The following is a 60,248-nucleotide window of genomic DNA, read 5'->3' as shown; positions in this document are numbered from 1 at the left end:
GGGTAGTACCGTGGTGTGAAGTCACCTTCAGAATAATGAATGCTGTTTGGTGATAAGAGTCTGATTATCTTTTGACCTACACAATAGTTGTTTAAATTGAAGTAATATCCAAAATTACATTAATTATTCTGCGAAATATTTGTGCTAACGCTTAATATTGTCACAGAATAAATTAAATTAAATTAATTTATTTTTAATCAGTTCAAGGCCGTAACTAGGAAATTAATTTGGGGGGGGGGGGGGTCATATAAAAAAATTTATTCTAATTTTATTATATTCTTTGAATTCCGTCGTGGTTTTCAACCCACCGAGTATCATTGATGTCAGTTTAGTCCACTTAGTATTAGGTACTATGTTTTTTATTTTAGTTTTTAATACATTAATATATAGTTATTTCGCTACCACATAATGTACCTAACACGAAACAATTTCGGGGGTAGATACGGCCTCGAATCTGTTTATTCTAAGGGGCGTCCACAACATGTTCCAATTTATTTATTCCAATAGACGTTTGTCCCAAAAAAAGTTGTTCTGAATAGTTTTTGGAATAAATTGCTAAAAATAGCAAATGTAATCTAGATAAAAGTACACCGGAACAAATGTTTTTGTGATAACGAAATAATCTGATACAGATTTCACAAATTGAAACCTGGTTTTATTCCCTTCATATTTTTTTATTTCATTAAAATTAGAATTCTTTCGAATTAATGATTGTTTTGTTCCTACGCTTCCACTTTTAATACATACTTCTACTTGATGTTATTCTGCTTACTAGTTTCAATAATAAACAATCCATTAAAAGAGTGGCCTAATCACTGGATTTACCTGTTATATTAATGTAAAATTGTAGTGGCCCAATTACCGTTTATCTTATTGAAAAAAGGTTCACCATAGTCCATAGCTCATTTTCCAGGCACCAAAAAAAAAACATTAAAAAGTAATAATTTGAATTCAATGTTAAAGCCAGTGATTTATTCGATTGTACAAATTACTGTTACTTTAAAATGTTAATTAAAAAATGGTTGTATGAATGTAGGATAGGTAATCAATAATAAAGATACCTAACAAGTAACAAACATATTGTACAATGTAACGTCAACAATTATTAAATTATATCATAAAATAATAAAATAGGCATATCATAATATTTTAGATGGGTAGGTAGCAATTTCATTAAGTCTCTAAACCGACAGCTTTTAAAGCCTGAACTACCCCATCAAATTATCACAGTTCTGAAATTAAATAAGATCGAACTATCTTCTTTATTTTAAAAACCGATTACATACAAGTCGGCTATTTAATATTCTAGTAGGTATACCTATCTACACAGTTCATGTAATCATGTCCATTAATTTGTGTTTCGGAATTAGAAGATATTTAAAGGATCTCGATGATATTCTCATAATTGATGAGTTAGGTACAACCTAATCTCATATTCGATAATGGTATAAATTTACCAACAATAAGTTATAATGATATTTAATCTGAAGTTTCTGTTACTTTGGATTTACCTAACGTTGAAGAAAGTAACATTAAAAATCCAAATAATTTAAGTATAAAATCCTTAAGCCCCCTCAAAAGATGCGGTTTTTATTTATAGGAGGTGGGTTTTCAAACTTTCTTGGCTTCATAAGAAAAAATAGTTCTCGACACCACTGGCGATGATTCTTGATATTTATTTTAAATCTATAGGATCTATATAAATTTATATCACTTAATTATACAAAAAGATACTTCAAATTTGGTAATAACAACTTTTTTTTTGACTAATAATCAGTGTACTTATGCTCGAACGTTTATTGACACTCAAAAAATGTTTTTAATATCTAAGTGACAAAACTTAATTCCATGCTAAAATTATTTTGATGATTTATAGCCTCACCAAGATTATTTTCTAAATTGCTACGAAGTTGGAGTAATGAGTATGGGGCATAAATTATATAAAAAAATAAATTAAGATAGCAAAAATTATAATCTTCATAATGTTTAAACTATTTTAAATTGGAATAAATACAGCATAGTAAAATATATTATTTTATCACACATTAATTGTATAGTAAAAATAATAATTATTATTACTATAGACTATAATAATAAAATATATTTAGATTAACAACTAAACTCATATTTTGAAATATAAATAAAACCATTACATTTTTACAAAAATCTACTTATTCCTATACCTAAGATATATACAGTTAATAAGTATATGCAGAGTGATTCAAAATTTAAAATTTATGTTACAGCCATTTTATCATATAAATATTCAAAATAGTGAAAAATATATAGCATAATAGTTTTTTGATTTAGAAACATTAATAATTTAATATGCTTTCATAATTTTATGATTGTTTAAAATATTTTATGGCGGGGGGAGGGGGTCATCTTTAGAAATTCAAATAGAAACCTATACTTTTTTTATATAGATCCCAAGCATAGAGTTTTGTATTAATTAACGTTGATCATGCCCTACAATTTATTTAAAAAGTGCCTTCACATTATGTTTGCAAAATAAGTATAGGTTCTCATTTGAATTTCTAAAGCCGACCCCCAATAATTTTAATCAATTAAAATTGAATCAATTAATTTTTAATTTATTTATTTATTGAATTAAAAATGTTCAACTCATTGGATGCAAAGTAATGATCTCTTAAATAAAAATATACTAAATTGGCAATTACTTCTAATGAAAGATATTAGCTAAAGTTATTACATTAAAATTTGTCAAACTAAAATTATTTATTTATGCCACTTAATTTCTCACCAATTTATTGATTTATTTTATTTAATTATAAATTTATTATACTTCAATTATATTAAAAATATTAATATTTTCAGGGCGGCAACGTGCACGTTTACTAACCGTTACGGGACTCGATATATAAACCGGACGATTACTCTTAAGGCTTAATCAGTATCCGTCTTCAGTCAATACCCAAACATATTCGAGAAACCGAAGATTTGGAGATCCGAAGAGTCGTGACCAGAACAGCAGAAGCATGGGCGCCCATTGGGGGGTGGGGGCAAGACAGGGCACTTGCCCTCCCCCCCTGGAAAAAAATATTATGAACTTGTAGCTCAATAAATATTACCACAATATTACCTTATTACCGAAATTTTTTATTTTGACCCCCCCTAAAATGTTACCTATGTGCGCCCATGAGCAGAAGTAGCCGTCGACCTCATATAGCTGCAGTCATTCGCAGACTAAGAACGAACGGGTGGCCGAGACCTCGTCATACGATTACCGACGAGCTTGAGTTGTGCCATTCCCGAGTCTGTTTCCACCTAGTAGTAGCCGCTTGTTTAAGTCACGCGCCACTGGTGGATAGCTCCATCCCCAGATATTGTTAATACTAAATACCATCTAATAAAATATTCCCCTCATTGTATATGAGCTCTCACCGCGTCGGATCCCTTAGGTAAGCCCATGCAGGCGACGTACCTGTGATCCTCACTGTCCCTATCTATGTAAAATAACTTATTTTTGTAAAATTTAGAGTAAGACGTGAGATACTATAAATCGTCAAATCGACATTAAAAAATTATTTACAACCATACGTTGCCTAGTGCCGGCGTTCCGCATCAGACCTTATATATTTTGTTTTCATTATCATATTGTAAACGTTTTGAAAATGGTTGTAGGTTGGTTTAATTTTGATGCTGGGCACCAAATCCGCATCCATCTGTATCCGGATTACTGATCCGGAGTAATGTTATTAATTCTAACAATAAAACTCAAACAAAAAACCCGAAAATCCACGTATTCTAGTTTTTATCACATCGTGCATATTATATACTCCATGATGCAGCACTGCTATCTTCAGTTTTCACTGTTTTTAGTTCTTTAAAATATCTTATTTTATATGATTTCTGGTTTTAACTAGGTTCACGGATTCAATCTTTTTATCCGGTCTTTGTGAATCCAAAATCTTCATTGACTTATTGGATCCTGAATTCGGATAAACCGGATTTTGCATTCAATCCTTCATAAAAAAATTCAATCTGGATAACGGATTGATGAAACGTTTGCCCAGCACTCGTAGGTTTAGGAGTATAAACATTGAATGTATTAAAAACCATAAAGAATCCTCATAAATACGTTTATTATGACTTATTGGTTATAAAAAATCTTTTTTTACAATTTCGTACAACCAAAACATAATTTTGTTCACCCAATCAAACCCGAGAAAACCCGATTTTGCCATGTGCATGCTGGATAAACGTTTAGCTAGCACTCCTTTTGCCAAAATGCGTATAAAATTATATTTTGGTTGGACAAAATTGTACGAAATAGACTACATGATACTGTAAAGGTTTGGTATTAAAATTTGAAAGTGACAGTGCTGACGAAACGGACCTTTTATGTGTATATCGATACTTATTTACGATTTTTACGATGAAAACTAGTTCATGTTCAATCATTCGAATTAAAAAAAAATAATGATAGTAATAAATAATAATACAGTAGAACTCCGATTATCCGGACTAATTAATATGAAGGGTGGTCCGGATAAGCAAATATCCGGATGATTGACGTATGATAAATCAAAAGTTATATAATTGTATGAATATATTGTATGTATGTATTTATTATNTAATTTAAAATTCATTATTATATTAAAATAACAATTTTTCCTATGAATAATTGGTTTTCGAGTTATTTTAAGAGCGTATACCCGTAAAATGATATTTTACATTGGGTATACGCTGAAAATTGAAAATCTGCTGACGGGTATACGGCGTATACCCGCGTATCCGTACCAATACACCACTGTTTATTATTCATAATTCATATATATGTAATATAATTTAAAATTCGTAACCATAAACAAATAATTTTATTATATATTTAACTGAAACAAAATAAGCCTTAATTACTGGTGTTCGATTTTCTTGCCTCTCAAACCATTTAAACGCCAAATCCAATGCATCAAAAACTTCAGCATTTTTAATGTTCCTACGTCGGAATGACGGATATTATTAAGAATAATATATACCTATTCTTTATCTAATCTAAAACGATTATGAGACACGTGTATGCGGTGTATGAATGACGGCACGTGCCGTTTTTTTTCTCGTCCGGTTAATTGGACGTCCGAATGATTGGCGTTCGGATAATCGGAGTTCTACTGTATAGGTATACAATGATGATTTATCAATGAAATTAAATTTTAAGTTTAACACATCCATATTATTTTTATATAATAATAGGTATCCTATTGAAAGACTACCGATTTAGAGGCGGTGCCGTACTTAATATTCTTATATAGTTCTAATTAAATTGATTATTTCTTTGATATTGGTATATTTAAAAATACCTGAGGGTGACCTAGGTACAAGTTAAATATACTAATGCGTAATCTAGTTAAGAATTTAGGCGGGTCTCTCCGCCCCACTTCGTTTTCAACATAAACCAGCGAATATACTGCACCCTCCAAGGGTAAAAAATGAAGATATTATTATTATTTTTTTACATTTCTATTAATTCCGAGTGACTGAAACGTGTCTACCCCTAGATTATCCCTAGAGCATATTGTATGTTCTATATTATACACCGTTATTATAACCATCGTACCGAGCCACAATCAATGTCACCTTAAAAAATTCGAAACGGGCACGTTTGCAACAGGGTGGGTATATATATATATACATATGGATAGGTTCACGCGGGAATAGAGCGTAGGACGTGGCCAATGGTTACTATGGTTACCGTCCATGTAATAATATGTTTTCTGTATAGTTGTGGCATGTATACAGTGACTCGGCGGTCGCAAAGTTTGATGTCCTGCAAAAAAATAAATGTCAAAATAAGTACGCGTGTGCAATACAAAATATGTTTTTCTTATGATACGCATAATGTACACGTCGCAGAAGAGCACAATAATATTGTTCTGTGTGAGTGGGTGTACAACAATAATATCCTACTATGTATTGGCGATCAGTACTTTAAGGCGCAATTTCGGTAACATATGTTACGCCAGAGAATCGTTTTGGCGTGGACTCCAAGTTATAGGTACGATATCAACGCGTAAGGTGTTTTTACCCTTACTCTGCAGATTAATTCTCAAGTGATTTTTAGCATTAAACGATATATTTTACCAAAACATTTTCGTCTTATACATAAAGATAGATAACATGTGATTTCGATGTAAAAGCAACTATAACTGGGGAAAAATCGTCGACGTATTATTTTTTTTACTTACCTAAAACTTTAACAGCATCTGTGATCTGGGAATTGTTAGGTTGAAAAGCATTTAAAAAACTATTTTTCGAGTGTATTATTTAGTTCTGATTACTCCTAACCAAAACTTAGTCTTACCACTGTTTATAAATAGTCATAAGTTATAATTGAGTAAATTTTGAGATCTGAAATAATTTATTTGGAATGTATATGTATATGTATATGTGTTATACATTTAATAGTCAAAAATGAAAATTCCGGAACTAAAATGTTTTTTTTTTTGACTAGATTTTTCTTTTGTTATAATATTAAAATGCAAGTTACTGCTTGTCTGCAATGTAATGATTATTTTAAAGTGGTCCGGACTATAAAAGCTTTATTGCCATTTGGAATAATACAACAAAAATATTATCATTACTGTACCACTATAATATTATTATTATTGAACCTAACCTTATTCATTGAATAAACAATTATTTATTATTATTATTTAAATTGATGTAAATCAATACTTAACATTAAAAATAACGATTTTGATAGACTAAACCACAAAGTACAATGTTGTATGGAAGAATATAGTAAATACGTATTTTTTCAGTTCAGTTTATTTTCTTTAATATAAATTATAGCTGTACTCATTAATAAAATGTAAAAACGTGACAACGTGAGTACATTAGAAACGTCTATGAAATGCGCAACTGTATTTGATTATTTATACCAATGAAATCTTGATAAATAAGTAAAAAATATTATGCATAGGTATAGGTACCTAATATTATAAATAAAAACTAAGAGGAAAACCATAAAACGTGCGTTTGTTGAATTCATTTTTATGCTCAACATTCAAACTGTTCTGGAAGTATCAACTCAGGTTTGACGTATAACATCATATTGCACAAACCACAAACCTAAGTAGAAAAATAATTTCAGAATGAATATCGATAGTATATTGTTATTTTTTATTTTTTATTTTTAAGCTTCGGCAACTGAGACCATTAGCTGTAATATATTATTAGCGTCGATTGTATTACCTGAGTAGGCACCTACATTACGTAAATTTAAAATCTCATAATTATTTTAATGACAATACATTTTAGAGATGAATTAAATAAACTATAATATTGATTAGTAAAAATAGAAAGCTTATTTTTATATTTCAGGTTTTAAGTAGATTATTGGTTTTACGATGATGTGGTTTTTTATTTTTTGGGTTTGAAAACCCTTTTTCTAGTAAAACAAATGCTATAACAAAAAACAAATGCAACAAATGTTGATGATCATCAACTATTAGTTATTTTCGTAGTAGCAAATTGAATCTAGATTGTACTTCGGGGAGCCAAAAGAAGAAATGTGACATTCACTTTTCAAAATGATCGGGACAAATAAAAATAATAAATAAAAAAGGGAATTTTACGGAATACAGTTTTCGACATGATTTAATTTGTTTTTTACTATAGATTAAAAAAAACCATGCATACATAATTAAAATGTTATCTTATAACAGTACGAATATATTTTTTTTCGAGATCCCGAAAAAATATATAAAATATAGAGATTATTTAGTGGATTCTATAGGTAATACTGCAATTTAATAAAGATACCTATTTTCAATACTAATAAAATTAGCAGAAGATAAAAAGAATACATAACAATTCCAATGGTAATAATTTATGAGTAGGATTATTTACTTAACAAACTGATAGGTACCATAATATATTTTGAGACGCAAAGAAAACAGAAAAGGCTTTATCAATAATAATTGTACATCGAAAATCGTAAATACTTCTGTAAGCTTTGAACAAATAATATTATTTTTATAATCTCTTATTGTGTATGTGGTATTGTGGTACATTGTATTATGTAATGAATATTGTATTGGATTATTGTCCATGTTAGCATTCAAAGAGTAAACTGGAAGCTAGTGAAAAATGTACGATTCTGTTTTTTATGTTTTGTAATATTATGGTTTTTCAAATAGTTTCTATAAATTTAAAGTAATTTGCAATATGAATTTAAAATTAAAACCTTAAACATTTTTCAAAACTTGAAAAAAGTCATAAAATAAGCTAATGTGTAAATGAATATGCTAACGATTGTAAAAATATGTACATTGTGCAAGTAACGTGTGAATAGAAAACAGACCTTTTGGCTGATATCACAATAATATTATGAAAACTTAAGTAAGTATAGTGCATACAAATACTTTAAACATTGTCATAATGTTTTTTTATGATTTAGTTTGATAAAAATTACTTTCTAACAATATTTAAAAATGTTTTTGCTTTATTTCTGTCAAATTAAATCATTTTAAACAGTTTTATCAAGTTTATTAAACGACAAACGTCTATACTTTAAAACGCAATGTCGTTAATGAAGATCGATAATAAAATCTGTTCCTGACTTCAGCACCTATAATAAGCAGTCATGTATGAATTTACAGTGTTGGTATCTAATATTAATATATTTTATTAGTTATAACTTATTTTAATACGATATTAAATTTTGTTTTAAGATTTAAGAAATTTGTATAAATATATATTATATTATAACCAACGCGATTTGGTGGATTTGATTTTAATTTTAATTGATATGCTAAAATAAGCAAAATATTATAATATTTTAATCTAAATTATTGTCGATAAAAATATTAATTCAAAGCATATTTTTAATCCTATATAAAGCCTACGAACATCCATCATTCAACGAGTAACGTCAAGTAACCATAGCTAGGTTATACGAGTATACTTTTTATTAAACTCTCATATTTAACCATTTTATTTCAGTATCTGTTTTTGTATTATTTTAACCATTTTTAACTTTTGAAAATTACTACTTATAAGGTTACATTAATATATACTAGTCACTAATGCATTAATGAATCTTTATCAATCGTTATGTATCATAAGTTTAATAACCAGCTATTGTATAGCTTTTTAAGGTTAACCTAGTTAATTGTAGAATTAAATCGGCTTATCGCAAATAATTCTAATAAAAAAGTCAACAATAGGTTTAAATGATGTCGGGTTAACCATCCTCATTTATGTTACTTTTTATCTATGTATATAAAAATGAATGTCTGTCTGTTTGTCCTTTATGCATTCCTAAGACAAATTATGTAAAATTTACACCTATAAATGTTGTGTATTATATAACACTACATATTTAAGAAGTACCCACTTAAATATGTATTTTATATTTTTTTTTCTCCTTACGTTTTCGTTTTTCAGAACCACTCAAATGTTTCTTTTTAAACATACCTAGGCGACAGTTTAAAAATTAGCTTAATTATTCGCATTTAGTATTCATACAATATCCAAAGAGATAAATAAGTAGAAAAATAGAAAAATAAAATCGATTCTCACATCGTTAGGTACTACTTATTTGATGACGACTGATTACAGTAGAATCACAGAATATAATAATGAAGAACGTAAATGGCGTAGACAAACGAATTTATTTAATTAACCTTAAACACTAAACAGTAAGTTACCTGATGAATGATGATATTCGGAGCGTCAGTAACTAGTAAGTCAATATTAAGCTAGGTACATAATAACTAAAAGGTAGGTAGTAGGTATCATCATTAAAATTACAAAATATATTTTATATTTATACCAATACCAGCAATTCAGACAGTTGTAAACACAGTCGTGGTCGTCGTATCAGCGATGCTTCGATATTATTCTTGGTATAACACAACATTTTAATACTTTATAAATTAACATTACTTTTATGGCACGTTGTTACTCGTCAACCGTCGTCGTTTTCCGCTATCAGCCTGTTGTTCTTCCGACAATTTGACAAACAACGACCCATAGATGCGATAAAAATAGATCTTACGGAAAAATTGATAGTCCTTAAAAAGTTAGAACCGTTGACATTTTAATACTTGATACCCATCTTTTTTAACATAGTACATACTTGATTCTATCTAGTACCATTGATTTTATGATATACCTACTAAAACCTACCATCCTATTTATAACATACTTATTACTTAATGTAATATTAATATACCAACAACTACACTAATGTTTCAACTTAAAAAAATGTATTGTGAATAATTAAGTTTTGAATTTTAAGACAATTTTAGTGTATGCTCCAGGTTGGGCCCGGGGGACCCCCAAATGAATGTAAGAATTGGGGCCCGCGTGCGCCGCACACTCTGCTCACCCGGTTTTTGCGGCACTGGCACCGATTGCAGTTAAACTTGGTTCAGAGATACATTAGACACTTCTGGGAAGAAGATAGGCTAATTTGAAAAGAGAGGGGTCCAACCCCGGGAGGTGCTTAAACAGGGAGACTCAAACAGGGATCTCAAACATTTTGAGATTTACGATGGACATTTTTGTTTAAAAATGGTTGTTAAAATTAGTTTATAATAATAATAATAATAATAATAATAATAATAATAATAATAATAATAATAATAATAATAATAATAATAATAATAATAATAATATTAGTTGTAATAATAATTGGTGAGAAAAAAATTATTATTATTATTTATTATCAAAAAACATATTATATTATCATTAATAAAACACATTATTCATATAGAGACATAGAGTTGGTGTTATTAATATTTTAATGGTCAACGATTTGCACGGGGTCATCTAGTATAACAAATAACAATAAAATAATAAAATGAGCAATAACTGAAAATAGGTTAAGCTAATTATCTTCGTATTCCATACATTATACTTCAACGGCAGCTTATGAATATATGATTGTCAACAATTTACTGCATCAATAATCGAAAACAAAATAATTGAAAACTTAATAGGACTCAATTATTCTTTCTAAGTTAGTACAGTTAAGTAATAAGTAAACCAACAATAAAAAAGATCAGATAATCGATAGGTAAAAAAAAAACTATAATTATTTGTAGTAAAATTCATCTAAAGAAATAATTTAAGTAAAAGTTTACGGCCATTTAATTTGTTCTCTAGTTCTTGTAGAATTAAAATACTTATCACTTATATACTTATTAGGTACCTTAGGTACCGTACCTATTACCACTTGATGATACCATTGTCATATGAGGGTGCCATCTCGGAAGCTGAAGAATTCTACTAGCTTTATCATACCTTTCACTACAATTATAATGACCTTTATAATTCTTCTCTACACCATTTGATGCGTTTTACCAATGAGGCCGTAACTACAAAATATTTTTGAAATATATAAATAAATATTTGTTAATTTATGATGGGTACGTATTTTAAGGATATTTAATTGTATTTTTGTTATATTAATTCTGGGCATTGAAACAAGTTTTCTATTTGAATAAATAAATAAATTCATTTATTTTTAAATATTCGTGATAGTAAAATAAAAAAACACTGGAAGAAAAATAGGAAAATTGCAGGAGAAAAACTCAAAGTATTTTCATGACTGACTGAGCAACATAACTGTATGATAGCTGGAGACTTGTAATTGTTATGTTATCTCCGTGTCGTACCATTATGTAAGGGTGCACTAAGATTTATGATTTTCTAAAATGTTTATTATAAGAGGTGTTCACACACGGATTTTAGATTTAAGGCGGAGATTGACATTTTTTTGTTTGGAAATGGTTACCATTGGTTACATTTTACTTTTTACAGATTATAATAGTAATATAGTAGAATTAATTAGTAGAAATTAGTATTTTTTATACATATATTAATGGTTGCCATTGGTAACTGTGGCAAATGAGGTATAAGCATGCATAAAATTGTCGCGTTTAAGCGTCAAATAAAGAAATTATATCTTAAAACAAATATGAGAGTTGAATGTATTTTTTTAGTTTATAAACTCAAAAACAGCTTCATTGATTTTTTGAAAATTTTAAATTTATCTTAGGAATATCAGGAAATTTTAAAGAGTAGGTAGTTTGTACCACGTTTGCGATTTATACCGAGTGCCATTTCCAATCCCTCACACAGGTAAATTGTCCATCCCGATCGAATTAGTTCACAAAACGAGATAGACGCCGATGTCGATTTTATCGTGAGGTACACTAAGACAAAGATACACCAATATAAGTATAACACTTTATATTATACATATTTTTATTTTTTCAAGGACAAAGTAGGATTGTATAGCTAAAAATGGACGTTGGCTTATCCAAATTCTGAAGATAAAAGATTTAAAAAATACTGAACCGTTTTCAATACAAGTTTTATCAATAGATTCCTCGAAATGTGTAGACTACTAAACAGCTTATTTTTTCAATTCCTAGCTGGGTTAGGTTAAATGGGTATAAAGGGTAGTTTTCAGCTCATAAAAAAAAAAATATTTTTTTGTTTATTTAAGTGGTTGCCATTGCTTATATATTATTATATTACTATTATAATTAGTCGATTATGGCGTGTATACTTTTTTACAAATATATTATATTTTATTAAAAAAAACCAAATCATTAGCACTGCAACAATATATATATTATAATAAAATTACTGCATAATAACCAGTGCATATGGTGCAGACATGACAGTTTCTCCAAAGATTTATTTTTTATTACTATTTAGTTATTATAAACTATTATGTACTTATAACAATTATCATAATTATATTATGTCTAACATCATTAGAACACAATATATATTTTTTATTTGATTTTTGATTGTATAATGTTATAAATTTATAATATATTTATGTGACATGTTATTATTACATATTTATCTGCAATTGGTTTTATAATTATTCAATAATTAACATAATATTATGTATATAATGGTTGAATGGTTCCATGAATATTATAGTAGCTATAGTAATTAGTGTCGAATGATTATCATCGTAATTATCATCTTTTATTTGTATTATAGTATGCATATGTAATTTTAGGGGTTATATTTTTTTTAAACTTTAAATATTTGTAAAAAGTAAATATTATAACGATAATAAAAAAAAACATTCAAAAATGTCTTTTTTATAAACACTATGAAATTGACTTTTTCTTGATCGTTTTCTGGATGCAGTTCAAGTAAAAATCAACTATACACCTCCACTCTGTACATCAGTAAGCAAAACAAAAAAACTACAATGCCTAGAAATTCATTTCTTTTTTCTAATAAAAAAATAAAACTTACTATTTTAATTTAACGAACTGAATGAAGAAAATGTGAAATGTCTGAATCGACTGCATCCATTTTCTTTTGTAACAAAAGTATGTGTAGATACTTTAAAAAAGTAGATAGTTGTCAATTTTTCAAGAGCAGTTTTTGGAACAACTTGACCTTTGAGATATTTTGCAAACGAATACGTTAATGTCTGTAGAACGTCTGTTTAATGGTCCTTTATCTAAAATATTCTTCCATCAAGTGCTGTTTTACTTTGAAAAAATATCGATGTTATTATAAGACATGTTTTTCTACATTACATTAAATTCTAATAAATTTTTTCTTCAAGTTTTAATTTTTATAATTTATTCCAAATCTATATTTGTTTCTAAACAAAAATAGTTTAAATATAGTTATTGGTTTATTTATTAGTATTATTTTAGCTACGACAGGTAAGCCTATAAGACCTAATACCAAATACATCTAATTATAACGACTTTTACCAACCCGTTCTTCGTATTATGATCAAATAAAATAAGATTATAATAAACTGTGAACTAAAAAATAATATGTATAATTTAAATAATTATAAACAATTATCGTTCTCCAAAATCTATGAATAGAATATAATTTAATTTTTAATTTACGAATTTTAAAAGTATTTTTTTTAGGTGATAAAACATACAAGTGATTGGTGATCTCTTAAAAATGTATTTTCGTTACCAAAAATAATGCGAATTTCACTTGGTACGTCATACTGATTTAAGGACCAGACATAGATATTAGTATAAGATATGGCCGAGCAAGTGATTATTATATTTTATTGATTGGATTAAATTCTAGGAGGGGGGGGGCAAACATTTTGCAATCATGTGTTTTTTTATGTTTATTTACACATTACACGATAATATCAATTATATAGTAGAACAATGTGCTTCGATTTTCAGCTTGGGAAATAGTTTCAAGTATCAAATTAAATCTTGTTAGTACTTTTGTGAGATATTTTCTAAGGGTAAAATATAAAACAATTAAGGAAAAACTCGAGTTTTAACACAAAACTAGTTTTTTACGAAATTGGTTTTGTTTTTTTTTGGTGCAATTCAAAAATGAATGACCGGAGGTACTTGAGATCTTTACCTAATCTTTACAATATCATATTATATACATGGTATAACTTTCAAAATATTTTGAGCTACAAATTTACAGACATTAAAATTGTTTTTTTCTTTCTATACATTTGGATAAAATTCTTTTCATAAGGTCAAAAAACTTGAAAATGTTGTTCAATGTTATTATAGTTATTTTAAAATATTAAAGGTACATAATATGCATGATTTTTTGTATAAACATATAATGTTCTAATTTTTACATTATTCGTCTAAATTACGAAAATATGCAAATTATTTTTGGTTAAAAAAGTATGAAACGTTTACATTTTATAGTTAAGGATCGAAACTGAATACAAGATCCCTTATATAAAGTGCTCATCCTGACATCCTGTAACCGAGAAATCTAAAAAAAAGTTATGTGGGTTTAGGCCGGTATTAGAAGCTAAGCAGCTGGAAGTTTATTTTTGTCACCTCTTGTAGGATTCGACATTGTCTTATGCAATCATACATCTTAGATAAATGTAATTGAACACAAAATGGTCGTGGCCGATTACAGAAACCTAACAAGTGATACGCGATGACACGGTCTGAAATTCGGGATCAGACTGATATAATAATTATAATATGATGTGTAGGTAGTAGTTACTATAATTTATCTGACTATTTCTGGAAAATGTTTTGATATTTTTCATAATATTATAGTCTGCGATTTTCTTAGAAACAACAGGTAATCGTAATTGATTGCGAGGTATCTTGCCTTTTTCGAATATTATGTCTATAAACGATAATGAAAATATTCTAATGGTAAAACATTCGGTCTAGCTGATACGCTTTACGTACAGGGTTTGTATAATATATTACATAATAAACTTACACCGCACTTTAACCAAACATAATATTGCAAACGAAAACAAAATTGTTTACTCATATATTATAATATGTGTGCAGTTAATGTTTTTATTATTTATAATAAAGTTATTATACTATATTGTAATAAATTGGAAACTAGTACAATTTTGTGTCGTTGTAAAAATCAATGAGGTTAATCGAGCTGGGGATCGCTTCTTGCTTCCTGCTTTAAATGTAAAATTCTAAAATCGTTAATTCGTCAAACAAGTGCCGTAAATAATCAAGTATGATAGCAAATTAAACAGACACGTGAACAGCTAGGTTTAGCATGGAAAGAGGTTGAGTAGAACTTACAAACAAATGGAAATCGCAATGTGAATTTTCTTAGAACGTGATTCTAAATATGCTAAATAATTTCATGTGCAAATATTAGTATAAATCTAAGCCTTCCTTTATTCTCGCTGTCAACCCAACTATTCGATAGATAGGCGTTTACGTAAATCGTTTTGCAGGAGTGCAGGATGTTGACAAAAAATCGAGTACTCTTTTACAATCATATAAATATACATAATATTAATTAATTAATATTATAATCTCGAGCGCATACAGACCCTATGTTATATTCCGCTCTATGGCCAATGTTATAATAAAATGGTTGTTAATGATTAACCATCATTTGAGACGTAAACAGGATTATTTTCATCACAAAACGATCAATATTTCCCCTCTGAACGTATTTGTTTTTGTTCGAAATAAGGTGTGTTAGACATAACCTATTTTGTGTGATAGTCTCTTATAGAATTGTTTACTCTGTATGACTGTATAAAAAGGAAAAACAATCGAACGACGAACGTATGTGTGTATATTGTGTATATTTTGTGCACAGCAATTCAATACGCGTCAATCAGGCGGGGTTAAAATGTCCAGCGGTGTATACGAATAGACACACACACACACACACACATTTTATATTGTATATTTTTTCACTATATGTGAGTAAACTCTTCAAAACGATATAAACCACTTTAATGTACGAGTTTACTGTACTTATGTTAACCATGATAAGTATATGGAGCGTAACATAATAACATAGTACATGCTGAGAGTATATCGAACGAAATTCCATTTTAACACGTCTGAAGTATAATATATTATAATTTATAATATTATGCAGCACATACGCTTCACTCACAAAGTGCATACATGTATAATATTAATACCATTAGTATGGATAGTTGGATGTGTCAGCGAAAAACTGATTAACTTGGAAAATAATCTGAGAACATGAAAAAGTTACTAGTTTTGTTCTCAATTTTTCTACCCTAGAAAATATGACGTACATAATACTATGTACAGTGTTCACTGAAACACTATGGTAAGACAAAAATAATTACCAATGATAATATTTTTAACTGCTAATTATTTTTTAACTTAGAATTTAAAAATTTAAACCGATCACAACAGAGCAATATGTATAATATCAGAGTTAGCATTTGCAGTACTTGGCTATTTATTTATCTTGTTCAAATTAAAAATGCAGTAAATCCGTTACATAAATCATGTTTAATGTTATACCTGATGCTACCTAAAGCTACCATACTTAAGGTTAAATTATTGGACTTGATTGAGTTACCCTATCGGATCACATGTCAGTCATCTTTGATATTAATTTAAAAAACAAAGTTAATTTGTCAATATAGCTTGGGTTTTGCTGCTTAAAAGTTTAAATATTTAATTATTTCGATCTTTCAATATAGATTAGTTTTTGAGCTTGCTATACAATACGACTTTCAATTAATATTCTTTCAGAAATTATAATAATTAATAGTATAGTTAATGAATAATCATTCATCCCACAATATTATTCAAATTCACCGATGCGCCCTAAAACCTCATAATATATTATTACGTATATATTACATCATAATTATACATGCACAGTTTTTCCTCAGTGTGGGTTATATTTTTGCATGGCCAATTCTGCGAGCTGTGCCATACTTGTTATAAATTACGATTTGTGATTTCTAGATCGCATACAAATATACAATATGTATACATATTACATTGCAGTATTGCCTTATTCAATGTGATTTAAAATTTAGTTTATATCATAGGTACTGAATAACAAGTAGTATCTACCAAAAAATGTCTGAAAAAATGAAAATGTTAAATTATTGATAGACGATATTGCCTGTAACGGAGGAATTAATTATATAATATGTAATTGTATGATGTTCCTCGTTATACATTTTTAATCTTACTAAAGCTTAACAAAAAAAAAAAAATTGTTTTTGAAAGAATAAATTTATACTTTAAATAGTGATGACTGGTGGATAAATAAAAGTATACGAGTATTATAAGACTAAAATTCATTTTTTTTTATTGGTTTGGCCCGCTCTCCCGCAAACCGTTTGCTCATATGTCCTTGCTTATACAACTTATGAACAATATATTATTTATTTTACTCTATGTTACCATGCGTTATTGGATTACGTATATTTAAGAAGAAGGTACTTTTAAAATAAAATGTAACTAAACAATAACGAATCATTGTAGGATTGCTATAATTTGACAAAGCGTTGGTTGTGGAAATATGAAATGCAATTATTTGTGATATAAATTATACGCAATTCTAATAATATAGGTACTATTATATAAGTACCCATTTTTAATTTAAAATATTTATGTATCATGTGGTATTTTATAACTTACATAGAACGATACATAATTTAAAATAATTATATTTTTTTCCTGTACAATTATTGAATTATCCGAATAATTGTACTTAATACTTACAAGTCTTGTGGTTTATTAATGTGTAAACAATGTAGTAATAATTGGGCAGTGGCACACAGGCATGGCAATCGTATACGTACATTGGTGGTGAAGGGAATGAGTAAGTAAGTACGATTTCGATATTGTTTTGAAAATTGATTTTTGATCATCAAAAACATTATTAAAAAATGTCGTTCGTATATATTATTGAAAGTAGTATGCTATTAGACATTTTTCCTCTGCAAGACAAATTAAGAAATCATGCATGATTGATGCGTAGTTGGTTAGAGTGCAGTGGAAAAATATCTACAGTGGCATATGCTACGTTTTGTTGAGAATAGAATAGAATTGTTTTTTTTTTTTTATTGTTGTTTTGCGTTATTATAATATTATATATATTAATAACTAATAAGCAAAACTTCGAAATCGGTTTAAATGCCCGAAACATATTATTCATGTTAAAATACTTTGTTTCGCGCTTCAGAGAAAATAATTAATGTTTCGCCGAAATCAGTATTAAAAATTCGAATCACTGTACGAACACTACGAACAAATATATAAATTCGTTGTATACGTTTAGATAATAGTCAAACGCAAGACGTGTAATACAGGTTATTATGGTCCGATTAGAATCGCTGAAGTTGTGGTGTGATTTCTTTTTACAACGGCATCCATAATGGGGGCAGCCGAGTTAGGCATATACCTCTCAGATAAATTCAAATTTTCGCGCGCTTTTGACCGCACCGCGCACTCCTCCCCGCCGCGTCTTCATCAGCGTGTGCAAGGGGAGGGTGGTGTCGGAATTTACCGCGGCAAAACCCCGCTCGCGCGGTGCACACTATATATACAACAGCTTACACGTATGTATATATTATTATAATCGATTTCGTCCGGCCTAAGCAATAGCGGTAGCCGGGTTTGCGGGGGCGTTCGTGTATATACGTACATATTATATATACACTATATACATGTATACAATACGATACACGGTGTACGTACGTATTTGCCGGGTGGGGGGGGGAGTGGGTGGCGATGGCAGGGGGTGCAGGTATAGAAGTGTAGCAGCCCCGCGGACTTTTTATCGATTCGCGAGCGGCGATGGGGGAAAACCCGAGGCGGCGGCGTTCGCGTTTGCGCGCGCGTCCGGCCGCCAACGCCTCCTCCGCAGCGGCGTTTTGTTTTTATTATTATTATTCGAGCGCTCGGCGGCGACGGCGCGACGCGCGACAACGACACCGCGGCAGCGACACACACGCAGTAGCCAGTAACAGCTGCGCGCCGTCCGCCGACGGTCACACGACGCTTGCCGTCACATTTTCGCCGCCGCCGCTGTCATGTCGATTGTGTACGCGTCCCGTACGATGGACGTGGTGCTGTTCGTCGCGTGTTCCTGTACCTTTTTCGGCGAGTTTCACAAGTCGTCCGCCGCCGTGCCGTATCAGGACGGTAAGTCGATCCGATCATTCGAACCCCGCAAAACTTCATGTTTCACTTTAATATGTCGATCGCAGTATTAATATGTATTATCATCGATATCGTCCAACATCGCGACGTCGATAATAACGATGTTATAATATAATGTTATCGTCTCCACTCTAATGCGTACCCAGATAATTTTAGGTACACTATTATGCGGTATAAAATGTATTGAATGTAGCTAGAAAAATATTCTGATATTTATGAATAATTTATAACAAATTATTGCAGTGCGACTTGCCGTTGTACACGAATTTATACCTACTATAATAATATTACAATACTTATTAACACGTCGTCGTCGCTGTTGTATCACCATCGCGCCATTATTTCGTCGTTCGCCACTTGTTGTGCTCCTTTCGTGCAGAAGTCACCACAGCCGCCAACGCCGCCGCCCGGTCGAAATAATGATGTTTTATTACCACCTGTTTCCCCGCGCGGTCGCCGTACCTCGAGGCCATCGCGCGACCGTTTCATTATCTACAATAATGTTATAATATGTATATTAGGTCTTCTACGTCTGTCCTGTTTGGTTGGCGTGCAGACTTTCAATACAGTATGACAGTTTAGCGTCAAGTCGGGGCTCGATGCTTAAATTCCAACAATAACAGCAACATATTGTAACTAAGTGGTCGTGAACTTGTGACATTGAAATCCGTGAAAACCATTCCTTTAGGCGAAAGTGCATGTTTTCCAAAAGAAATGTAAACATTTTTACACATTTTATGTATTATTATGTCTGCTTATACGTTGGGGGGGGGGGAGTGTGGGCACCACGTTTTCTTTATATACTTTGAACTCGCATTACAACACCTCTGATTTTGTCTCTTTATAATAATATAGTCAATAGTACATAGAACATTTTACTTATGTAAGTGTATCCCGAACCAGATGGTAAAAAATATACAAACCTCAGCCTCGTGAACAATATAATATAGAGTTTCGTGACAGTCTGCACACTATACGGTGGTAGAGGACTCTACTTTTTATATCCATTATTTTTCACATTACGACGTTATTGCGCTATCGCTTGTATGTACCTATTGTACATTTGCACATTTGTACCTCCTACACGTACTCGAGGGATTTACAATTCAAAAATATCCGATTTTCCGCGGAGACTGTTAATCATCTTGCTGAGAGTCGATATAATATGATGACGTGAGAATCGTATACACCTAATTAATGTCGAAAATCTATAGTGTATAAGTAGGAGCTCTGCATGCGGTATATCGTATACATGAATATTAATTAAATGTGTACCGTGGAGTACCTATACGTCATAACGACTGCACATACCTAATAAACAAAGTACATGGAAACAACAATAATATTATTATTGCGCGTGCAGTTACATTTAAGACATGTTATTCAAACTTATTCGTGTACACGATAATAATAATAATAATAATATAATATATTAATAGGTATTAATGTGTATTTTAAATTGCTCAAACAACATAACAGCAATACAGTGCACAGGTGGATTAGAAAATATTCGTGTGTAGTTCACATATAAACGTAAATTGTACATAAATCATTAACAATGGTCCCGAATCCATTTTTAAATGGTCTCTATTTAAATTCAAAACATCGTCGAAGGTATCACCATTTGAAAATTCAAGTGTGTTCCTAGTTTCGATTTCATTTCTGGCTTTATGTACTCGTACTATATATATTAGTTATAAGCATATTATAAGCATACTACCTATGCAGTTGTTATATTAGTACCAATATTATATTTCCAGGTAAGGAAGGACTGCAGTAAATATTATTTTATTTTACCTGCATAACGTACTATATGCTATAAATTGTATGTTGTATGAAAAAAAAGATTTACTTACTAAGAACAAACATTTAAACTTTTGAAAGACTATGAGATTATCGAGTAAAATATGTTTTAATTATAACTTTGAATGGAAGAAAGTCGAATACGTTCTATTTTAATTTTTGAAAGTACATATTTTCAATCTTTAAAATTTAAAATATTATTTTATTTTATAACGTTTTAGTGATTTGCATACTTTTTTGTATATATTCTCATAAAAAATACCCGTACTTAAGCGATTATATTGCCATACTACCCGTGCAATATCAAATAACTTTTTTTAGTTATTTTGTCGACAAATGTATCTACTATATCTACGGTCTGCACTTCTACAAAAATAAATAAATCATTCAGGGGACTACAAATCCAATTGATTTTCACTAGATAAATTCGATTGAAATGTAATTATTTTTTATTGCGAACTGCGATATTACGGTTATTGGTATTAATTAAATTAAATTAATTTAATTGGTAATCATTTAAAAGATGATTTATACGTTGTTACTCGTTATACATTATTTCTATACGTTAAATATACAATCGTTGTAGTTATTTTAGTTGAACAAGTTTCGGGGTAATTGCTTTAGTTAATAATAATATTACAGCAAAATATATATATCTACATTCTACATCAATGGTATATTTGAAAATGTACAAAACACGGAATTTCTTACAAAATTATTCAAAAAGTTTTTAAGTATCTAACCTCAGGGTTGGATTAGGTTCATGGGTTCTATAATGTTTTCATTCCAATTATTCCTGCAATTCATAGAGAAACAATCTTAATAATAATAATAATAATAATAATAATATGTATGTACTTATTTAAGATTATATAAGCGAACTATATGATTTATACTACCTCTGAACCACACGCAACGTGGACAAAAAGCATTCGTGCAAAGTCTTCTTTTCTTATGATTTTGAGTAATCTTTGAGTAAAATCACCTATTATAAATACTATATAGAAAATAATATTTCTGAAGGTTGAACATATTATTTTAGGCCTAAATATATTCTCAAAAAATTGTATACCCATTTAAATATACAAAACAATTTTTTATTTTCGAAAAAGATTATACAATTGAACACAAACTAATACTTTTTACCCTCAAAAATATTATTGTTTACAGTTTTTGCAATATGTATATATTCTAAAATCTCTCAAAAATGATTTTATGTCTATAAATTTTGTTTACGATATGCTCATGGACCAGATAGAGAAAACAAATAATTAAAATAAAATATAAATAAAATAACAAATAAATTACAAATAAAATATCAACACTTAACTTTTGACAGACAAAATCATGGTTTCTTTTTCCACGTATAATTTCTCTCTTAGCTTGTATAGTATGATTTCTGAGGATGTCAGTGCACCTTATATAGCTTGGATCTACTATTACTGTGGTCCAAGTGTATATAATGTATATAACAACTTTATAATTATCATTGTTCAATCAATTAAATCTTTTAAAATAATCACTCTGCAATTACTTAATAATGACAAATACATACTTTAAAAAGAAAATAAACGATTCACTCATCTTCATGACTCTATAGTATGTTTCAACGACTTCAATAATATACATAAGTCCAAAGTCCATAACGTTATATCGTTGGACATTATGATGTTCAATTCAAACAATATATTATATACTGTACGGTACTATAAACAATTTAATAATCTTGATTAAACATGAATATTTTTATTCACATTAATCATTTGTTTGGAAAAAATGTAAAATTGTATATTACCATAAATAGCTATGAATTTAACTAACTCAAAATAACTGTTCAAGTTGGTAATTTTTTTTTTATTTGACTAGTTGCCAAATGCTCAGTTTTTCTTTTCTTTACATTTTGATAATGTTGTTATTAAAAAAAAACTTATATTTAATTTTTCCAATTAATTTAAATTATTACTCAGTTAAAAACTATTGTTACTTCTTTAGTACAATTTACACTTTTGTTTACAGAAAACAAATTTCATAATACTGAATATATTTTGTCTTAATATAATATTCATGAGTTTACCAATAATTTATTAAAATACTAGTGTTATTACATTAATACTTATACACATAAATATTTATTTAAAAAAGATGATAGGCACTAGAAAGTAGTACAAACTACTGATTTGTACAGGCATAAAGGTATTAATTAAGCGCAAACTTTTTGTTGTAAACATAGAATACAAATTAGTTTTGAAATATATTTTTATTTTCTGGACTTAGGTATAAGGATTTTAAATAAATTAACCTGTGTGCAGTAGAGACAATTATTATTTTTCATAATAAATAAAAAACAATAGCGATTTTCCTTGAAAAAATATCGTACATACCTCGATATTGTTCATAATCTTTTTTTCTTTTAGAAAGCTTACTAATAGTTACTTGGAACTCAAACTTTCTGAAGCATAATGTAATGTGCTGTACTCTTGAATTCAATAATAACTTTGTAATATTTTATGTCCCGTGTATGGCATAAACGTTTAATCCTAACTGTATACTATATACTTATTTCTATGAATTGTTCAAATGTTTGTACGTTCGGCACTTCTAAAATTACACATTCCAGTAACTCACGAATACTTATAGATTTCACAAGATTACATATATGGCAAATAGCAATAATACATACTAATATATAGGTCAGTTTGAAATCCGATACCGGGTACCAAAAGTTCGAACTGAAAGGGCTTATTATGTTTTATTATATACTAACATCAAAGAGAATGTTTTTAAACAAAAAACAATCGTATTTTAGAAATATTTGTAAAGTTAATTAATTCCAAATGACTAAACATATATAGCTATGCTAAGCTTATGATGATGAAAGATGACTAATCTTAAATATAAAAAACGTCACTTAGATTTCTACAATTCTAATTTCTAAGTGATAAACGTGAATTCCTAATTTTTGTTTTGTATAAGTTGTCATAACTCGTAGTTAATGGTATTGCAAAAGCACGTTTCGCTTTCACAGTAATTTTTCGGTAAGAAGTTTAAAATTAGTTTATTTTATTAAAACATTTACGTTTCAGCAGTATCTGCTACACTATAGTATAAAGTAATATTATAGTTTTATTACTTATTAATTGAGAAGAAAAGAAAAAGACAGTTTTGAAAATTTATGAATGATGCATATTATTTTTAACCAACTACGTTATACAGATTCTAAAGGGGAAAAATAACCATAACTAAGTTGCTTATACCTGGTGATCCACCTTACAAAAACAACTGGGTATATCACTTATTGATTATTACTCAACTAGTTTACCGGTGCAGTCACCTTGAAAATTTTTTTCAACCATATTAACTGTAGCATTATGATTTATGAAGTTATGTAGTCTTAATGTCTACAATAAATCACATTATATTTAAATCAGAAAATACCTATTATAGTCGATTTAGATGATTTTGTATACTGAATTCATTTACAAAATATGTATTAGGTACTTTATTCATATAGTAGTGACTAGTGAGTATGTTAATCGTTTTTAAATGCTTATTTATATTATATATATAGTTATTCTTTATATAGGACATAGGGACATAGATAGTTTCAGTGGTTGTAATTAAATTAATCATAAAGCAAATGCTGTTGAATGTACATTTCTAAGCATTTAAGTACAGGGTATAATATAAATAGCTGACAAGTGCAATTAACTGATTTAACTGTCACTATGTATGGTTTTACTCACAAATAACTTTTGTTTTAATCAATACCACATTTATTTATTTTAATATAACTATTGAAAGTTATTACTTGTTACATATTTGGTTACATACATTTTGTTAGTTATTTCTGCTTCACACTCAGATAGATACATCTTGTGTTTCGATTACAAACAATGACATCAGTGAACTTAATAAGTTAGGCTAGAATGCTAGATGTTTAATAAATAAAAATTTATTATTTGTATTTGTTATTTAAAAGTCTTGATCACAGCTATATTAAAATACCAACATAATATTTTTAAAAAACTCGTGATATAATTATCTGTTTTTAAATAAAATTGTTTAATATTTTTGTTGTTACTCAATCTATAATTGTTAGCTGCAAGAGCTAAAGGGAATAGCTAATAGATATTAACAATTTTAACATGTGTACTTAATACTGTAGAAATAGATATTAATATTTACTATTTAGATACCTACAGTATATTATACCCCTAAAGTCTTGGTTATTATATTCTCAAGTTTTATTTTTGAATCTCCGTATCATATATCAAGATGCAAAATTAATTTAATTATTTGTTTAATTATTGCACAATTGTAATATTTTGATTTATTGAAATTCATACAGTTTTAATTTGAAATATAAACACGTTAAAAAAATATAAGACTGACCGTGTTGGATATATCATAGGTAATTCTACTGTCCATTTCCGTAATTAATTATTATTGTATATGAAGTATATTATGTATACAATATGCATATAATTAAACATAACACGTTACAATACATATTATATTATTACATATATATATACAGGGTGATTCACCAAGTATGCTCACCCCTATTTTTTCATTTAATAATGAATTTATTCGAATTCTGATGTTTGGAATTTTTAAATACACTCAGACAATTTTTTCGAATTCTTCAATTTTTTTTTTTTGTACTACTTAAGGAGTGTTGTGTGGTATTACAAACTTCTGTTTTTAAAATGAAAACCCTCTTTTTTAAGGTATATTATTCAGTGGTCAATTTTTTTAAAAAATTTTCATGTACCTACCTAGTTAAAAATTCAAATGAGTAGTTTCTTAGTTATTAAAATGTTGGTAGCTCAATACCATGGACCTTTTATTCTTGGAACAGAAAGTTAAACAACTCAAAAATACTCATGAATTTTGAATTTGATACGTCAAATTTTTAAGAAAAATTATCCACTAAATAATTTAAGGTTGAAAAGGGGGTTGTTATTTGAAAAACAGAAGTTTGTATCTCCACAGGACACTTTTTAAGTAGTACAAAAAATCTTAAGAATTTGAAAATACGATTTTTAAGTATATTTTAAAATCCAAAATTCAGATTTTTAAACAACTGCATTATTGAAGAAAAAAGGGATGTTCGTGTTGGGCGAATCACTCTGTATAACCTAATATCTATTATCTTACGTAAAAACATGAATGTGTCATAATATATGGATGTTATTATCAGGGTGCAGATAAACTTATTAATCACGTTTAATGAAACTATAGTCTGTAGTTAAAATAATAGTCGTAAAACATCTTAGGCTTGATTGATATTTGCTAAAAAAGTTGTAAATCGATTATGCTCATCGTGCAGGTACGATTAGCAGTAAAAAGTGTACCTATAATAGTCATTCAGTACTATCATTTTCGCAACCTAACGTAGTAGGTACTGTAATAGACGGTAGTTGGCATAGTTCGGGACTGCCGTAGAAGTACCCACTGGTTTTTACTTATGGAAATGAGAACTATAACTGGCAGGTGTTTTATAATGAAATGTACACGCAACAACAAAGACTACAAACACAATAAAACTAAACTTTTTAATACAAATTTGAATTATGTCCTCATTTTAAAATTGCAAGTACAAGAATTTGACGACATCAATAATCTCTTCAATGTTAATGAAATATGAGAATGTATGTACGACTCAAATTATACTATAATGTGCTTTAATATTAATCGTACTCTAACAATGTAACGGTTATAGATTAAAATAATAAACATAGGATGACCTGCAAAAAAGACGTGTTTAGTCGCCTTGAAATTCACTTAGAACCGTGTATGCATGGATTAGGTACACATTGTTTTTCTGTTAACTGTTATGAATTACAAGTTTATTTTAAGTAATAAATAGGTACGTTTGATATTCAGGAAGGTACACACTATAATGCCTTTTTAGCATATATTTTTTATTACCTTTTTTGTTTTGATTTCATCGAATTAATATTCTGTAACAGGTACAAGACTTGCATAATAAACATATACATATTTTATACTTGATACTATGACCATTATTTAATGTAGGTACCTATGTTTCATGTATGTAGTTAATATTTAATAGATTTTAATAACGCAAGTGTTTTGGTGCAATAGTCATTTTTTAACATTTTAGGAGTTTCTTATGCAAACAAAATGTGCAGGTTAGTGTTTATTTAAAGAAATAAAAAGTTACTTTTTATTTCATTATAAATTATAAATTATTTATGTTAACTCGATGTCAAAAAATGTAAAGTTAATATTTCGAAACTGGGTTTCTGTTGCTCATATAATATGTTTTTAGCCGATTCTAATTATCAAACATACTGTTTATGGCTGATATTCTTTATAAAATAAAAATATCAGGAACTATTATAAAAAACCTTTTTGAGGAAATTCACATGAAAATAAAACCTATCAATGAACACAATTTTTAGCGATTACGAAATATAGAGAACAATATAGATTTAAATAATAGTGAATAGGCATAGTTGTTATAATATTATGTAATGGATTTATATTTATTTAATTGTATATTCTATGATGAATAGTTGAATAATTTATATTGTTCAGTCAGCACTCACCACAAACAATAAATAATCATGAAGTAATGAAATATCACAGGTATATAGAATAAACTAGATTGCTAACTATGATAATACGTGAAGTTACCATCCGCCATTTGAAAATAGGCCAATGAGATCTTATCACACCAATTTAACGTTGAAGACATGATAACATAGTCGATAATAAACATAGATAATTTTTACAAATACAAATTTTTCAATGTTATCTTATAAACACGAGTGATAACGAACATTGGCCTCGATTAAAATGCCGGCCGGTAGCTTCAACCAATTACACCGGTGCTGGATCACAGTTAGCAATCTAGTATTCTAGTTGTCTGTGTGACTGTGTGTAATATAAATAACATTTTCGACTATTGATTGTAGATATAAATAGAATGGTCACACTGGTTAGGTATAAAAAAAAATGATCTGTAGGTACAAAAACCTCATCTGTTTTTGTTTTTACTTTTATTGTATACAATTAGGATATTAATTTCAAAGACTAATATTTTAAATATCTGTTAATTATAATTTTATTTAAGTGTGTAATGTATAGTAGATAACGAGTATGTCTCAGGTCTCATGTTATTATAGTAAATGCGTTCTGTTATTATTGCGTCTAAAGTAAAATAATTTTGACGTAATTTTTGTAAGTGTAGGTAATGAAGACAATATTTAGTTCACTCTTCACTATACTTGAATAACACTGACTAACTGAATTTTTGTATGCAGTGATATAAATTATAAAACCACAATATTATTGTCGACCTTATCGTATGTACACCTAGAACCATTTGGTTCACATGACTATGAAAAATAATGTAGCCATCGGGTCTTTTCGACTGCAGCTGTGTACACAGACAGGATCAATAATGCAAACTAAACATTGCAAAATTGATAAAATATATTGGCAAGCACTAATTATTTTACGTATATATACAAATACAAAATAATAAAATAAAAAACGAAGGTTATTGTCATATATTATCATTGCGTTTGTGTTGTGAACAACATTTTTTCGGTCATCATGGTGTTGGGCGATAGGGCCACAGGGTGACATGTATTTTTTTTTATCAGTCGTCTGTGTATAATCTATATCCGGTTTAGCACGCGGAAAATGTGATAACAATGGTAATATAATATGTACAGAGTGTTTTTTTTAAACGTTCGCCAATCATTATTTTGAAAACTATTAACCCTCTTGAAAATATTTTTCGTGCATAATTCGAAGCCATGATGTGTATAATGTGTACATGACACAATTATGTATATTATTGTGTAATGTGTATAAGTGTATAATTTGTGAAATATATTTTGGCGGTAACGCCAAAGTTCTTGTTGAAATAAACTTTGGGTTAATATTTTTATGTATATATATATTATGTATGTGTAGAGGAAAAAGAGTTTATAATCAATCAGTTGGCAAAAATTATCAAGGATCAAAGCTATAGGATGCGGAATAATCTTCAGGACCCGTATCTGATTCCCCTCGATCAGATAGACGATGATAAAGGGGCGTTCACGTACGACCTGGCATCGCATCTACCTGAAATAAACACTGGAAATCAGGAAATACCATTCGCCGTATTACCCAATGACCGTCGTTACTATCAACCAGGTAGTTGGTGGTGGTCGTGTAGTAGTTTCTTAATATTATTATTTTTCTTTTCGTGCATGCGTCGTATCACTGTAGTATTTTTTTCATATCTTATATTTTTAGTTCACTGTTACGCCTAAATTATAATTTAAACGCTAGACTCACAGTTTATAATATTGTAGAATTTAGATTTTAGATAACTGATTTTTTGTTTTTAATTATTAAACCGTATTAAATTGTTGTTGGTGTATAATAGTATGGCCACAGATTATAATGTTTAAAACCGAATGGTGCACTTCTGTCTTAAGTATAGATATACGATTCTAAAATAGCACGTTGGTCGGCCTAGGATATCAGTGTACTTACCTATAACCTATCTTCAGGTGGAAAATATTATGCATTTTAATAATTAATCGTTATTATAATCTCTGGCTTGACACTAGGTATTATAATATGTATATAAAGTTTATAAATTAATTTAAGTGCATGCGTATGAAGATATCTGTCCGTGTTTTGGAAATTATTGTTTTAATTATTTGTGAATAGTGTACACATTTTGTGTAACGATAAGTTTTTAAACAACAATAAAATATATAATACGAACTGAGTGAAATCCTTCATATTTAATTTAATATAGAGTAAATTAGTATTAAATTATATATTTTATTATTTTATATATTTTAATTATTATTAATTATTGTTTCGTAACACGTATTGTTTGTGGTTAAGTTTTTTCCAGTCATTTGGCACCACCTGCAGAGGGAAATTGGCCCCGCAGATATCATAAAAAGGAAAGGTCTAAAAGCAGTGAAGTACAAGATAATTTGTCGTACGATTCAAACGGATATGTTTCATCAAAGGTCACCACTGAGAACACGAGCACCAGTGAGGTATCGATGGATTTACCACAGAGCAATTTTATGCACGTCATGCCGTTTTCTACTCATTCAAGGTTCAGCCAAGATGATTACTATTTCTTTGGTATGTTATTAATAATTTCATTCATGACTCTGTGCCCGTTGTTCTAGCAGTAACCGTCCAAATGCCTTTGTAAGAGATACAAATGATAATATATTAATTTCAATTTGCGAAATTTATAAATTATAAATGTTATAATAGTTTAGACAAAGTTTTTTAACACTAGAAAGTGAAATATTTCAAATGTCATAAACGTATATGAATCATTCAATATTCGAATACACATACCCTTGTTATATTATTATACCCGAATGGAAAGGTTTTTATTTTGAAGGCAACAAAATACATAATATAGCCCAGTGACCTGATAAGTTTGGACGTAAGGGATATGTTTTAAAATGTCATAATTGTTGCTGTTTAAATGATTATTATTTTATATGATATCGATACAAATATTTAATAGAAACAGGGATCACATGATTATCATTTATTGACTTGATAAATCATGTACATGATGTATCGATGAACATGTAAATAATGCATAGAAAAAATTTAAGTATCTGCAAATCATTTAGATTATTTGAAGACGGTATTTTTATTTAAATAGGACGATAAAAAATAAATATATCTGTGATACATTTTATAAGTAGAAGATTTAATTTAAATCAAATTATGAATTATTGATTATTTTTACTTGGATATAAAGACATTCTGATAAAATCAGAAGTTCTTGGATTTGATTCAATATATCACCATAAACCTCAGTTCGAAATTCGAGTAACGTTTTAAGAGGCATAACACTAACAATGGGATAAAAAATATAAAATATTGCTCTTTTACGGATCTGAGATTCTAAATGGATGGAGTTGTTAGTGTCATGGACTTAACAATGTGACAGAGCCACTATCAGAACCAAGCAAATTCGTCCCAATAAATTGGCATAATTTTTTGGTAGTAGTCTGACAATGACCCGGTGTTAGAGCCAATTTTGGGAACCTCTCCCGCAGTCGACAGTGATCTTAAAAAAATCTGAAAATACATCAGAAAACTTTAACAAACTATTCTGAATAAATTGGCATAATTCTTTTGGACCCAAATAATATGATAGTATGGGTGTCGATTTTTCAGGGGTCCTAGAAAAATATAAATTTTTATATTTTTTTTACAAGAAAAAGAGGCTATGACGCTCTCTTGCAAAAAATAAAATAAAATATTTATCAAAACTAAAATTGATGTTGAATTGATATTTTAAAATACTAAAATATTGTATTATACTTTTAAGTATATTTAAAGATTTTTTTTATAATTTTGACAGAAAAAAATATTTTTATTTCTCAGTATTGATAAATAACTCAATTAATAAATGTCTACGTTTAAGTAACAATCTACAACCACACTATAAATATACCTAATACAAATCATGTAAAAAAAATATGTATTTACCTATATTAAAACAGAATTATAATTTTTGATGTAGTCAAACATAAATATTTGTACTTACAATTTATTATAACACAAATATAATATTAACATCCACATGGATTGTAGAATTAGCTGTACAGCCGTGCAGATTATCGTGACAATTAATAATTATCATATACCAATATCAACAATTTAAATTTACATATTAGTTGCCATTTTTATTTATTATACTATAATACTATCAGCAATCTTTTAATAAATTGAACAGGATATTGGTATTAAATATAATTAGTAATTATTGGTATTAAATACATAGGTACAAGATGAATAATAATTATTAGTCACTTTTTTTATACTCTGAAATTTCTAAAAAAAAGTTATGATTTCACAAGCTTTTGTTCACAAACATGTGTATTAAATATTAATAAAATATATTTAAATATAAATTGTTAATTAATAAATAAGTAAACAGAACAGTAGTGATTTTGTTTTAAATCCCGAATGTTCATCGTTAGTGTAAAAAGCATTTATCGTGTTCTTGTATTACCACTTATATAATAATATTTAATTAGAAAATAAAAACTACGAAAATCGCTGTGCAATAATATAGTAGATACTAGATGTGGAGTGCACCCCATCATTGGGTGGTTTTATGTAATGGATATTGTATTAAGATTGAATTAAATTATCTATTGTATCCGAATAACGATTTCGAGCAGAGTCTATAAATCTATATTTCCAAGGATATTTTTAATTTATTTATACAGAAATACCTACTAGTAATCTGCTTTTTTATTTGTAGTTGAACTTATTAGGTTAGGTTGAACTAATTTTTGCCCAAAACATAATAAATATAAATTATCATAATTTTTTTAAATAATATTACTAACTGCCAATGCCATCGTATTGTCGTACAATGGTTTGAATACTTATAGGTAGGTAATTTATTATTATTCTAAAAATATTTTTTTGGTACAAACTAAAATCGTTATTTTTTGTTTAAATATTCAATTTCATGGATATTAAAATTTAGAATGTCTATAAAACAATTATTGTTCTTATGCATTTTTCTTATTTTCAGTTTTCTATTAGAAAAATGTGTAGGGAAGTTTGTAAGTCTAGTAGAAACGTCGAACAAATTTTTTAAACCTATCAATCAATTTTAAACAAATTATATAAAGAATATGTACGTGGTTAGAAATCCCAATTTGAAACCCCTCATAGGGCTATTAGTAAAATAATTTCTTTTTAAAAAAAGTTTAAATATATAATATTATTGTTCTTATTCTTTAAAAAATGTATAGTTATTTCATAATAATAGGTTAATACATAATATGCCATGTACGAGATAATATGTCCATTCATAATAAACCCAAGAGTTGCAATCATATGACAGTTAATATAATGATAGTTTAAAACCTTTTGAACCTTGTGGATCACTAAAACCATATTCTAAATTCTATGGACCACGGACAGCTTTTTACATAAATACCGTTCCACTACTGATCAATTTTACAACAAATTAATATAAAAAAATACATACGTAAAATAATAAAAAAGGTTTTATTTTTATTTATTTCGTGCAATTTTGGCTCCAATGTAGTCACTACAAGTCGCAGAGCTTTGCTTATTGCTAGCTGATTTTTAGCTATTTTTCTGCGGACCACCTAAATTTTCTCACGGATCACCGGTTGGCGACCGCTGGTTTAAAGAGACTGTGTCACCAACAGGACAATATAATAGTTACTGTCACAATGTAATGACGAAATTAAAAACCTTTCGCACTGTCAAACGTGCATGATAGTTGATGTGGATTATTTAGGGGGGGGTTTGAGTATAAATATGTTATACTACATAATAAAATATGAAAATTAAGGCCTTAGTCAAAAATTTTTTCAATTTGTAGGGAGGAGTTAATGAAATTTTAAAGTGAATTAAGTATATTATGCAAATTGTTTTTTTTTTGATTACTCGAGATAATAAAAAGTTTGATTCAACGGAAACTCGAATCCCATTTGGTTCACTCGTGATTTCATTAGCGGTAGATGAGAATGGAACAATTATGGTAGAACAGCATATGTCCTAAATGTTCTTAAAAAACAGGTATATTAAATTAATTTAGAATACCTTTATGAAATATTATGCAGTTATATGACACTAATTGATTAAAAAAAACACATGTACAATTATTTTTTAAAAACACAATTGCATTTGATAAATAAATATTTAAATTAAATTATTAAATATATTTGATATATAATACTATAATAGTAAAAGTTAATAAATAAACCTATATTTTTTAATACGTATTAGATACTACATCAATTAGACCATTTAATTGATTTTAATACAAATGTTTATATCAAGTATTATATTTTGATTTAAAAATACATTGCCTAGCTATAATTTAAAATGCTTGTATAATCCATAAATTATTTTAATTATTTTAAGAAGCACCCGTACAGGGTGTCTACTATCACATATTTCGAGCAATACGTATACCTACCTGCTATAGGAATAAGAAGGTAGAAAAAAGTGACACGTCATGTGGAATTACGCAAATGAAAAAAATATTTTAATATGCAGGACTTGTGCTACAAACTATTTTATAAAACATCCAAAACACGCATGATCTTAAAATATAATATTAAGTATCATTCTACAGTTGTAGAATAGTTATAATTTTGCGAAAAGAAAAAATAGTGACTGTACACGATTCGCGAACTTGGTAATATCGGTGGATAACTTCTAAGACTTACACGTAAAACCGTTTCGAAATCTTATCGGTTGGATCCCAAAAGGTGGTAATAGTTGTTAAATTATGACATTTACGATTTGTGCGAGAAAGTGAACTGCGGGTTAGGGGGCATAGGTGGCATAGCCCCCCTCCCACTCCAAGACTCCAAGTATAAATGCATGTACATCTGTGAACCATATTAATTGTAGGCAATCGGGCTATGAGCCACTTTACTTCGGATAATGCTAGCCTCCCTATCTACCCCCAAAATGCAATCAAATGTTCTCCTATGAAGTGGGGATTATTAATTAAACTCCTAACAAGTTCAAAACTGTGCACCCGTATAATAAACGATTTAACGTTTTTGAACAGACATTAATACATTACTACACTCATTTATAAGCAAAAATAAATTTTGATCTATTTGAAATGACTATTGTATTGAAATGAAAGTTTACACAAGGTATATTAGGGCGAATGTAAGTTCCCACACGAAAAAAAATTATACCGAATACAAACTTCCTTCCCACCTTATTCAGACTTTGGACTGACAACTTAAACGAAGTTGGTGTGGTTAAAATTTGTTTGTTTTTGTGTTGCATAAAAAAGTCCAATCAATTTTTTAATTGAATCTAGTCCAAATATATAATTAAATCTGATGTTCTTATCTTTATACATGTATTTGTTTGAAACATTTTTAAACTTCTATTATTTTGAATATATTCGGATGATGGTGATAACAATTTGAGTTGAATTCGGAATGGAAACTTTCGCCGGAAGCGTTTGTAGTAAGGCTTGTATCAGAACTAGCACTAGCCCAAATACTAAGGGGGAGCCTACTGGTATCTTCGATGTAATTTGTCACTAAATAATCGCAAAAATCATTTATTTCATTATTTACTGGTTTTTCATCCACGAAACTATCTATAAAACAACCTCCAACTTCTATTGGATTAAGAAATGGTAAACCAAATATATGTACCAGCCACTTTCCTAATTCATTATTTGCAAAATTAAATTCTTGTGCAGACCCTAAGCTTTGAATTTTACGGTACCAAGCGGCAAGCTTGGCCTGAATGGAAACGGCATCCCCATATTTGAGCTGTCGGAAATATAATATTTACTGCTTGGTGCATTGAAATCTCGAAGTCTAAGACAAATTTATTTGGATTTATTCCAACTGCATTAATTTTTTTTTAATAATTCAATATATGTTAGTTACCTAAGTAATAAAGATAAGTAATAAGAGATAGAAAAGGTTGTTTTATATATAGTTTCATTTCAATAAATTGATTTGACTTTACGAAAGACTTTATTTTTACAGGAACAAACAAATTTTCGCGTGGGAACTTACGTACGGGTGTAATTTTTTTCGTGTGGGTACTTACATATGTACCCCATTACCTGCTATATTTTGTGTGGGAACTTACTAAGCCCCGTATATTAATACCTACGTAGGTAGATATAGGTACAATGTTAAATGTTATTTTTCTTTCAACCATTTGATACTTTGGGATAAAAATGTGGTTGGTATTAAACCATTCGTATTGAATAATGTAATTGATAAGTGCGTTTAAAAAATATTTAAAAAATAGTCTAAAAATACAAGCCACATAGTTAGGTAATTGATAGGTAAATATAAATATAGGTGAACGTTTCCCTTAAAACTCGCAGATTCGTATCATAAATTCACTGTAGCTTAGTACCTAAGTGTACTCTCGCTAAACGATAAATATTAAATATTACATGGGGTCTGCAACAATTAATGAATTAACTGACATATGAAAAAGGCTGAACAGTTAGATAAAACCTAATTAATTTTAACCAATCTGATGTGACCCTGGCGAAAAGTGTTTTTAACGCTCTTTTAATGGGTTTTTAGTTTTTCAATACGTTTTTGATACTTGTGCGTGTCATAAATTATGTGTTTGAGCCGGAAAATGATGAGCCACTGGTATGGCATATTATTATATGTACCGCCTATATTATGATGTACGCATATTTCTATGGAGGCCGTTCGACAGCGATAAAGTTTGACAGATTACTCTATTGGACGGGTGATTATATCTGAATCCTTTATGCTGCATTACAAATCCATATTTAATACTTAATAATATTACGTTTGGGTGGAAGTACGCTTTTCGGATTATTAGGTAAAAATAAACAAGTCTCAATAATCAACATTGAATAAAACACATTTTAAAATTGTCAAATGGAATTGCTTAGCATAATATATTTTTTATACAGCATTTATAACAGAACGTGCAAACTTGAAATCTTTAAGAATACACATGTATCATAAATAATAAATATGTGTATACTACGTTAATCCCATATTGTATCTTTTTCCTTTATGCGTTTGTAACAATCCTTGAGACGAGCACATTATGCCTCACACGCATGAGGATTTAGTAGTTTAGATTTTAGATTTTTAATTTTCCCATCACGAAACAAAAAAAAATTCTGGTCATCACATTTGACTACGTAAAAAAGTATAAACGCTTGTACTTAAATATAAATAATGTTTGCTGTTATCATTTTGCAGCCCTTACTGAGATCTTTGAGAGAAATTCGGTGCTCTTAACGAACTTATACGATTCTGTTCGTTATCATTGTATTTTTCGATTTCATAATATTATTGTTTAGAACTGCAGCACATATATAAGTACACACAATTTTTGCAAAAACAGATAATTATAATTTGTTCGATTGTCGTTTTCCAGCCAAAGCCGCTGGCGTCGGTCTGGCCGTACTGGTCGTCCTGCTCATATCGTCCATAGCATGTTATAGGTCAGTGTTGCGCGGCGCCAAAGATTGCGACCTCACGCGATTGTAACATATTGCATTGTTCATATGAAATTTCAGGATGCAAAAGAACAACAAGGCGGCTGCGGACATAGAGTATCCAGCCTACGGCATCACCGGACCCAACAAAGAAATGTCGCCCACTGGCGACCGGCGCTTTGCACAGTCCGCCCAAATGTATCATTATCAACACCAGAAACAACAGATCATCGCTATGGAAACGTGAGTAAAAAACACTTCCGGGGTGGGCATAAAGTTCTTGACATAGCCGTAGATCAACACAACTTCTGAGCAGCAAATTAAACGTGTTTCGATTTTCAGCATGCTCGAGTTTTAATTATGTATAGAGAGCGGATCATTAGGTTTTTATATACATTTTTTGGCTTTATATCCAGTTCAATGGGAGTAAATAATCTGGACCACTATAGAATTCGTAGAAAAAATTTATTTCGCACATCACAGCATATTTTATAGATTAAATGATACTCAGCCTATATACTTCATATTTAAGAATGTATTGTATTGTTTGTTCATAAAAACGTCATATATATTATGCTCATTTCTGGAGTTTAAATATTTGAATTTCTATTTAATTTAAAAATTAAAAATAATAGAAGTTGTTCTATAATTTATTTGTAATTGAACTGAACATTTATCAATTTGTTTGATTGTTGTAAGCGTGACTGCATTTAAATAATTTACCAAGGTATGCAATAATTATTTTCAAGTTTAACCTTTAAGCATTTTATTACATCCCGTGTAATAAATGAATGCTAAATATAAATACTATAAATTTATAAAGTTTTTTGTTAAGTCGTAATATTTATTTTACATAACATAATATGTTTCTATTATAACTGGTATGCAGATTTTAAATTATTTGAAGTAACAAAAGCATACTTTCAGCATATTTTACCAGTTTGAGGATTATTAAGAGAATATTTTAAGGTGCTTTTAGAGCACATCAAAATCATATTTTAAGCTTTTAATAACCTAATAATCCGCTCCTTAATTATGTATTATTAACAAAACATTTGAATTACAAATTATTTTATCCAACACGTGGTTAGTACATCATAAAGCATAGTATTTTATAAAATATATTATAATTTAAAGCACAGTTAGAGCGTCATCGGTTAATCGTGCAAATCCCCTTTAAGTTTACAATCTGAGATGTTTATTTGATCGTTTTGTACAACCCTTTCGATTAATGCGAACAAACTCTCCAACAGCGGTCCCTTTGATGTTACATTAAGCACTGTCTACTACTGTATATATATTTGTATAATGATGACGTGTTTGTAATGTGTGTACACGAATACTTTAATGAAAATTAAATCAATGAAAACCTTCAATTTAGTTTTACCAGGGTAAAACCAACCAAATACATTTAAAACGAATGAATCAGTCTATTGGTACATTTATTACAGAAGTTCTTGAAAATGATGCTCAGTCTGTTATTGAATCCAAGTGTTCTAGCACTAATGCCAGCAAAAAATAAATAAAACCAGAAAATTAGGATTTTTCTCATCAAAATGAAATGTCTGCAGGGGAAAAACAACAATTATTAAAGCCTTTGTTGTCGTAATATAATACACTTGGAAATACGACCACCTCACGTCGAGTACCTACGCACGGAGCATTATATTTGTATTGTAATAATTATTATTGTCTGTTTCGCAGGAACAGTTCGGTCAAAGAAAATCGATGCGGTTCGGTTAGCGATCCGGACAGCGATGACGACAACGAGGAAGGCGATTACACAGTTTACGAATGTCCTGGATTAGCACCTGTAAGTGATTTTTGATACTATAATTTTTTAGAAAAAACGTTCAAGCAATATCTACATATTAAAATAATATATATAATTTGAGTGTTGACACGAAATATTAAACATAATGGATGTGCGCGTTCGTGTTTTAGGCAGGAGAAATGGAAGTGAAAAATCCGCTGTTCCTGGACGACAACACGCCGGCATCTCCCAACGCTGTTATAACTAGTAAAGACAATATTCCGGGAAATGGTGTCATACCGACAGTACCCGTCCCATAATAGATTACTAATCACCTACCACTCTATAAAACATTCATCTATAGATCCAAAATGTCAAAAATTTTATTTATTTATTTTTAATTTTAATACTTTATATTATAATTATTATTACCTATATTTATTTAAATTTTTGTTTTTATCTACCAATGTGGGTATATTAGCAAATAATATTTATATATATATATGTATACATAATATATATATATTTATATTATATATACTTACATATAAATCAAAACAATTTATTGTGTGGAATGGATATAAAAGGACATAATAATAATATTACATAATATGGAACTGGGACCATACATGCGTAATTCTGCAGAACGTGCACGATATCAAACGCGGCCACTGACTGAATTCGTGGATAAGGCCCCCGAAAAATAGTTTTGAAATTTGTGGTTTTTTATTTTACGATTCCCCCCCCCCCCCCAGAAACCGCTCGCCATCATTAATATTCGAAATGATCTTTGGTTGAACATTCTCATCACATGGAAAAAGATCGGACATCCAGACGGATTGTATGACGCCAAAGTCACTACTCCTTAGAACTTACAATGCTTTTAATGATACTTTTTAACATGCAGCACTGTCTATAATTAGTGTGTATCATCCGTCTAATGGACACGTAACTATAATAATACAGGAAAATATTTCGGTTAATTCGATGTTTTGCCCAACACCCAAGTTCAAACGTTTGAAACAATAATGTTTTGTATTTTTCAGAATACCCGGAATTTCTTATCGAACGTGACAATAGTGAGTTATTTTTTGTTGTTTTTTTTTCCATTCAAACGAAAACTATTTTAAGTACATTACGCGATTTACCCAAAAACCGATGAGCTTAAAATATGACCATTGAAAACCATTATATTTTATTTTGTTACAGTTTTAAAAGTATTTACTGAAAAACCTTTACCATATTTTGACAAACATTTATCAGGAAAATGATGTAATCAATACTCGTATCCTATCTCTGATTTTATGCAATATTTACCACAGATCCGTGTCTTCTACGACAAAGTGCTCTAAACAAGCGGTATTCTATTCTCTAATACATTTCCAACGGGTTACCGAAATATATTGCGCCAATAAAGGAAGTAAATATTTTATGGGACAAGATGTATCTTACTATTTAAATTTTACAAACCGTTTTAACCTCGTACTATATACATATATATATATATATAATATGTATAATATACATCATAGGCACGTAAATATTCTGCATACGAATAAATTTATATCATATTCGGATATACTATTTTAAATATATTATCATATGATATACACATATTATAAAAATCATATTTTACCCGTTGAAAAAATATTTTAAAATGTCTAATTATTTTGTTATTACATTATTTTGTTCGTACAATAGAATACGTTAGTTTTAATACCAATGTTAATTAATATTAGTCAATTCATTATTGTTTTTATTTTAAAGTCTTCCAAATGTACTAGACCACTCAAACTCTTCCGCTCGATATGTATATATAGTTATATTACAACACATATATTATATTATTATTATTATAATATTATATAGGTCAATGCTAATAGGTATACTATATACATAATTATATATGTATATATTATAATAGATATATTAACTATATTCAAGCTCTAATTGTTAAAAAGTATTTTTGAGCAGATTTTTTATGTAAACAATTATTCGTTCAGATCAGAGTTTTTATGATGTAGGTACAATTATATAATACTATATAGTATATATAACTATTGACAGATAGTTAGAATGTAATTTGTGTTTGAAATTGGATAACGTCAAGTTGTGACAGAAAAGGGCCCAGTAGAAATGCATGGGAAAAAATACGTTGTTTTATGACGAGCAAACATTATTTTTACACGTCCACTTAGATAATTGTAACCGGGGATGTCCGTTATGCAAGTTGACGACTCGTTACGAAAAAAAAAAAAAAAACAATATTTAAAAACAAGCTCTAGTTTGGGTATCCGTTTTAAGGTTTAAAACATATTTTGAGTTATGTCTCAATGACGTCATTTATACATTTCAAACTTACTGACAGAAAATAATTAAAATATAACCTTAGGTATACTGAAATCTTGTCTCAGCTTTATCTTGGTCGTCAAATTGCCAAAAAGAAATTAATAGAAAATCAAGAGCTGCATAATATACACACAACTGCGGTAGACCCACGACGTACAACGATTATTCAAGTTTGTGTATTTAAAGATTTCAAACGTATCGAGCGAGATAGTCGTAGATTATATTATATTATAATATTATACTATATTTTAAATAAGTAATCGTACGACTTACGTTATTGCCCATTGCCCAGGTATTTAAATTTGAAGAGGTTGTCAATTCAAACGTTTTGGAAATAATATCAATTAACATGCTAAATAACTTGTAAGTTAAGCTAAGTCAATTTATTTATGGTAATTCGTAATATATATACATATATATATATATATATTTCATCATGATTATAATTATTATTATCATTGCAGGTATACTATTAATATTATAATATTGTTAACAGAGTTTGAAATATTTTAACTAAACGAAAAATCTACCAAATACACCATTATCATTATACTGTAATAACTTTTCGTTTTGCGTATTTATTTATGTCATACCCACCTGCCTATCTATCTACCACCTTAATCATAGTATGCAGTACCTACTATAATTCGTCTACGAAACTACCTACAAAAGTAAGTATAGTACACACGCCTGCAGCAGTGACCTGGGCAGTGCGACAGTGCGTGTATAGTATAATGGCTTATATATATATATAATATGCCATTGATAATGATATATTTTGTAATCAATTATAAGACACATGATTGTAATATCAAGTAATTTAAGCGGGTGTTACGTATTATTATTCCTTACCTCCGATCCCGTTGTTCCTCTGCGGATTAATACCACCGATCTCGATAACTCATAATTATAATATTATGCTGTTCATATTGCGCGGTGTCGATGAAAACGTAAGTATAAGCCGATAGTGTTTATTTTCACACTGGTTCAAAAAAAAAAAAAAAATGAAAACACCAGATGTTTAATGGATATCGTTCTCCGATCTAGTCCTTTGTCGGCGGACCGCTTTGTAATAAAGAGCGGCCCGCGGAAGTGTGTCGTCTCCAATACAAACCAATATACGTATATCTGTTGTACAATGTGGGGTGAAAAAAATTTAGAGATTTTAAATATGAAATAATGCACATTTATCGGTGGTGGCACGGAGAAAAAAGAACCAAGAATAATATATAATAAGTGCTTATATTATATACTGCTTGATGTTGTTTTTATTAATTTTTATTTAATGGAACTTTTCCGATATAGACCTTAATTTTGTTTATCTTTCAATCATCTGGACTGCACTGTGGACTGCAATGATAAATAGATTGACTGAACTGATTATAATCTCGTACAACGGCGTATCTACCTATAATTCATATTTAATAATTCCGTGCAAAGGGTAAGTTTCGGTGAGATGATTTATTCAATAATCTAGATAGGCGTATGTTCACTACACCTATATTTATCTATGATATATATTTACCTGTAGTATCTACGTCTAGTATGAAATAATTCACAATACCTGTCCAAGGTATAATGTGCATGATGTTCATTGCTTTCGAAATCTTTTCCGATTGAACTTTTCTCGCAAATATATTATTATACTGCAGTTGAAGGCACAGAATACGAGAGTTTGAAAGTATACAGAGCGTTTCATCAACATTGTTAAATTCAGATTTTCGGATAAATGCTGAAAGACCATATTTTACAAAAATACTTTTATCATTTTATCATTTTACCAAGTGTCTGCACTCTGTGGTAGATCAACTTTCGAGCGAGTAGTTTTTGAGCTATTAATATTCATATAGATAGATAAAAGTACTAGTTTAACATTAAATATTTGAATTAGATTCATAAATAATATTTAGCTCAGTAGTCTAGTAGGTACTTACGCATTATAGGTAGTTGTAATTTTTACAAACTATAGATTAATATAGCAGAAAACTGAGTACTATATTAGTACTCGGAGTTCAGTTTTAAGCCGTTAGAAAATCGATTTGGACGCATCGTCGTTTAAAAATCACACGCTTAACAATTTACAGCAAACAAAAAGCGGTTCTTATTTTTAAAAAAAATCTTATTATAACCACATGACATACTGTCCTTAAAAGGTAAAAAAAAAACTATAAACCCATTTTAAAATAAGCACTGGCCACTGACCTACTATACATACCTAATAAAAAAATCCAAAAATCAAAATTTGTTGAAATACGTTATCAAAGGAAACGAATAGGGACGTGCACACTTCTTGGTGTTTCGCCCTGTACATATTATTTTGCGCTAAATTCAGTATTTCAGTGCAGGAGATATCCGCCGTAGTATATATACAATCGCAATCATCGACTATCGACCACGCAAGTTTACAGACCACGTTTCACCAGGTATTATGATCGCATATAATTTGCGTAATCGAGACCAAATGTTTTGCTGACATCTCTCAAAAGTGGGCGTGACGAGTGCGTGTGAATCGGTCGGATAGAAAACGCGTTCAGCTTTGACGTGGGCTGAAATCGATCGAGTGTCTACACAGAGGATGTTACACTATACGTCACTGCACGGTACGCGAATCAGCAATACTGCAGTCATCACAGGTATGATCGTTATTATTGTGTATAATCGGTAGAGTGTTAACGAAATGAATAGGCGAATGAGTAGTAACTAAAGTTAACGAAAGCGACGAAATTGATATTCGAAAAACTTAGTGTATACACCTATTAATTATACGGCTGTATGATTTTGTAGTGTTACCCACATACCGTTAATATTACGTAGTATAATATCATATTTATGAATGAAATGCGGAGTCTATAGACTTTCAAATTCAGAGCTGCTCAAAACGCAAACCTACATTTCATTCATACATTTATGATGACCATTATATAGCATATATGTCGAACTATGTTGTTCACTGGTGAAGTTTAAATCAAATTTATCGTTTATCACCTACAAGGAAGAGAATTCGCTCGTATCACCATCAAGCGTACATGCACTGAGACTGTAAATTTGGTTTCTTTTAAAACATTAAAATACGGAATCAATGAGGTATAAGTATAATAGTTATGTTAATATTGTTAACGCAGATAACCAATCGATTTGGGTTCTATGAGGAATTAAAAAAATAAAACTTTATATCGCTAGAAATGAGATTCTCATAGTCGTCTAGAGTCCCGATAATAGACGATTACTATACAATTTAATGAAAACTAACTTTTAACACTTTAATCGTACAAAATAAATCTAGATCAGTGTAGTTTTCAGCTGTACTTATAAATGTTATAAATAATGATGATTTATAAATAACTACATATTATAAATGTTAGATTCTAGATTCTGAGTGGAGCGATATAAATGTATTGATTTTAATTTTTTTTTTAGTGCTTGACGTCAATTTAGTGATTAGTGAAAATGCTTAAAAATTCAACCTTATTATGGTTTTTGGTAACAAACTGGATCTAGTCGATATTATTTATTTGCGGGTCAAAAATGTTTACTTTTTAAAATAAACCGGATGAAAAAAAAAATATTATTAGGGAAAAATGGGAATTTTTATGCAAAATTGATTTTGTTTTCTAGTTGTAACTCAGAAATCAATAACTGAAGAGACTTTAAAGTTAAATTTGTGCAAAATATACATATTAGTATACCTATTAGGTCGATATAGCTTATAGTTTATCAATATATCATTATAAATTAATTGCCTCTTTTTGTGCTACCTAGTAATATATATGTATATTTAAAATGTTTAATGTTTTACAGTTTTTATCAATTTATGTGTGATAAAATTTTTGTTTTTGAGTAAAAGAAACTTGGAAAAAGTATTTACAAATTAATCTTACCCCAAATATTGAAAATTCATACCTATAAATTTGATATATTAAATATTTCACTATTACTTAAATTACCATTTAATATACACAATATGTTTTTCAAATAATTAAAAAATAATAAATACAAAATAAACTACCAATTATTTTTTTGTTGTGACGTATACCTGCCTACAACATAATACTATTTTGTAGCAATGCAATGAAAAACGGTAAAATTTTCATTTTATTTTACTAGGTATACAATTTGGTAGGTAGGTAATTAATGATTTCAAGACCGTCGTACATTTTGTCAATTTTAATTAATTACCTTTCTATATAACCTAAATATAGCTATCTGAGTTATGGCAAATATTCCTAAATGTATTGTAATGAGATATTCCATCGTACAATTCAGAACGACTGAATATATCCATTATGATTTACCCTGCCGTAGTGAAGTCACTTTTTTATATTTTTATTTTGGCACTGGAAAATGTACAAACAGTTCGATAGTTTTGGCACACTAGAAAACTAAGAAAGAAGTGTACTTACATTACTCGATCATGCCGAGTGTGCACAATACACATTATGTTTTTAAAAAAAAAATGTCAGCAATCGTGGTAATAAATATTATTTGTACACTGCTGCAGTTGTAGTTGTTCTAAAATTACTATTTGATAACACTGGTTTGTTATAAATATAATATTTATGTATCTGAACAACGAGTAAATAATAGTAAATATAGATTAAAGTCGTTTTTATACTTATGTAAATAAAATATACCTAGCCACCTAGGTAGGTACCTAATAATTCTTAACGAGTTAAACAAATTAGTAAACACTTACTTAGTATTTAATTAAAGTAAAAATCAATTTAAAATTGCTTCTAATCAATCAACATCAACTTTGATATGTTTTTCCAAAAAATTGTTATGATTATTATTCGTTCATTCCTATATTGTGCATTTGTGCTGCAAATTATAGGGTGGCCGTTGAGCATTACTTGCATTCAGTAATAATAATTAACAACTTTCGTGTATAATCCACTGTCGTCCAGCTTCAAATTATTTGTGATTTTTTAATTCAATACTTCAAATCAATTTAAGGATATTATATTACCAATTTAATAAATACTTTGTTTTATATTAAGCATGACAATACCATTTGAGTCAAGCTTAATTTTTATTGGCGAAGGTACTTCAAAGTACATTGGCACATTGTTTCTTTTATTTATTATTCATAATTTTGCAATGAAACGGACGGGAAATATGTGCAATGCTGATGTATCTACATTTAATATTGTATTAAATATTTATATACATGTTGGATAATGGTATACAGAGGCTAGAGATAACCTATTTATTTACGAAAACGTACGACGTTTATGATAATATTTTCGCAGCATTTAAATAAGACATAACCTGTAAATAAAAAATTGATCCATATTCTCTTCTACAATGAGATGTTTTTTTACGTCCGACGCTTCGAGTTATATGTATGATGCCGAGGTATTTCATCAATTCCGGCAATCATTTTTTTATTCGAAGAAGAGAAAAAAATTGATTCTTCTAGTATCAATTACTCCTGTTTTGCATACACCAATTTGAGTAATCATCATTTGCTAAAAAATACACGTGTATGCGTTTTATATTCTATCATTGGTTACCTGATACGTGTAATCTAAAAAAAAAAATCAGATGCATAGATTTATTTTTCAAACTAAGAATTACAGTTATGAGTCAAGGAGTACCTGCCAGTATCCAGGTAAACGTTTGTAAGTATGATGGATGGAAAGTTTGTTTTATAATACCTGTATACCGATTACCAACAGAATCGATAGGTCGCCGTTTACAGGATATTATATTGACAGCATATTCTATAAAGGAAGCCCTCTCCCCCTCCGCTATGCCATCGATATATTTATATTTTCAGTGAACGTAAAATAAAAATAATAAAAGTTCAACCATTCACATAACGTTCGTTATAAATATATATATATATATGTATATATATTTTTTTGCTTTCTCTCGTTCTTTTCTTCCGGAGGCGATTTTCATTTTTATTTGTATTTTTTTTTTTTAATATAAAATTAAAGGATACAAAATCGGTACGAATTCTTTGACTTCGGGCCATGTTTACACGAAGGGATTCTGTTTACGTTTCGGATGCGTTTTATTGTCTAGAAGTTCGATGTAGGTACGCGATTATACACACACACACACACACACACACACACACACACACACACACACACACACACACACGCGCGCGCGCGCGTGGGGAGGGCCAGAGAGTGTTGTAAGCTATTAAACACGAGACTCGCGCGGGGAAACACATACAACACTCGCGTTAACACATGTTCAGCCGAATCGGCGTTTCTGACAAAAAAAAAAAAAAAAACTATTTTTTGTGTATTTCAAAAGTCCGCATGACATGGTAATGCATAATAATATATATATATGTATATTATATCATGTATATATAATAATATGTTGTATAAGTGTGCGTGTGTGTTTGAGACGTTTGAGTACCACACATATGAGATGGGTCCGGGTGGTCCGTTTGGGGATCTACGATTATTGAATACATATCATATACCTACCCGCGTTCACTGTCTCAGACGTTTTAACCTTTTTTTTAATTTTCACATCCCACCTTTTGCATCGCATTTCTGCCCTTTTTGTATACGCGCAGTGCCAAATGCGCTATAGAGATTTCTCGCAAAAAAAGAAAAACCACTTTCAAAATCCAATTTATAATGTCTACGCAGACACACGGTGAGTAGTATATACCTATAGAGTTGTACAATATATTTTCTACTTGTATGTGCTAAGAACATCAAAACTATACAATATATAATTTTTGTGCGAGGTAAGTTTTATTTCTAAACAAAACGGTTTCGATAATATTTAAAATAATTTATTTGATAACTATTTACATAATAAACGTAGTACATGATATTGATTTAAATATACTATTTTCAGCCTTTTAATCAATACAAAATATCGAACATTCACGTTTCGTCGATATATTACACTACATAGAGACTATATAGAGACGTTCGATATTCGTATTCGCACAACTGATGGTTGGCCAATATTATATTATTTACAAAATGTGAAAAAATATATTAATTTATAAATAAATTATGTACATCATACTTTAAACTTAAAAATAAAACTTCCATGAAGTATAAATAACATCGGGCAATATTTTTGTTGTACACGCTGAGAGATTAAATTGATTTTCGTTAAGTATCTGTATGATTTATTATGCATTTTTTTTTTATATCTGTTGGTAGCTTATTTCGTTAATATGTGTTTAAATTATAAAAACAAAAAGTTTTGAAAAGGATAAGCTAAGAAATATGTTTTCGCTTTAAAACTTTTTCAGAAGTATGGATTTAAAATATTATTTTTTCGCTACTTATGTGATATACTGTACTCACAGCTCACAGCTCACACATGCGCCAAAGTCAGTTACAAAATGATGTGTGAATGCTTTAAGAGTCTTTCTGGGTAATCAAGTTATTCAGAATAAAGACGACAATAAATTCTAATATTTGTTAAAACTTAAAAGTGAAAGACATATTGTTGAAAGGAATCGCGCGATAACCTAATGCTTCGATATACCGATTTGGCTATCCATCCGTTTTAATGTTTACGAGCGTTATTATACTATACATTTCGTGACGTACGATAATAAAGATAACGTAGATTTAGCCAAAAATTATCTTATTTTATGTTTATATATATACAAAAGAAAATTACACCCGATTTGAAAGTGAAATATTTGTTGAAGTTCCAGCGGTTTATGTTATTGTGTTACCGCAGTGCTAATAAAAGCGTCAGACTTTTTCGAAACTCGAAAGTCCGTAATATACGTCACAGACGATACGCTCTTATTATATATTATACGACGACGGCTTAGCAAAACTTCGGACAGTCATAATAATGGTGGAGACTTATGTGTTGTGGTAATCCGCTACTGGCGTTCATAGCGTTGTCCATGACGGTCTGTTGTGTTTGTCCGGCCGCAGTCGCCGATCTTCTGGCAACCGTGCTATAACCTGAAACGAATCGATGGAAAAAAAAAAAATTAAACCAATAAAATTAATGGGTGTTCAATAAATAACAGATTAACGTCGTCGACGTCAGACGCTAGACGACTAAAAATATGATATTATAATGGCTGGCGTCTGCAGCGAGCGTGTATACATTTTTCACACCCACTTGGCCACTTGTACCTTTTTGACTTTTAGCCAATGTGTGGCGAAATCGACACGTTCAACCAAGAAGGAAAAAATATGTCATCGTATTTCACAGCCAACAAGTGGTTTTGTTTCAAATTATATATTATATACGTACATATTATATTTTGACAAGGCCACGTGCGTTTCGGAGGACCTACGCGATCGGCGATGAAACCTCTTGACCTTGCATACGAAAATAATTAAATACCTATATACATATTACATGTATATAATGCGACTGCACGGTGCAGAACACTCGTCGTCGCATCTTGCACCCAGCTCTGCACATTATATGCTCTCGACTCTCGCTCTCTGTGACACCGTGTATGCATATAATGCATATAGATATATAATATATATGTATAATGGTGACCATTATGTACACTGTACCACAGTATACCACACACGACCACACCGCAGTGTTCACCCGAGGGGGTGTCCCACACAATTAGACGTTGCGGTCGTCTGAATACGTGGAGGTCAAAGGGATCGTATCTTACATAATGATATTATGTAGGTCAGAATAAAAAATATCATATCAATATGCATAAAAAACCATGGTTTGACCCATTTATGTTATATTTTATATTATTATAATAAGACAACGAGGGTTTATTTTTATAGGACACTGTTTCTCGAGTCACAACACGCTGTTTATTGCCAACATGTGATATAAAATCGGTCCACGGGGGTTTATTTTTTATGAATGCACAACGAAACGCATTTGAACGATGCGTGCTCGCGACCTAAACACTGTTCGTAAACAACTAAAAATGCCATGTCGTACGATATAAACGATATGCACACAAAGATCGCGTTTGTTTCACTTTTTAAAATCGTCGGGCTATAATAATATACTATAACATATATATATATGTGTGTGTGCATCTAAGTCATGTTTAAAATCCGGGGCCCAACGAGTATTCAGTAAATCCGAATCGACAAAAACCACCACATCGACGTACCATTATTTATTACACTGACAAACAGAAATGACTATAAGAACGATTTGTTTGAAAAGAAAAATTCGTTAGCCGTATGGTACTACGTTTGAGCAGAGATACAGCTATACAAGATTCGAAAAAAAAACTCCATCCCGAAAGAATAATATCATGACGATTATAAAATACCTATTATTCACTCGTAGACCGTATAGTTGTTGTAAATCGGTCCGAAGATTCCGATAAAATGATCACTGTTGTTTTAAATTTTAAGAATGTGATATAGAGGTATACGAGCATAACAATACGACGATGATAACTATATCAGCTTGGTGATTTTATTATTATTTTAATTCACTCTGGCGTTATATAATGTCGTTACAATTATAATTGTTCCGCCGCAGCGTTTGGTTTGTGTCCATACCCGAAGCGTAGTTTTCTGCGTGGCAATAACAATAACTATAAATATTCGGAGTACCCGTGCCACTTGGTTTCAATATCACAAGTATTAAAATACTATGACTGTAATAATATTATAATATCATGACCACGGCCCGTGAGGATTATTGTCTTAGCAGCTCGTAATAACCATTAGGCTGTTTTGTGCGCGTACGCCAACACGGCATCTATAGAGGCATAGTTTTAAATATCAACATCATATTATTTAGTTCAATTGCGTATTTAGGATTCGAGGTTACGTTTTTTTATGTTTAATTCAGCTGGTACGATGGGGACATTTTGGTAGACGCTGCAGGGGGGTCGAGTAAAATTCTATAATGTTCGTTATGGCCAGCGGCTAATTTATTATTATAAAACAATAATACCTATACTGTATATTAATGTCTAGTCGCTTACTGTATTTTTATTTATGTGAAAAGTTTGTAGTTTTGAGGAATTAGAAAAACATTAGGTTTCTTCATCAAAAATTATTTTTCTTTTGAAACTTTATACGGTGCCCTTACAGTGAGTGGATCTGAAATCCCATAGTTATATATAAAATATATACGCCCCGTTATTATTAAATTATTTCTGTATTACTGACGCCTGATAGAAAATGTCTAAAAGCTTAATGTAGAAAAAGTTTCTTTGTAGATAATAAATTTAACATGCTTATACAGTTAGATACACCATACCTCAGAGAGTTCATTTTAAAATTCCCCAGTTTCTTTTTTTATCAGAAAATCTTATAAACCTGTTAAATTCGTTATTCAGCGAGCATGCTCCAATTTATACCAAGATAATATTATCCATTTCTTGATAAAACAAAGTCAGAATCGCTTTTAAAAGGGTTTTCACTGCGTTTAAAATATAACTGTTACAGTCTCAACCGTTTTTGTCGTTGTAAACTATTCCTACTCAGCATAACATTTATAGTCAATCAACACCTATTACAGTTCACGGCACGGTATTAGTTAACTTATTGTTTTCGTGAAAAATACAATATAATTTACAATATCAGAAAAAAGGATGATTATTATAATTAATAGGTTTTAGTAATGAAAAGCACCTGTAGGTGTGTATAGTCTATTATTTGCTCTGCTTCCACAGCATTTGAAGTTTGAACACATTACGCTTAAAAGTATTGATATGATATCCTATGACATATTTCAAATGTAATATGAATTCAAAATTAAATAAATACTTCAATAAAAGAATTATAAGATCATTTTCTTTTCTTATCATGATATATGTATAGCAAAAAAAATATTTAATAAAACATTTTAATTTGTATACGCATTGTAATTTTTCTGTCACGATATTAAAAATAGATCTTCTTTATTATTTAATGTTAATTGAGACGTCAAACTTAAAATAATTTATTTTTCCAATATTAATAAAGGTAACAAGTATATATAATTTACAAAGTATTTTAGCATTTTAGAGTCAATATAGTATTCATTATATATTATTGCTATAACTATACATTGATTTATATTATAATTTATCATAGAAGTGTATTATTCACATTATAGGTACTTATTATACATTTTGGTCACAAATATTGTATTGTTTTAAAATGTAAAAAATGTGTAATTTAGTAGTATACAATCGATTTGAATTAATTAGTTAGGCACCTACTGAATATTATATTTACATACATAAATTACATCGCCTTTGCTGAATTATTCGTTATATCTGATTTATGAAATTACACCACAGTTTTGGAACTAAAATATCGAATATTTAATATTATGATTTATCAGTTAATGATTTAGCTATAGTATTATATTATATACAGACATACAGGAGTTGTAGTGTAATGAAAAGCCCAGATAATTTACGGCGGGGCAAATAATTAGTATTCTCAACTTAATTATTCACATTTTCACGTAACTCATTAAAAAACAAAACAAAAAGTTTGGTTATACAAGAATAAAATTAAATCTTAGATTGTATGTAGCATTTTAAAAGTATTATGTGTATACAAACGTAGAATTTTAAATATAATTAAAAATGATGAATGTGATTAAAAATTTTCTTTTTAAAATCTGATAAGTTTTAGATTTTAAATTTTGGAAATTTATTTCAAAATTAAAATTGTAATTTATTAGAGTTATTATATTCTTTGTTTATACTTCACTAATTAATTTTAAAGTTGCAACTCTCAATACAGTTAGACATTTGGTTTCTTTTAATTTCTCTGTTATAGTTGCAATATTTTATGGAAATAACTGATTCAGAAAAACATTAATAATACCTATTGTATTATACATTTATACCTTATAATAGATACATATAATCACTCACAGGACATATTATAATGACGTAGACTATTAAGCGCTCGAGAGTACCTCGTAGGGGATATAATATATTATATACTATTATATGCATATGGATACTTTTTTTCGATAGGATCGTTGACATAAAATGTACCGTGTGAAATGCAAAAAAAAATCTTTTACGACTAGACATAGTTTGTAGGTTAAACCCTAAGATCGAGGTCACCTCAGAACGCCTGATGTGCAAATTCTTGTTTTGACACAATCTGCATGGTGATACCGTACGTATACAGTATTTTAATTGAATCATTATTGCCTCTTAACTCTTCGACTACGAGTGGTCAAACACTCCGCATAGTCGCCGCACGACACGACAGACGTTCTCACACGTTTGTCGCCGTACTCTTCCCCTCAACTATTCCCACAAACATTATTAAATATATAGAACAAGATCGATTCAACAACCTCTATAAAGTATTTGATTGCACTATTTGCACTCGTTAACATAGTACAGTATACACGTAACATAGCCACAGAGCCATGATTATATAATATTGTAATATATTGTATTAATGTAATAATTTGTATGGATAACAAATAGGTTTTATTTGCAAAAAATTCAAAAATAAAATAGGTAGGCGGTACTCACCATTGTCGTGAGTCAAGTTGTACTGGCAGCCGTAATCAAACTGTTCTTGGTAACCACCTGCGCCTCCTACGTAACCGTCAGACTTTTGACTTTGCCAAAAGCTGGCAGCAAAATGGTCCAACTGGTCGTTCCTACTGCAGTAACCTCCACCGCCGCTGACGCCGATTCCTCCACCGCCCGCACCGCTACCGTAGTCCTGTTGCTGTTGCTGCTGGTGATGGTATCCCGCTACCATTGCAGCCGTGGCGTCCTTGTAATCGTACTGGTCGTGCAGGTAACACGCCACCGGCTGCGACTGTGGTTGCGGTTGTTGCGGATGTGGTTGAGTGGCGATCGATTGCTGTTGCTGCTGTTGCGGAGGCTGTGGCGGCTGTGCAGGTGGCAGAACCGGTGACGGTTGCGTCTGTGGCAACGACTGCGATTGCTGCTGTTGATGATGGTGGTGCTGTTGCTGTTGCTGCAACTGCAGGTTCTGGTGATGGTGATGGTGGTGAAGGTGCTGGTGGTACTGTGACGTTTGATAACCATTGCCGACGACGCCGCCGATCGGTCCGATAGTCTTCTGTTGGCACTTGCGGCGGAATCCCCGGGGTCTTCGCCTGAACGAGCTCTCCTCGAACATCAACTCCGACGCTGGATCCACCGTCCAGTAGTGACCTTTGCCAGGACGACCAAGGCCTTTCGGTAGCTTGATGAAACATTCGTTCAGGGACAGGTTATGTCGCACCGAGTTTTTCCATCCCTATTGAAACGCATTCGTTTTAATACATATAGTCAAATAGTTAAATATGAGATGAAATTGTACAATCGACATTCCATGCTTAAATACGGATAACGCTTATTTAAGTGCTAAACATCTATGTACAGTAAGTATAACACGCGTATAGATACATTATAATGTATTATAATTTATAACATTAAATATAATATGACCATTTACGTAGGTATTTCTTTTACGTTACTCGATCCCCAACATAGCATTTGTGTTACAACCGGGGGAGGGGTGATTCAGAAAAGATAAAATGGTCGAAAGTAAATTAGTAATCAAAATAAAATTGTATGATTTATTGTTTGATAATTGAACATATATCTTGCAGATTAGTGTAATTTTTAATGTGTGTGTTTTTGAAAGGTGTAAATAAAATATAGTTGGACCACCATGTGAGTTATGGTCGGTAATCGGTATGACGGTATAATACATCGTTTCAGATACGGAAGACATTTAGGCCAAAGTGTTTACAGCGAGAACGGAGAATTGACATATCAACAGAGTTATGTTTATTAATTTACAAATTTATTTAAACTTAAAAAGACTTACATATAATATACGCAAATACATAACAGGTATGGTTACCGGTGAGTAAGAAAAATCTTGAGTGAAACTGATAAGTGGTAGCCATAAAGTGTGCACAAAAACAACACCGCTTGGAAGTTACATAATTTTTAGTATTTTGTTAGGATAAATTTTGTGTATAAATGTTTTGAATTTAAAATAAATCTTATTCATTTATTTTTTAGTACAAATTAATAGTAAATAAATGCTTGTAAACACTAGCGTTTAAAGTAGTAAAATTTAAATGTTCGCTATTTACGATAAAAAATTATAGAGAAATTCTACTGCAGCTAACTAGTTTAACCGAAACAACATACAACACAGTACGATCCTTACACCGTTCCTACAAAAAAAGTATTGTGCTACTATAGCGACGCAACAACCGGTATCGGCACACTACCTTTAAGTTCCAACCACTGATAATATTATTAAATGGTTGTATAACACGCAAGTACGGAAAAACAGCAGACCAGACGCAAGTAAAAACATTCATATCATAATTAAATCGTATTCTTATGTTTTCAGATAAAACTTTACGTTAAAACCGTAATAATCAACGTTGGAGTATTTACTGATGTTTTGAACGACATAAATAATTTCATTAGTTTTGTTTTGTTTGATCGCTTATTAATGTCAATTGTTTTCAAAATAAAATTAGTTTCTACTGTGTAATATTTTAATTCTTAATTATTTTATTTTATTTCAATAAGTAAAATTTCATAACACTATATAATAGAATTGATTTTTACTTCCGAAGGTCTTGAAAGAAAATCTAAAGCAAATGAATGCTGTACAAATATAGTATAAAATCTATAAACACTAATATTATTATATAGTATGTACTCAAATGTAAAACAGAACCACACCAATTTTACAAGAATTATCAATCAAAAAGCTAATGTTTTTAGTATTAAAAACTTAAAGTTTAAATTATAAAAAAATAATATTATTTATTTTGTGAGATTTTGAACTAGGTACCTATTAAATGTATTAACAATATTATTCATATTTTAAAATAATGTACACAAAGCTAGCTCTAACAATTTCCACCTTGGCAATGTATGTTTCCTTTTAGCCAACCCCCCCCCCCCCCCACACACACTTTCTGACTTCTCTCACTATTAAGAATTTGCTATAGAATTATACTCTTATTTATGAGTCATCTACTTGATAATCAATAATTACAAAAGATAATAATAGAATTTGTACTTTGTAATGTCTTTTGTTAATAGATTCTCATCAGTATTTCTGATTAGAATTGAGGATAAATAAGAAGGGGTCGTTAGTCACCATGTCCACTTTACTTATAAGTTATAAGGCATTTTTATGGCCAAAATAAATAGCTATCTGCAGTACATTACATTATAATTTAAATATAGGTACCTACCTACGTCAAAAAAAAAAAATTTTAATATTTAATTATACTAAAAATATATAATAAGTATTTGTATACTTAATAATATCATATTAGTCGTTATTATTTTATCCTGAATATTATTTTATTTTCCTCTTGAATTGAATCAAAACAAAGTGACCGAAACTGGTTTGATATTTATGGTATAAGGGTGGTAATAATGTAGTTTAATTAATACATTATGCAAGTACCTACAAATTGTAAAATACATACTTTTATTTAATTTAAATTAATTATATTTGAGTAAAGTATTTATTATATGTGTAATTGGTCATAATTATTTCCCATAATTTTGAATTTGAAGGTTGTATATTACATTTTTCATTTTATAACGTATTTACTTTTAATCTGCATTATAAAAAAAAACTATTCCAATAAACAATATGAATTTTTAAGGATTAGAATAACTGTTATTAACGATCATGTTATTTATTACATTTACTCAATATTTAGATACACATTGCAGGTGACATTTTTATTGAAACATATATCATACAGCTATAATATACTGCAGTAAACAAAAACATGTCGAGCAGTACATTTAAGGTATTGTAATTATATTACCCGTGGGCTGTATATGTGTAATGAAATTTAAAAATATTTAAAAAGTTACAACATTTTATTATTTGATAATGACTGTATAATCACAGAATATATTAAATTATAATATCTTATTGGCTATAGTAATTTAAATCTATAATAGTGAAATCATTTTAAGTACATAAAGATACAAATTTATACAACAATGACATAATTCCGGACATGGAATAATAGAAAAAATTATAGGATACAGTTATGGTTGAATATTATTTTTTCAAAGCTCTTTAAAGAGCTTTTATCTTCTTAAAACAGTTGAAAAATACCTACATAATTTATTGAAACAAAAATAAATATAAATTATTATTAAATAGTACGTAACCTATACAATGGTATTTCAACTGTTTTTTTTTAATTTCATAAATATTTCTCAATTTGTTATCTTCTATCTGTTGGTATAGACTAGTATGGAAGGTATAGCAAATTACCACCAATGACACAGTAGTATAAATGACTGCTGAAATATTTTTTAGATATTTATTTATGATTTACATTACCAATAATAAAAATATTATTTATTGTAAAATAGACTATAAAGACGGTTTAAAATAAATTAACCAATATTACGTATGTGTTTATATATGTTATTATTTATTAATCGTTACATACGTGTATATATAACGTTACATGTAGATAATATATTACACATTATAATATTATAAACATATATAGGTATTCTATACTGTAGCCAATAATACTATTGTCTCAAACACTCAAAAACTTTGAATAATTTAAGAGATATGTTTTGACCAATTATAAAAAATAAATATATCCATCTACATATTAACCTCGAATCTACATAATTTACTATGTAATACACCTGCTACATAGTACAGCTTTTAGTTAAAAAAAAAATACCAGAACATAGGTACATACTATAATATGATGTCTATAGAATATGAAGTTTATTTTGTTTTCCAAAAAAAAGTCGATTGAACATTATTTAGAAGAAAATTCGGTGATACATTTTAACAAGCAGGTACCTGCGTATCGAATACTATACCGCTGGTGATATAATAATATACAATACGCATCTATATTCATATTATTATAATATAATATAAGACCTACCACGTTCCTACGCGGTTATACACCGTAATTATTCTTATCAATTATTATTGAAAGCCACAATATATCATCGTGCCGTATGCGTATTTACCTGATAGGAACCTCTGAAGAAAGGGAATCGGTGCTGGAGGAAAGAGTATATTTCGCTGAGGGTGAGTCTTTTCACCGGTGAACTCTGGATCGCCATGACGATTAAGGCTATATACGAGTAGGGCGGTTTTTCGGACCTGCCTGTCCCGACTCCACCAGTCGCCGGCACCGTTTTCGCTGTCGGAACGACGCCGCTGTTCTTCTTACAGCTGTTATTGTTGTTATTGTTGTTGTTGTTGTTGTTGTTGTTGAGAGATTTTCTCTCGTCATTTTCGTCTTCGGCCTTAACGATCAGCATGTCCATACCGTTATTTCGATGCCGCTTGCGCTCGCGCGATCGTCGTTCTATTATAATATACGAGGTGCACGACGACGACGAAAATAATTGTAAAAAAGAAAATGAAACGCAATTTTTTTTCTAATTATCGAAAAATAAAAAAATTACCAAAACACGCGAAAACTTAACTCAAATTATTTTTTTTATATTTCATTAAGGCGTGCGCGCATAATATACACAGTTAATATTTACACGAACGAGTACACCGTACATTTGTATACGGACCGATTATTGTTTACACCCGTCGTACACAATTCACGCATTACCAATGCAACCGGTTGGAGCGGCCGGGCGGACTGTCACCCCGGGCGGAGCGGCGGCTGGACCAGAGAGGAAAAAATGGGCAGGACGGTCGTCGGCCAATCCGTGGCCTCCACCGTCCTCGATAATACGATAATAATAATAATGACGATGACGACGATGACGATGACGATGATGATCGTGGAGGGACAAGCAGCCTTCGACGCCGCCGACACCTCGGCGATGTGCCAACGCCGCGAGTATGGCATGCCCATATCGTAACACATTATTATGCGTATATTTGTCGATTCGGACGGAAAATACCAAATTTAAGTAATAACGATAATAACGCACATATTGCAGCACACAATATCGTAGAAATGTATAACATAATGTATGCATAATTACTCGTATATACCCACATGACGTGTGCAGCAGTTATTCTTGTGCACTGGAACACTCTTTCGATCCGCATCCGTTGAGTCCACCTCCTAATTTTTTTCCAAATCAAGCGCTGCGACTGTATGAGCATATAATTTGCAATGAACATTATTGACGACAGATCGTATACCATCATAATATATACCTATATAGCTCCCGGTGCTTCGATTTGCCTACACCGGTCGAATTCGTGTGCGCGAGTGTCCACTGAACAGTTTAAAAATATAACATGACGAAGCCAGATATCCGGTAATATTACGTAATTCGTGTATAAAAACAATAAATATTATATATGTATTCTGAGTTCTAAATGGAAGATTCGCTATTAACAATCATCGCGTTTATTGTATATTATTATCATTCAAATTGAAATATTCCAATGTACTAAGAAGGCAGTATAGCATCGATTAAATATACATTGTACATTTAATCAATGGTAGTGTAGGTGGTCAGTAATCTATATAACAACGAATTAACACGCCAAAACAGGAACAATAAGTATTAAGCGCACCGTGTACAACAGACTGCTGCAGCAATGCATAATAACTATTTTACTCGGCAAATAAATGGCAGTATCGAAATATAAACCCATTGCCATAGATAATAACTTGTGGAGAACGTTTAAGGAGAAATCAATAATTTAAATATACGCCAAAAATGTCAAGATAAAAATAGACATAAAAGAGTTGAGACTTGATGACACAGAAAAAATAAACAATAATACACTGTAAATATTAAAAATATAGGTACATAAAGATAATAATAAAGGGTATTTACTCGTATTGTATTCACAATATTAATGTCACAAGTTAATTTATAACATTTCAAGTTTTAACCTTCAGTCCTCAACTGCAAGTAGGTAGGTTGTCTCTAAAAGTTTAAAATACTAAACATTTTTTGCCAGGTTAATATGAAAAGCTTGAAGAAAAAAGAAAAAAAGCAAAGAAATAAATTAAAAATTAAATT

The 60,248-nt window shown here is 29.8% G+C and overlaps 2 protein-coding genes across 3 annotated transcripts; one reads left to right on the top strand and one right to left on the bottom strand.

Annotated features, from left to right (window-relative positions):
- Window positions 1-19,168: 19,168 nt before the first annotated feature.
- Window positions 19,169-39,439, top strand: LOC111030463 (neural proliferation differentiation and control protein 1). Of its 2 annotated transcripts, XM_022309974.1 has the most exons (7): window positions 19,169-19,409; window positions 29,187-29,411; window positions 30,120-30,371; window positions 37,191-37,257; window positions 37,333-37,494; window positions 38,956-39,064; window positions 39,196-39,439. In XM_022309974.1, exons 1-7 carry the CDS (start codon window positions 19,298-19,300, stop codon window positions 39,322-39,324), a joined length of 1,056 nt encoding a protein of 351 aa, XP_022165666.1. In that variant the 5' UTR covers window positions 19,169-19,297; the 3' UTR covers window positions 39,325-39,439. The 2 variants fall into 2 exon arrangements, with proteins under 2 accessions (XP_022165666.1, XP_022165667.1); XM_022309975.1 differs by lacking the exon at window positions 29,187-29,411 and having other exon boundaries at window positions 19,172-19,409.
- An 8,689-nt stretch (window positions 39,440-48,128) lies between these two features.
- LOC111030466 (forkhead box protein B2-like) lies at window positions 48,129-58,902 on the bottom strand. The gene is made up of 3 exons (XM_022309979.1): window positions 58,266-58,902; window positions 53,763-54,504; window positions 48,129-49,269 (listed from the first exon to the last, which is right to left on the bottom strand). Exons 1-3 carry the CDS (start codon window positions 58,566-58,568, stop codon window positions 49,127-49,129), a joined length of 1,188 nt encoding a protein of 395 aa, XP_022165671.1. The 5' UTR covers window positions 58,569-58,902; the 3' UTR covers window positions 48,129-49,126.
- Between the last annotated feature and the right edge of the window lie 1,346 nt (window positions 58,903-60,248).

Source organism: Myzus persicae, unplaced genomic scaffold (genome assembly GCF_001856785.1).
Source record: "Myzus persicae strain clone G006 unplaced genomic scaffold, MPER_G0061.0, whole genome shotgun sequence".
NCBI lineage: Eukaryota > Metazoa > Arthropoda > Insecta > Hemiptera > Aphididae > Myzus > Myzus persicae.
This window is presented reverse-complemented; position numbering and strand designations above follow the sequence as displayed.

Excerpts from the sequence above, each read along its gene's own strand:
- LOC111030463 (XM_022309974.1), top strand. The coding sequence starts at position 19,298 with ATGTCGATTGTGTACGCGTCCCGTACGATGGACGTGGTGCTGTTCGTC. Across the intron at positions 19,410-29,186 it reads CGCCGTGCCGTATCAGGACG|AGGAAAAAGAGTTTATAATC; the intron begins GTAAGTCGATCC and ends ATGTATGTGTAG. Across the intron at positions 39,065-39,195 it reads AATGTCCTGGATTAGCACCT|GCAGGAGAAATGGAAGTGAA; the intron begins GTAAGTGATTTT and ends TTCGTGTTTTAG.
- LOC111030466 (XM_022309979.1), bottom strand. The coding sequence starts at position 58,568 with ATGGACATGCTGATCGTTAAGGCCGAAGACGAAAATGACGAGAGAAAA. Across the intron at positions 54,505-58,265 it reads TCTTCAGAGGTTCCTATCAG|GGATGGAAAAACTCGGTGCG; the intron begins GTAAATACGCAT and ends GCGTTTCAATAG. Across the intron at positions 49,270-53,762 it reads CAACTTGACTCACGACAATG|GTTATAGCACGGTTGCCAGA; the intron begins GTGAGTACCGCC and ends GATTCGTTTCAG.